The sequence below is a fragment of the Coregonus lavaretus genome, assembly GCF_964263955.1.
Source record: "Coregonus lavaretus genome assembly, chromosome: 1".
Lineage (NCBI taxonomy): Eukaryota > Metazoa > Chordata > Actinopteri > Salmoniformes > Salmonidae > Coregonus > Coregonus lavaretus.
In genome coordinates this window covers 49457830-49529918 of record NC_139988.1, presented here as the reverse complement: position 1 = coordinate 49529918, position 72089 = coordinate 49457830, and the positions used below count along the sequence as shown (strand labels likewise).

General features: G+C 43.5%; 1 pseudogene across 1 annotated transcript; it reads left to right on the top strand.

The window, feature by feature from the left end:
- Positions 1-19095: 19095 nt before the first annotated feature.
- LOC311133373 (solute carrier family 2, facilitated glucose transporter member 9-like) lies at positions 19096-53660 on the top strand (annotated as a pseudogene). Its single transcript has 11 exons — positions 19096-19140; positions 37884-37946; positions 38140-38238; positions 44609-44770; positions 47057-47181; positions 47421-47566; positions 48114-48215; positions 48346-48447; positions 48845-48920; positions 52768-52895; positions 53411-53660. The product of its transcript is annotated as a solute carrier family 2, facilitated glucose transporter member 9-like (transcript).
- Positions 53661-72089: the final 18429 nt, after the last annotated feature.

Genomic DNA, 72089 nt, shown 5'->3' with positions numbered 1-72089 from the left:
CTGTTTGCTATGTGAGCCACATGCATTTAAAGCCTAAAGACAAATGTCCATTCCACAATAATGGACAATAAGGTTTTGAACTGAATCTGAATTCACAAGGGGCCATCACCTCTGTTTACAATAAGCATTGTCACTGTCAACAGTCATATTTAATTTTGACATCCAATTCGTGACAGATTTTCATGGGAATGTTCTAAAATCCGCATAAAAACAAAATGCCCATTTTCCCACCAGAGGTTTTTATCAAATTTACTTGTTGCAGATAAAAGGCTGTGCGTGATGACGTAGTGCACATAAAAATACCTTTTGCCGTTAAATTCCCATGTACCGAATAAAAAATACAAGTTAAATGGGTTTCCATCGCATTTTCAACTCTACTGATAGTTTTCTCACAAAAATGTTGTGTTACATATAGTTTGTGCCCAATCTGGTATTGACACGTGCAATCTAGCCAGCAGTGCTATCTGCATGCTGTTGGCTAGGGCTCACATATAGCGTACATGATGAGATTATTATTATGGACAAAAGAACAAGATTATTTGTATTTGTCAAACGGCAGCCAAGCAGAAATGATCATATCACCAGAATAAGACCCTCAATATTTATTGGAAAGGAGCATCAAGCTCATCACCTTGTGCTTTCACCACCCTGTGAAGTTCATTGTGATTTGTTTCATCTGTAGCCTAATAAACTGCATGGTTTCCAGACAAGCTGTAGTGGGAGGACCACACAACATGTCATCGCGTGACTCCAAGTTTACTTAGAAATTATGGTTATTATATCACTATTTGCGCATAAAAGCGTTTCCACTGACATTTCTCACATACTTCATTTGACACAAAAAGATCCCACCTTGTCTAGCGTATTTTTTTTGTCAACATTTGGAAAGTTTCCATCAGGCCTGGCATGATATTTTTTTATCCAACATGTAGGACTACTTTCCTCACATAAAAAGGTTGGATGGAAATCTGGCATTGGCAATTTTAGCATGTAAATCTTGGTGGGGCAAACCCCACCCCCCCAAAAAAATTGGGATGCATGCCAGCAAAGCCACTAAACAACCCAACACTAAACAATACATGAATTGCACTATAACGGTGACAAACAGTGCCCACAAACTGTTAGGGCCTACATAAAGCTGGCCCAACAGCATAACTTTCTTTTCAGCACCATGGAGTGAATCCTTACTACTGCTACACCTGGATATCAGCGGACCCTTGTCTGGCAGCGAAACAGTTCATTCAGCCTATTTTAGGCTACTGCCTTTTAAAAAACATAGCTGATATGGCTGACTTGCTTAAACAAATGTGGTTTCTACTGACAATTGTGATGTACAAACTATGGCATAAGGGGACGACGAGCGGATAAGAGGCAATCCGTAATTTCAATTAACACATTAATGAGCGAGCTAGTTCGGACGTAGTGAATATAACTATTTGTTCAGCACTTTGAAATGTACAGCGACAGAATTCAGAACATGGGCCATTCTTACAGTATTCTCCCTGTACACCAAGTCAGAACTGTAGGATAAATAAAGGGGGCATGTAAGCAGACAATGAAAGCTCTTACAATATTCAATGATTACATTTCTCTAAAACAGGCTATAGGCTACATGTGCACCACCAAGTCAGAACAGTAGGATAAGTTATGAGGGGGAAAGGGACCAATTATTAGGGTGAGGCACATGGGCTACTAAAAGCTTACTACACAACATACACTTAGCATGACTTTCTTAGCTACAGTATACATACAGTACCAGTCAAAAGTTTGGACACACCAACTCATTCCAGGGTTTTTCTTTATTTTTACTATTTTCTACATTGTAGAATAATAGTGAAGATATCAAAACTATTAAATAACACATATGGAATCATGTAGTAACCAAAAAAGTGTTGAACAAATCAAAAAATATTTTATATTTGAGATTCTTCAAAGTAGCCACCCTTTGCTTTTATGACAGCTTTGCACACTCTTGGCATTCTCTCAACCAGCTTCATGAGGGAGTCACCTGGAATGCATTTCAATTAACAGGTGTGCCTTGTTAAAAGTTAATTTGTGGAATTTCTTTCCTTCTTAATGCGTTTGAGCCAATCAGTTGTGTTGTGACAAGGTAGGGGTGGTATACAGAAGATAGCCCTATTTGGTAAAAGACCAAGTCCAAATTATGGCAAGAACAGCGCAAATAAGCAAACAGAAACAACAGTCCATCATTACTTTAAGACATGAAGGTCAGTCAATCCGGAAAATTTCAAGAACTTTGAAAGTTTCTTCAAGTGCAGTCGCAAAAACCATCAAGCGCTATGATGAAACTGGCTCTCATGAGGACCGCCACAGGAAAGGAAGACCCAGAGTTACCTCTGCTGCAGAGGACAAGTTCATTAGAGTTAACTGCACCTCAGATTGCAGCCCAAGTAACAGACACATCTCAACATCAACAGTTCAGAGGACACTGCATGAATCAGGCCTTCATGGTCGAATTGCTGCAAAGAAACCACTACTAAAGGACACCAATAAGAAGAAGAGACTTGCTTGGGCCAAGAAACACGAGCAATGGACATTAGACCGGTGGAAATTTGTCCTTTGGTCTGTTGAGTCCAAATTTGAGACTTTTGGTTCCAACCACCGTGTCTTTGTGAGACGCAGAGTAGGTGAATGGCTTATCTCCGCATGTGTGGTTCCCACTGTGACGCATGGAGGAGGAGATGTGCTAGTGTGGGGGTGCTTTGCTGGTGACACTGTCTGTGATTTATTTAGAATTCAAAGCACACTTAACCAGCATGGCTACCACAGCATTCTGCAGCGATACGCCATCCCATCTGGTTTGCGCTTAGTGGGACTATCATTTGTTTTTCAACAGAACAATGACCCAACACACCTCCAGGCTGTGTAAGGGCTATTTGACCAAGAAGGAGAGTGATGGAGTGCTGCATCAGATGACCTGGCCTCCACAATCACCCAACCTCAACCCAATTGAGATGGTTTGGGATGAGTTGGACCGCAGAGCATGGGCGGTGTGTTCAATAGGGCGATATGGGCGACGCACTGCCAAACGGGAAAAGGAAGGGATTTTTTTTCTAATCAATTATATCACGGCAACAGTAGTTATCAGTGTTCACGTCTGATCTGCCAGCCACTAAATATCAAATCAGGCTAAAGTCGTGCTTCAAATGGCCCCGCCCGTTTTTGGGGCGATTTCAGTCAAGTTGAAAATCGCCCAGAAGTCTCTCATAGCCTGTCATGTAAAAACTATTTTTTTCAAATTTCAAAGCTTTCAATACATTCTCTATGGGTGTCTGTGGGCATGCACTTACGCGCTTTCGTCATACGTGACGTAACCATGAACGTAACTAAGACAATGGCGGCTAGCAGCGTCTCTGTTGTGACCTGCAGTGTGGCGTTATTTTATGTTTTTAATTTGTAGACTTAGTTTACAAACATTCTGCAAACATTCTGCTTTGAACTGATCTTTCGGTTTTGGACTGATCTTGTTGATCGTGTACATACCCGCTACGAACGGACTAAATAATGAAAACGCTGCAGGCAGCTGTAATCCCAATACAGCTGGGAGACTTGGCTGGATGACAGAGTCCCGGACAGAGAAGTGGAGCCGGCCACCTTCACCCTGGTCAGAGCGGACCGCGATCCTGGTAAGAGAGCGACTCTGTACCTCGACATTGAACTGCTTTCTGTGTCATTGCGACCTTACTATCAATTCAATTCAATTTAAGGGCTTTATTGGCATGGGAAACGTGTGTTAACATTGCCAAAGCAAGGGAAGTAGATAGTAAACAAAAGTGAAATAAACAATAAATATTAACAGTAAACATTACACTCAGAAGTTTCAAAAGAATAAAGACATTTCAAATGTCATATTATGTATATATACAGTGTTGTTACAATGTGCAAATAGTTAAAGTACAAATGGGAAAATAAATAAACATAAATATGGGTTGTATTTACAATGGTGTTTGTTCTTCACTGGTTGCCCTTTTCTTGTGGCAACAGGTCACAAATCTTGCAGCTGTGATGGCACACTGTGGTTTTTCACCCAGTAGATAAGGGAGTTTATCAAAATTGGGTTTGTTTTCGAATTCTTTGTGGATCGCTGTAATCTGAGGGAAATATGTGTCTCTAATATGGTCATACATTTGGCAGGAGGTTAGGAAGTGCAGCTCAGTTTCCACCTCATTTTGTGGGCAGTGTGCACATAGCCTGTCTTCTCTTGAGAGCCAGGTCTGCCTACGGCGGCCTTTCTCAATAGCAAGGCTATGGTCACTGAGTCTGTACATAGTCAAAGCTTTCCTTAAGTTTGGGTCAGTCACAGTGGTCAGGTATTCTGCCACTGTGTACTCTCTGTTTAGGGCCAAATAGCATTCTAGTTTGCTCTGTTTTTTTGTTTGTTCTTTCCAATGTGTCAAGTAATTCTCTTTTTGTTTTCTCATGATTTGGTTGGGTCTAATTGTGTTGTTGTTGTTGTTGTTGTTGTTGTTGTTGTCCTGGGGCTGTGTGGGGTCTGTTTGTGTTTGTGAACAGAGGCCCAGGACAAGCTTACTTAGGGGACTCTTCTCCAAGTTCATCTCTCTGTAGGTGATGGCTTTGTTATGGAAGGTTTGGGAATCACTTCCTTTTAAGTGGTTACTATCTGCCCCGTGAGTTCCCCCAATTGTTTGTTACCGTTGTGTACTGTTGATAATCACAAGTTTACTGGAGAACTGAGACCAAGTAGAGACTTTGGACAGGGTGGATATGGTATAATAAAGGCAGTTTATTCAGAGGTAAAGATATCTGGAATCGCGTGCACGGACTCGTTCGTGCACGCGAGTAAAGTAAAAGTGTCCTGTCTTAGGTCAGCTAGGATCACCACTCCTTGGCCACCTGCTGACAAGGCTGACAAGATAGGACTCTTTTGTCCATTGTTATAGGATAGGAACAGAAACAAACGCCCAACACAAAATGGGTCATGCACAAGATTTTAGTCAGACCAAGCTATAACATTATATATTTACTACGACAGTACATTCAACCAAAAGCTAATATAACAAAGGCATCAGAGATTATTTATAATCTGTCACAGAAACTGGAATCCATCTCCCCAGATCAGTCAATAAATGCTTCTGGTATTGACTTATATGCTGCCCCTGTCTTCATGTTGTTGCTGGACATATCTTTTTTAAAATGTGTGTAGGTCACCTAAATCATCAGAAAAATTGCCCCTCCTGAGAATTTTTTCAGGAGCCGCCACTGCCGCAGAGTGAAGGAAAAGCAGCCAACAAGTGCTCAGAATATGTGGGAACTCCTTCAAGACTGTTGGAAAATAATTCCAGGTGAAGCTGGTTGAGAGAATGCCAGGAGTTTGCAAAGCTGTCATGAAGGCAAAGGGTGGCTACTTTGAAGAATCCAAAATATATAATATATTTTGGTTTGTTTAACACTTTTTTGTTTATTATATGATTCCATATGAGTTATTTCATAGTTTTGATGTCTTCACTATTATTCTACAATGTAGAAAACAGTAAAAATAAAGAAAAACCTGGAATGAGTAGGTGTGTCCAAACTTTCGACTGGTGCTCTATCTCCCTGGCATATTACATAATTTATGCAGCAGCATACAATACATTTTTGGACTCACCTTGTTGTGCTGTGCTCACTTGAACAGGAAGGTGGTGCGGCGGTCATTCCTGGGAAAATTTTGTCATCAAACTTTGTCATCAAAGCCTTGCATTCTCTGGATTTATGGTGCTTTCACGACAACTGGGATCTCTGAAAAAAACAAGGTCGAATCATGATGTCAGTGATATTCAGTTCGGAGCTCTAGAAAGAGGCCCGAGTTCCCGACTTGGAATTCTGAGTTGGATGACCGCTCAAAACATATTTTCCCAGTCGGAGCTCGTTTTTCTTCAGAGTCTGATATTTCCCAGTTCCGAATTTCTAGTTGTTTTGAACGTGGCAGAAATCATGCTGGATTGACAGCATGGCCAATGTAGTCAACCTTTTCTGGCACATGGTGTTGAATGTTTATCCTTTTAAGCTTTGAAAAAATACCCTTAAACCCAGACTTGGACCACACACTCACTCCACTGAATAGCAGGCTAGTGATTGCTTTGCAATGCTTGCAGTTAGCCACTGATTCCTTCCAAACCACTCATTGTTGAGCACCGATACGTTTTATCTATAATTTATCTTCATATGACAAGGATTGAAAAGCATTTGCTAGTAAATTGTGACGTGATTCATGATGATGACACTTTTTGAAAGTATGATGTTGATCAGTCCAATCAAAGCTATGGTAGCTATAACGTGATTTGACATACTTTTATCTGTGGCCAATGACCTTAAGTCTTCTTGGATGGTGTAAAAACGGCCAGCTCATCTCCTTTCCAAGACTCCAACTTTCTTTTGGTTTTCCTATTGGAATAAGGTCAAGCCAATCATCATAATTTTATTAGCCAATCAGCAGCTTTTTTCCCGGGACTTAGCTTAATACCCGACCAGGAAGAGCCCCAGGCAGTCTGTAGTTTCCATTCTGATGACCAACTTGTTTTTCTCTCCGGCTTGTTCTACCTCCTTAGAAGAAATTGCTCTTCTTTCTGATGTTTATTGTGCGTGCAGCTAAATGTAAGTGCCAAAATCCTGATGTCTTGTTGTTTGGAGCTAAATAGTGTCTGTTGTAAATATGCACCATTGTGTTAAACTTGCTAGCTTGCTAGCTTGCGTACTCCCGCTAGCATTAGCATTAGCATTAACATTGTCATCCGGAATGCATTACTATTTAGCACTACTCACCTGACCGCTACGGTCAGCCTACGCCTGATTACCGTCGTAAATCAGCCCACGCCTGACGACGCAGCTGCGACTACTCACCTGACTATTGCCGCCGTGACTACTCACCTGACCGTTGTCGTTAGCCCTCACCTGACCATCGCCACTGCGACTACTCGCCTGACCATCGCCGCCGGGCCTAGTCACCTGAACGTCGTCGGCACTCACCTATCCGCTACCGCACACCTTCTCCACCCAGCCGGGAGCACACCTGCCGTTGACCAAAGACAAATGAGAGATGTTGGAAGTGTGGACACGAACACCAAGCAACTCAGTGTACTCTTAAGGCTAAGTGCAAGAAGTGTGAGAAGAACCATCTTGAGATTCTCCACGAGGTCAACACTAGCCCGACTGCTACAAAGAACGCTAACACGAATGCTATGAAGACCGCCAGCACACAGGTGCCAACAGAGAGCATTTGCCTGGTGAGCTCCACTCTCCGTTGATCGAACTTCCGGCAGCAGCAAGGTGTTGCTGGAGATGAGTCGAGTCATCTTGCAGAGTGGCAACAAGTCACCTGACACATACGCCCTGTTAGATAATGGGTCGGAGCGCGCTATACTTCTACACGAAGCAGCAGAGCAGCTAGGCCTCCAAGGCAATCCTGAGGACTTGGCACTTCGTACGCTGCATCAAGATATCCGAGCCATCCATGGAACTTCTGTGTCATTCTCTGTGGCCCCTGTTACTCAACCAAACAGGTCCTTTGACATCCACAGAGCCTTCACAGCTGTCGAAGTCCTTCAGAAAAGGTATCGGCACCTCAAAGGCCTTCCCCTTCAACTGCTGGATCAGGTGCGGCCGCTACTGCTTATCGGATCCCCATCTAATCACCCCGACAGAGCCAGTGCGTTTGGGTCCCCCTGGCGGATCTGCCACTATCAAGACTCAGCTCGTAAGGACCCTTCAAGGCCCTTCAAAGTTCCTGAAACAAGGTTTTGCTCCACAACAGTGCCTTCAAACATCCCTCATCTCTCCATCTGCAGAGCTCTTCATCCATGTAGAGAAGCTCTGGCAGTTGGATACGCTACCTTACAGGAGTGAAAAGCTTGTCACACAGTCCAGACAAGATGTAGAAGCCATGCATCTACTGGAGGTGAAGACAGTCAGAGTCGAAGTGGACGGGGTTCAAAGGTACGCCACTCCCCTTTTGTTGAAGAAGAACCTTCCTCCCTTGGAAGCTCCGAAGGAGGCAATGCTGGCTCATCTGTGAGGGACAGAAAAGCATCTGTCCAAGGATCCAGAGAAAGCAGCAGTGTACAACGCAGAGGTTCACAAGTTGGTGGAGTCCGGCCACGTTAAGAAGGTATCTCCCTCCAGTAGCAGTCGAAGAATACCAAGGTTGGTACATACCCCATCATATGGTCCATCACAATGGGAAAAACAGAGTCGTCTTCAACTGTTCCTTCAACTACAGGGGCAAGAGCTTGAACAAACAACTCTTTCCCAGACCTACCTTGGAAGCTACTCTGCTTGGAGTCCTTCTCCGTTTCCGGGAACACTCTGTGGCCATCAGCAGTGACATAAAGGGTATGTTCCATCAAGTTCGCCTGCTAAGTTCTCTGTGGTGAGACCTAAACCATGATGATTACCCTGATGTCTATGAGTGGCAGGTTCTTCCCTTTGGGACGACATGTAGTCCCTGATGCGCCACTTTTGCCCTTTAGAAGCATTTGTTCGACCACAGTGAGCCCGAAGAAGATGTGCGCTTCTCTGTAAAACGCTGTTTCTATGTAGACAACTGTCTACAAAGCCTCCCCTCTAAGGATGAAGCCAAGAAACTGGTGGACAAGCTGAAACACCTTCTTGCTGATGGAGGATTAAATCTACGCCAGTGGTCCAGCAACCTTCCAGCAGTCTTCGGACACCTACATCAAGAGTCCAGGTCATAGAGCAGTGAGCTGTGGTTTACCCAAGATGGCGTGGAACCCCAAGAGTGCACCTTTGGATTACGATGGCAATGTCTGTCTGACACTCTTGGCTAAAAGCACGGTCATATGGAGAAAGTTGAACCCACCATGCACAACATATATCGGATCCTTGCCAGCCAGTACGATCAACTCGGCTTCATCGTCCCATACACCACACGGGCCAAGGTTGTGGTCCAGAGGCTCTGGGATAAGAAAAGAGGGTGGGATGACCCAGATCTACCTGAAGATCTTCTCCAAGCGTGGCTTATTTGGGAGAACGAACTTCCACAGCTGTCTCAGGTCACACTGCCATGGTGTTACGTCAGCCCTGACAAGGTTCTCCCAACTAGCACAAGAAGTGTTCATGTCTTCAGTGATGCCTCAGAACGTGCGTACGGTGCCGTCGCGTACCGCCGTACTGAAGACACAAATGGACGGATCCAAGTGGTATTCCTTGCAGAAATATCAAGAGTGGCCCCGAAATGACAACAGTCGATGCCAAGACTCGAGCTCTGCGCTGCACTCACCGGTGCCCAGCTGGCCATGGTCATCAGAAAAGAGCTCACCCTGGAAATCCATGAGGTCACGTACTGGTCGGATTCTACAACAGTCTTAACCTGGCTCCAATCAGATTCCTGCAGGTACAAAGTATTTGCAGAAGCCTACCTTCTGTGAACTCCTGTCAGCGGACACCAAGTCGTCTCTCCCTGATGTTGCCCAGTTCAATACTTTCCAGGAGCTGGTGGAAGACACAGTACAGTTGCTACACGGGGCGGCTAGTAGTGCCGACAGCCCTTCAGCCAATGATTTCAAGCAAGCTGTCACACACACCCTGATCTGTTTCACCTGTCTTGTGCTTGTCTACACCCCTTACCAGGTGTCTCCTATTTTTCCCTATTATCCCCTGTGTATTTATACCTGCGTTTTCTGTTTGTCTGTTGCCAGTTCGTCTTGTTTTGTCAGGTCTTACCATCCGGACCCGTCCCGTCAGTTTGTGGTGGAGGTTGACGCCTCGGACATTGGATTGGGGGCCGTCCCAGCAATCTGTCTAGGACCAAAAGCTGCATCCCTGCGCTTTCCTCTCCCATCATCTCAATTCCGTGAGAGGAACTATAACGTGGGAAATCAGGAACTTCTGGCAGTCAAGATGGCGCTGGAGGAGTGGAGGCACTGGCTTGAATGGGCAGAACATCCATTCTTAGTGTGGACCGACCATAAGAATTTGGAATATCTCTGCCTGCCAAGCGCCTCAACCTCAAGGCAGGCTCATTGGGCTCTGTTATTCACTCGATTCAATTTGACCATCGCCTACCGCCCTGGGTCCAAGAATGTGAAGCCTGATGCCCTCTCCCGTCTGTATAGTTCCGCTGCTACACCATCTGACCCTGAGACCATCCTCCCTCCCTCCTGTCTAGCAGCTACACTAGTCTGGGGTATTGAGAGCCAGGTCCGCAATGCGCAGCGTTCCCAACCGGACCCCGGGGGGACCCGGCTAACCGGATGTTCATCCCAGATTCGGCCCGGTCCCCAGTCCTGGAATGGGCCCATTCCTCGAAACTCACCGGTCATCCCGGCTCCGGTCGGACCCTGGCTTTCATTTGCCAACGTTTTTGGTGGCCCACCATGGTTCTGGACGTCTCCGCATTCGTCGCTGCCTGCACTGTGTGCACATAGAACAAGACTCCGCGGTAAGCTCCAGCTGGCCTCCTTCAACCACTCGCTGTTCCTCATCGCCCCTGGTCCCTTATATCCCATGCCACTGGTCTCCCTCCATCAGATGGCAACACCACCATCCTTACTGTGGTGGATAGGTTTTCCAAAGCTGCACATTTCATTCCCCTTCCCAAGTTACCCTCAGCCGCTGTTGGCCTACCTGGAAGAGAGCCCGGTCCGCTCTTCTTAAGACCACCTCCAGGTATCGGCGACAGGCAGATCACCACCGGATCCCGGCCCCCGCTATCAGCCCGGGCAGAGAGTTATGGCTGTCCACCCGTTTTATTGGTCCATTCCCCATCTCTAAAGTCCTTAGCCCCTCTGCTGTTCGTCTTCTGTTGCCCCGTACCCTCCGTATACATCCCACTTTCCATGTGTCTAGGATTAAACCTTTGTCTCACAGCCCTTTGTCTCCTGTTAGCCGTGTGGTGCCAGGATAACAACCTATCCCTCAATGTGACAAAGACAAAGGAGATGATTGTGGACTACAGGGAAAAACAAGAGGACTGAGCACGCCCCCATTCTCATCGACGGGGCTGTAGTTGAACAGGTTGAGAGCTTCAAGTTCCTTGAACTATCATGGTCCAAGCACACCAAGACAGTCGTGAAGAGGGCACAACAAAGCCTATTCCCCCTCAGGAGACTGAAAAGATTTGGCATGGGTCCTCAGATCCTCAAAAAGTTATACAGCTGCACCATCGAGAGCATCCTGACTGGTTGCATCACCGCCTGGTATGGCAACTGCTCGGCCTCTGACCGCAATGCACTACAGAGGGTACTGCGTACGGCCCAGTACATCACTGGGGCCAAGCTTCCTGCCATCCAGGACCTCTATACCAGGCGGTGTCAGAGGAAGGCCCTCAAAATTGTCAAAGACTCCAGCCACCCTAGTCATAAACTGTTCTCTCTGCTACCGCACGGCAAGCGGTACCGGAGCGCCAAGTCTAGGTCCAAAAGGCTTCTCAACAGCTTCTACCCCCAAGCCATAAGACTCCTGAACAGCTAATCATGGCTACCCGGACTATTTGCACTGCCCCCCCCCACCCCCACCCCATACGCTGCTGCTACTCTGTTAATTATTTATGCATAGTCACTTTAACTCTACCCACATGTACATATTACCTCAACTACCTCAACTAGCCGGTGCCCCCGCACATTGACTCTGCACCGGTACCCCCTGTATATAGCCTCCCTACTGTTATTTTATTTTACTTCCGCTCTTTTTTTCTCAACACTTTTTTTTGTTGTTGTTTTATTTTACTTTTTTATTTAAAAATAAATGCATTGTTGGTTAAGGGCTGTAAGTAAGCATTTCACGGTAATGTCTACACCTGTTGTATTCGGCGCATGTGGCAAATAACATTTGATTTGATTTGTTTCCAGGATTCTGAGATGGAGGGCAGCTATTCGCCGTTTTCAGCTTGGGTGTGCCGAATGCAGGAAGTGGTGAGTCCAGCCAGATGTACCTAGAATGGCTGACCTGCCTCCAGCCCGACTGCGGCTCCACAAGCTCACATTTTATTCTTCAGGCGTGGACTGCTTTGGACCGTATATCATCAAGATTGGCCGAAGAAATTAAAAGAGATGGGGCACCATCTTTAAGTGCATGACCACCTGGGCTGTACACGTGGATCTACTGACAAACATGGATTCCGATTCGTTCCTAATGGCGTTGAGACGCTTCATCGCTAGAAGAGGAAAGCCCTTTGAGATCCTGTCCAATCAAGGAACAAATTTCAAGGGAGGGGAGCAAGAGCTACAGGAGGCCTTCATGACTCTCCACCCACAGCTCCAGTCAAAAGATTCGCTATGTATCGTCGGACATCGCGGATCCAGATCCAATCACTCCAAACTCTCTTCTCATGGGGCGGCCAGACTATTCACCACCACAGGTAGTCTACCCAGAGTCTGAACTGGTCAGTTGCAAAAGTTCACACGGAACTACTTACCTGCACTTCAAGGCCGCCATAAGTGGCACAAGGATAAGGAAGACCTGTAGTTGGGACTGTTGTGATGATCATGGATGATCAGTCTCCTAGGGCACTCTGGCAAGTTGGAACTGTCAAGTTAGTTATCCCTGGAGCAGACGGGAAAGTGAGGACAGCAGAGATCCAAGTCAAGGACAGAACCTACGTCAGGCCTGTTGCTCGACTCATCCAGCTGCCCGCCCTTCCTCAAGGAGCTACTGACCCTTAGCTGGCTTGTCAGTTGAAGCAAATATGTACAACATATTTGGGGCCGGCTGTAAAAATGGCCATCTCATCTCCTTTCCAAGACCCCAACTTTCTTTTGGTTTTCTTATTGGAATAAGGTCATGCCATTTACATTTACATTTTAGTCATTTAGCAGACGCTCTTATCCAGAGCGACTTACAGGAGCAATTAGGGTTAAGTGCCTTGCTCAAGGGCACATCGACAGATTTTTCACCTAGTCGGCTTGGGGATTAGAACCAGCGACCTTTCGGTTACTGGCACAACGCTCTTACCCACTAAGCCACCTGCCGCCCCATCATCATAATTGTATTAGCCAATCAACAGCCTTTTTACCTGAGACTTAGTGTAATACCCGACCAGGCAGGGCCTCAGGCAGTCTGTAGTTTCCATTCTGATGACTAACCTGTTTTCCCGCCTGCTTATTCTACCTCCTTAGAATAAATAGTTTTTCTTTCTGATGTTTATTGTGCGTGCAGCTATATGTAAGTGCCAAAATCCTGATGTCTTGTTGTTTGGAGCTAAATAGTGTCTGTTGTAAATATACAGTATTGTGTTAAACTTGCTAGCTAGCTAGCTCGCGTACTCCCGCTAGCGTTAGCATTAGCATTGTCGTCCGGAATGCATTACTATTTAGCATGCTTATTAGTGATTAGCATTTGTTAGCATTTGTCTGTTGTGCTAGGCTATTTTCGGTTGTAGATCGCTCATGCTTATTATGTTTTATAATGTGTAGATATTTCTACATTGCTCTATTGTTTCTTTGTGCATCTAGCATGTGTTTGGGTCTACATAGCCTGTTTAGTGTGTTGACATGCAAATAGCCTAAGTTCTCTTTTCTTTACTGAACCACAATTAGTATCAGAGAGAGTGGTGTTGTATGTGTGTGTGTGGATCTTCATTAAACCCTTGAACTGGAACTACTGCTTCCTCGTGTTCTGAACGGACATACTGTGGTGTTTGCTACCGGTCTAAAATCCAGCACCTAAGTTTCTTATCCCTTTTTATTGGTCCTTTTGAATTCATAAACAACCCATATTGTTCAGATGGGCACTTCTAATGTAAATCTATGGCAGCACCCAAGGGGCTTGAATTTTTGAGCTCTCCCTGTAGATTTTGCGGTGACGTAGTGTCCCCATGAGTGACAGAACACTGAGCCAATCACGGCGCAACTAGAGAACATTACCAACCTCTACTTCTCCGTATTTTCCGCTGGCTGCCCCACCACCACAGTAAGCACTGAGCTAGGCTGAAACACCTGCATTTTGGAGCTGTCTTACTCAAGAAAGCAAAAAAGAGACCATATTTGTATGCGGCTTTATTAACTCAATGATATAAATACAATTTTCCATAAAGTATTTAGCTGTAACTTAACATGTACCATTTTTCAAGTTTACTGCAAACCATTCTTTACATCATTTGTTTGTATCCATTGAAAAAAGAATAGATGGTAAATACAATTTTCCATAAAGTATTTAGCTATAACTTAACATGTAGCGTTTTTTAAGTTTACTGCAAATAATTTGTTTGTATCCATTGTAAGGTTTGGTTCATGTTGATTAAAATGTCAGTCTTACAGTTTCAGTGTCCTTATAAAGTGCATATGCAGAAGAAATCATCATTGTGGCATGTATTGTAAAGCAGTAGAGCAGAAGAGCATGTGTTTTAAAGCAGTAGACAACAGTAAAAAGGTATTTGTGAAGAACAGTGCAAGTAGGCCAATGCCATTTCTGCCCCATTCAACATTGTACATGATCACTTTTTCTATGTGACTTGTCACTTTAACTGCTACAGTATCACATATCTCTCTGGTTAACTAAATTAATCAGCTTACAGTGTATCAATGAAATTCAGATAGTGAGTGGAATATACAGTTACATACAATCCATGTATTTCAGCAGTGCATTACACCATCATTTCAAATGGTAGCACAGAGTCACTCTTTCCACCTTACCTACTGAAGCACAGTGGCTGATGGAGGATGACAATGTAGCATTTACAGCCACATCCATATGATTGATATCGTTTTTTTCTACCTCTCAAAGTAAATTGATGTCAATAGATATATATTTATGATAAAATAGAATTTTACAATTTCCAGCAGTTCTCAAACATATGTAAACTATTGGCAGTTGTTATCCATTTTAAGCAGTTTGATTCATTCAGTCATAGTTAAATGTCTTATAACAAATGACAACAAAATCATATCAAAAGTAATGAGTATTGCATTGTAAAAAGCAAATAATTTTGAACATGTATTTAAAGTAAAAGAGTGATTTGGTGCTGTGAAGAAGTGACTTTGTTTGTTGTACTCAGTCAATTAAACATTTGCTTACAGTTTTGAAACATGAGCCATTTGGATAATTACATTTGAGTCATTTAGCAGACGCTCTTATCCAGAGCGACTTACAGTTAGTAAGTGCATACATTTTTCATACTGGCCCCCCGTGGGAAACGAACCCACAACCCTGGCGTGGCAAGCGCCATGCTCTACCAACTGAGCTACAGGGGATAATCTGTTTAGATTTTTGTGTGAAGAGTACTTGTGAAAATTGCACCAAATTGATTAAAGAAAAAAAATATCCAAATTCATTTGACATATAAGGTGAATGCACCAATTTGTAAGTCGCTCTGGATGAGAGCGTCTGCTAAATGACGTAAATGTAAATGTAAGAAGTCGCATAAATGTCATTCTGTTCCATCTCTTAATTTCTATTGCTTTCTATTGCTGTTGCTAAAGGGATTTTTATATTATGAGAAATAGCTCAGTAAACACATAGTGATTCAAAATTAGACATTCCGTTTTTTCCCCCTGGAAATTAGATAAATATCTTATCGTGCAAGACATTTTTCCTATGGGATGTGAGTGTGACTGTTATTAGGCCTAGGCCTGCGTAGTAAAAGGCATGTGACTTTTATTATAACATAGGCCTAGACTAGTACAGGTGACAGGATTCATTATCAGTTTTGAATGCTGTGTCCTCATCATGTAGGCTACCCACATAAAAAGTACTTACTATAGAATTCTATAGTATCCTGTAGTAAACTGTATTATACTATACTACACACTGTAGTATTTCTCAATCGTGTAGTGCTTACTATAGAAGTTTGAAGTATACTGTAGAATACTATACTACACTGTAGTATCCCTCGATCGTGTAGTACTTACTAAGGCTGGGCGGTATAACGTATTGTAATGACCTCAATAAATCATAAATGAGCAAATGTCTACAACAGTTCTTGAGTTCTCGAATGAAAACGGTTTATTGAACCCGAACTCTCACAGGCTACTGTCTGGCCGTAGTCCACACCAAATAAAACCCTAAAGAAACAGCAACAAGTAACACATACTGTCGGGACAAGGAAAAGAGAGAAAACAAAGGAAAATGCTAATGCTAATTACTAGTTAACTGACTTGCGAGCTTGCTAAATGTACTAAGAGTCAGAGCAAATGTAGCTATCTAATACACCCTGGTACCAGTGCTGGTGTAAGCATGTTGTTTGTGCAATGTTATCTTTGCATGTTGTTTGTGCAATGCATATACCCCACCCATCCCCCTCCCCCATATACCAATATATGCCGCCCATGAGTGAGAAACCTACATGCCAAGTACATACAGTATCAATATTGTGTTCCCTGTAGATGATAGAGCAACAGTGCTGAACCTATCCCGACCGACCGACCGACCGACCGACGTCTTTTTGTATTTGTCCAGTAGGTTTCCTCAAGTAGAAAGCCCCCACTTAATGGCAAATATAATAAAACAAAAATACTATAGTAAATACTACAGTATACTAATGATCATCCCTACTGCCTCTGATCTGGTGGACTCACTAAACACAAACGCTTAGTTTGTCAAATATGTCTGAGTGCTGGAGTGTGCCACTGGCTATTGTTAATTTAAAAAACAAGAAAATCATGCAGTCTGGTTTGCTTAATATAAGGAATTTGAAATTATTAATACTTTTACTTTTCATACTTAAGTATATTTTAACAATTACATTTACTTTTGATACTTATGTATATTTAAAACCAAATACTTTTAGACTTTTACTCAAGTAGTATTTTACTGTGTGACTTTCACTTTTACTTGAGTCATTTTCTATTAAGGTATCTTTATTTCTACTCAAGTATGACAATTGGGTACTTTTTCCAGCACCGCTCTCTCCTCTCCCAGTCTGCTGTAGGACCAAAGATTGTCTATTATATTGGCAAGATAGTCAAGTGACAATGGAAATACATGTCCTCAAAGATGGAACGCAAGAGGGAGGAGGCGAGATCAGGTGGTACTATTCTAGCCAATGAGAGGGCAGATACGCATGTGAACAACAGGCCATAGAGATAGATAGACTCATCTTTGCATCTGTGCCATTCCAGCGTATGTGGCCGCATGGGCAGCGCCATTGAGGCTATCTCCATTTTAAAGTGGTCAATTTTTTTATTCTCCATTGGCTGATTGCTCCCAATTCATAGGAATCCCCACACAGTTGACTACTTTAAAATAGTGGAAGCCCTCAATGGCAATTGCCATGCTTAAATGTTGTGTCCTTGATGTTGTGTCCTCCTCCCAGAGTGCAAAGAGCCTTGGCGTGAACCTGGACAACACCATGTCTGTCAGTAGCTGAGTGTAGATGCGGTGAGGAATCAAGCGCAGGAAACACGGGCGTTCGTCAACAGACTTTAGTAACAAAAATAACAGCACCAAACAGGCGAACAGCCAACCCAACCGGGAGGCAAAATACAAAGTACGCACAACACACACAGTGCGTAAAAATGACGATAGCGCACACAGTGCGGACTCTCTGAAAAAACAACAATCCTGAGAGTAATACTAAAGAGCAACAGCTTGACAAATAAACAATACCACATAACACCTGCCCCCACACACGAAAACTAAATAGGCAACCAAATCAAACACTAACAAGGGACAGGTGTACAAACAGACAAAACCAAACAAACATGAAACATCGAACGGTGGCAGCTAGTACTCCAGGGACGACGACCGCCGAAGCCTGCCCGAACAAGGAGGAGGAGCAGCCTCGGCCGAAACCGTGACAATGTCGTTCTCCGCTAACATCAAGACGGTGACCCGATCCTGTAGGTTCATGCTCTACAACATTCGCAGAGTACGACCCTGCCTTACACAGGAAGCGGCACAGGTCCTAATCCAGGCACTTGTCATCTCCCGTCTGGATTACTGCAACTCGCTGTTGGCTGGGCTCCCTTCCTGTGCCATTAAACCCCTACAACTCATCCAGAACGCCGCAGCCCGTCTGGTGTTCAACCTTCCCAAGTTCTCTCACGTCATCCCGCTCCTCCGCACACTCCACTGGCTTCCAGTTGAAGCTCGCATCTGCTACAAGACCATGGTGCTTGCCTACGGAGCTGTGAGGGGAACGGCACCTCTGTACCTTCAGGCTCTGATCAGTCCCTACACCCAAACGAGGGCATTGCGTTCATCCACCTCTGGCCTGCTGGTCCCCCTAACTCTGCGGAAGCACAGTTCCCGCTCAGCCCAGTCAAAACTGTTCGCTGCTCTGGCACCCCAATGATGGAACAAGCTCCCTCACGATGCCAGGACAGCGGAGTCACTCACCTTGAAACCCCACCTCTTTAAGGAATACCTGGGATAGGATAAAGTAATCCTTCTACCCCCCCTTACCCCACACCAAAGAGAGAAAAAAAAAATATATATATATTGTAAAGTGGTTGTCCCACTGGCTATCATAAGGTGAATGCACCAATTTGTAAGTTGCTCTGGATAAGAGCGTCTGCTAAATGACGAAAATGTAAATGTAAAATGTAAATGGGTTATATCCATGGTGAGTCCTCTATCTCTATGACAACAGGCACAACTCCTATATAAAGTCGTTTTTTTCAGTTGCTGAAATCCCACGTGCGTCCACGTAAATCAGTGCATTCGTAACAACCTAACTATTAAGAAACTCTTGTTTGATCAAATAAGCCTCACGTTGTAAATTGGCAATTCGATTTTTTTTGTTGTTGTCCAAATTCGACGTTCTCATTAACCTCTATACAAAAATTCCTAACTTCGTGGACAGATTTTGTGCGGAGTAAAACCTCTCGCTTCTCCTCTTCCTTTCTGGTAGTGCTTGGACTTTGTAAATTCACTTAGCTAATTGATTTCAGCATGCATTCTTTAGGGATCACGTTGTTCGCTATCATGTGATGACACTGGTCTGTACGGAGCACGGGGCATCACTTCCCGAAGGAGTGAAGAGAGGGCCGACATGCTGTAGATTAGCGAAAAGGTGTCCCTCACTAACCTTCAACTGGGTTGTCCTTTGAGTCTCGACCATGCCTGCCTTCTCAAAATGAGTTTTGCTGTGATGCCGGTAGTTTCAAGAAAAAAGTAATTTGAGCATCTTTCGTTTCCCACACCCGATATTTGGAGAGGAACTATTGAATGAAAGATTCATAAATGACTGAATACGTTTTAATAACACCATCGGTGAAAATAACGTTGGTAAGCTGTTCATGCAATTTTTAGTTTTTGTGAGTTACATATGCTATTCTTTTTGTTGAAAAAAAAGTTCACATTCTTTAGGCTACTCTGTGGCCCATCTCCTTTTGTCATCTTGGGATACACTCTTTTATTTGTTAATGTTCCATATTTATATTGATTCCCATCCCACATATTACAGACAGCCATTGTTCTGTAAATTGACCATGATCTGTACTAGCCCAGATGTACTAAGGAGCCTAACATTACCGTTACTCCTTAAGGTCCAAGGACCTTATGTTATTTTCAGAGGTAGACTGGCTCTGGCAGCCAAAACAGCCAAATACTCCATCTACATTTTAATCGATTGTCAATTACAATATGGTTCTAGAAACATAAAACCCTTTACATATCACATCAACATAATTTCACAAATGCAAAATACAAATTTACTGTGTACACTGTTTTAATCTGCTTTCGCACAGTTGCAGCTGACAGTATTTTTCTCTGACAACACGTTTCTGGATGGCCTTCTTCTGTTACACACAGGTGTTCGGATGCATGCTAAATAGCACAGGTGGTCCCTCTGTCTTCCGTCTGTCTTCCATAAACATGCACTGTAACATGGTGATATGGCCTTGTGGGAACCCTAATCCTATAAAGGTGTGTATCAATTTAAAGGTGCAATATGTAGAATTCACTCTGCCATTTCCTGGTAGCTAAAATTCTAATAGTTTGCCTAATTTCAGTTTGTGACAAAACAAGCAATGGATAGTGTACAGAATCATTGTACCATGTAAACCGCTGTGAAATATATTTATATTAAACCCAAAATATAGTATTTTCAGCTGTTTGAAGCTGGTGCACAAAACCAAAAGTAAAAGATGCAAACATGAAACTTAAGAACGGAAGTATAGAAATACAATACATTGAACATATCTGCTGCTTTCAATGAGAATGACAGATCTATAACTCACATTTCTATGTGAATGTGGTCAGCGATGTATAAAATATTAACATGAATATTGAAAATATCACAATTTATATTTGGCAGATTTTTTATATACATTGTTTAACATAATATACTCTCAAATAAAAATTGAATCAAAGTTTATTGGTCACATGCAAAGTTGAGCAGATGTTATAGCTGGTGCAGAGAAATGCTTATGTTACTAGCTCCTAACAATGCAATCCTTGGACTATAAGGATTCAATTAAGTACACAATGTATTTCATTATTTTAGATTTTTTTTTTTTTATAACCAAAATGTATAAAAACAACCCAAATATACATATGTACACAGGATGAATTTACACAAGATATACTAAGAATGGTATGTACAGTCGTGGTCAAAAGTTTTGAGAATGACACAAGTATTGGTCTTCACAAAGTTTGAGTCTTTTAGATATTTTTGTCAGATGTTACTATGGTATACTGAAGTATAATTACAAGCATTATATAAGTGTCAAAGGCTTTTATTGACAAAAACATTAAGTTTATGCAAAGAGTCAATATTTGCAGTGTTGACCCTTCTTTTTCAAGACCTCTGCAATCCGCCCTGGCATGCTGTCAATTAACTTCTGGGCCACATCCTGACTGATGGCAGCCCATTCTTGCATAATCAATGCTTGGAGTTGTCAGAATTTGTGGGTTTTTGTTTGTCCACCCGCCTCTTGAGGATTGACCACAAGTTCTCAATGGGATTAAGGTCTGGGGAGTTTCCTGGCCATGGACCCAAAATGTCGATGTTTTGTTCCCAGAGCCACTTAGTTATCACTTTTGCCTTATGGCAAGGTGCTCCATCATGCTGGAAAAGGCATTGTTCGTCACCAAACTGTTCTTGAATGTTTGGGAGAAGTTGCTCTCGGAGGATGTGTTGGTACCATTCTTTATTCATGGCTGTGTTCTTAGGCAAAATTGTGGGTGAGCCCACTCCCTTGGCTGAGAAGCAACCCCACACATGAATGGTCTCAGGATGCTTTACTGTTGGCATGACACAGGACTGATGGTAGCGCTCACCTTGTCTTCTCCGGACAAGTTTTTTTCCGGATGCCCCAAACAATCGGAAAGGGGATTCATCAGAGAAAATGACTTTACCCCAGTCCTCAGCAGTCCAATCCCTGTACCTTTTGCAGAATATCAGTCTGTCCCTGATGTTTTTCCTGGAGAGAAGTGGCTTCCTCGCTGCCCTTCTTGACACCAGGCCATCCTCCAAAAGTCTTCGCCTCACTGTGTGTGCAGATGCACTCACACCTGCCTGCTGCCATTCCTGAGCAAGCTCTGCACTGGTGGTGCCCCGATCCCGCAGCTGAATCAACTTTAGGAGACGGTCCTGGCGTTTGCTGGACTTTCTTGGGTGCCCTGACGCCTTCTTCACAACAATTTAACCTCTCCTTGAAGTTCTTGATGATCCGATAAATGGTTGATTTAGGTGCAATCTTACTAGCAGCAATATCCTTGCCTGTGAAGCCCTTTTTGTGCAAAGCAATGATGACTGCATGTGTTTCCTTGCAGGTAACCATGGTTAACAGAGGAAGAACAATGATTTAAAGCACCACCCGCCTTTTAAAGCTTCCAGTCTGTTATTCTAACTCAATCAGCATGACAGAGTGATCTCCAGCCTTGTCCTCGTCAACACTCTCACCTGTGTTAACGAGAGAATCACTGACATGATGTCAACTGGCCCTTTTGTGGCAGGGCTGAAATGCAGTGGAAATGTTTTTTGGCGATTAAGTTCATTTTCATGGCAAAGAGGGGCGCCCCTGCCCAGTCATGTGAAATCTATAGGTTAGGGCCTAATTAATTTATTTCAATTGACTGATTTCCTTATATGAACTGTAACTCAGTAAAATCGTTGAAATTGTTGTATGTTGCATTTATATTTATGTTCAGTATAAAATGACTATGTATGCTGATTGCACACTCTACACATCAGCACCTACAGCCAGTGAGCTCACTGAGACTCTTAGCAAGGAGTTACAGTCAGTGTCAGAATGGGTAATTAACAATAAACTGGCCTTAAATACATCTAAAACCAAAAGCATTGTATTCGGTTCAAATCATTCTCTTTTGACATAACCTCAACTGGAGTTGTGCATAAAGGGTGTCACCATTGAACAAGTTGAAGAAGCTGAACTCCTAGGAGTAACATTGGATGGTCAGTTATCATGGTCAAGTCATATTGTCAAAGTTGTTGTGAAGATGGGGAGAGGTATGTCTATTATAAAAATATGTTCTGTGTTTTTGACACAAAGATCAACCTTACTAGTTTTTCAGGCTTTGATCTTGTCCCATCTTGATTACTGTCCAGTAACATGGTCAGGTGCAACAAAAATAGACCTAGCAAAGCTGCAGCTGGTTTAAAACAAAGCAGCACACCTTGTCCTTAACTGCACACACATAACTTACATCAACAAAATGCATGATAGTCTTTCATGGTTTAGGGTTGAGGAGAAATTGACTACTTCTCTTCTAGTCTTTTAAAGAAACATTTGTGAGTTGAAAATGCCTAACCACCTGCATAATCTCTTTGCATACACTTCAAACAGCCATACATTCCCCACCAGACACCCCACTATGAGTTTCTTCATAGTATCCAAATCAAAAAAAGATTTAATGCATCGCTCAGTTATGTATAATGCCATGTCATCGTGGAATGCTCTGCCACCAGAGTTTACTAAGGCAAAAAGCAAGTTTAACTTAAAAAAACGGATACAAAATGTCTTATCACAGCACCTCTCCTCTTTCTAAAGACCTAATTTAACTGTACTGTATATAAGAATATGAATATGTATATATGAATAGTGTGTTAATAGTATTTTTGTTGTCTCTACGTGTCTTTCCTATATTTAATGTAACTCTTTATTTTGTTATTTTGAATTTAATGTAATATCTTATGTTGTTCTTGTCTACTGTTCTGTACTTTGTCATGTATTCGTATGGTTTATGTGGATGCCAGGAAGAGTAGCTGCTGCATGTGAAATTAGCTAATGGAGATCCTTATGAACTAAACTAAAGCACGTAGGGTCAGCCCATCAGGAAATCTTGGATCCAGTTGCACAGGGAGGAATTTAGACCTAAGGCCTGAGCTTAATGAGGAACTTGGAGGGCACTATGATGTTGAGAGCTGAGCTGTAGTCGATGAACAGCATTCTAACATAAGTATTCCTCTTGTCCAGGTGGGATAGGGCGGTGTGCAGTGCAACGACGATTGCGTCGTCCGTGGATTCGTTGGGGCGGTATGCAAATTGTAGTGGGTAAGGGGTGTCTGGTATGGTGGAGATGATGTCGTCCTTGACTTTCAAAGCATTTCATGATAACAGAAGTGAGTGCTACGGGGCAATAGTCATTCAATTCAGTTACCTTACCTTGCTTGGTACAGGATATGGATGTGCATCTTCCCTTTGAAGACCATTCGAGACAGATCTAGATACAGTTGAAGTCGGAAGTTTACATACACCTTAGCCAAATACATTTCAACTCAGTTTTTCACAATTCCTGACATTTAATCCTAGTAAAAATTCCCTGTCTTAGGTCAGTTAGGATCACTCCTATATTTTAAGAATGTGAAATGTCAGAATAGTAGAGAGTGATTTATTTCAGCTTTTATTTCTTTCAACACATTCCCAGTGGGTCAGAAGTTTACATACACTCAATTAGTATTTGGTAGCATTGCCTTTAAATTGTTTAATTTAGGTCAAACGTTTCGGGTAGCCTTCCACAAGCTTCACACAATAAGTCGGTTGAATTTTGGCCCATTCCACCTGACAGAGCTGGTGTAACAGAGTCAGGTTGGTAGGCCTCCTTGCTCGCACACGCTTTTTCAGTTCTGCCCACAAATCTTCTATAGGACTGAGGTCAGGGCTTTGTGATGGCCACTCCAATACCTTGACTTTGTTGTCCTTAAGCCAATTTGCCACAACTTTGGAAGTATGCTTCGGGTCATTGTCCATTTGGAAGACCCATTTGCGATCAAGCTTTAACTTCCTGACTGATGTCTTGTGATGTTGCTTCAATATATCCACATAATTTTACTTCCTCATGATGCCATCTATTTTGTGAAGTGCACCAGTCCCTCCTACAGCAAATCACCCGATCAGACCAGAGGACAATTCTCCAAAAAGTACGATCTTTGTCCCCATGTGCAGTTGCAAACCGTAGTCTTGTTTTTTTTATAGCGGTTTTGGAGCAGTGGCTTCTTCTTGCTGATTATATTTCAGGTTATGTCGATATAGGACTCGTTTTACTGTGGTTATAGATACTTTTGTACCTGTTTCCTCCAGCGTCTTCACAAGGTCCTTTGCTGTTGTTCTGGGATTGATTTGCACTTTTCGCACCAAAGTACGTTCATCTCTAGGAGACAGAACGTGTCTCCTTCATGAGCGGTATGATAGCTGCATGGTCCCATGGTGTTTATACTTGCGTATTATTGTTTGTACAGATGAACATGGTACCTTCAGGCGTTTGGAAATTGCTCCCAAGGATGAACCAGACTTGTGGAGGTCTACAATATGTTTTCTGAGGTCTTGGCTGATTTCTTTTGATTTTCCCATGATGTCAAGCAAAGAGGCACTGAGTTTGAAGGTAGGCCTTGAAATACATCCACAGGTACACCTCCAATGATGACTCAAATGATGTCAATTAGCCTATCAGAAGCTTCTAAAGCCATGACATCATTTTCTGGACTTTTCCAAGCTGTTTAAAGGCACAGTCAACTTAGTGTATGTAAACTTCTGACCCACTGGAATTGTGATACAGTGAAATAATCTGTCTGTTAACAATTGTTGGAGAAATTACTTGTGTCATGCACAAAGTAGATGTCCTAACCGACTTGCCAAAACTATAGTTTGTTAACAAGAAATTTGTGGAGTGGTTGAAAAACAAGTTTTAATGACTCCAACCTAAGTGTATGTAAACTTCCGACTTCAACTGTACATGGGCTCCGATACGATCCATGAACGTTACGTTTTAGTTTGAAACGATTCGGTGCGACTCTGTTTGATTAGAGAATTAATCGATGTGATTCGGTTCGTTTTGATGCACTTAAATTTGTTGCATAAAAACACATTCAGTTTCCATTCTAAATTAAAATCTGCTGCTGATAGAGCTCATGAGCTGAGCCTCTCTGAGCTGGATCTGCCTGAGCTGACGTGTGTGTGTGTGTGTGTGTAAATGATGTATACAGGTTTTTAGAGTATCTCCCATTCTTCTCCGCAGATCCTCTCAAGCTCTGTCAGGTTGGATGGGGAGCGTCGCTGCACAGCTATTTTCAGGTCTCTCCAGAGATGTTAGTTCGGGTTCAAGTCCGGGCTCTGGCTGGGCCACTCAAGTACATTCTGAGACTTGTCCTGAATCCACTTCTGCGTTGTCCTGTTGGATGGTGAACCTTCGCCCCAGTCTGAGGTCCTGAGCGCTCTGGAGCCGGTTTTCATCAATGATCTCTCTGTACTTTGCTCCATTCATCTTTCCCTTGATGCTGACTAGTCTCCCAGTCCCTACTGCTGAAAAACATCCCTGCAGCATGATGCTGCCACCACCATGCTTCACTGTAGAGATGGTGCCAGGTTTCCTCCAGATGTGATGATTGGTATTCAGGCCAAAGAGTTCAATCTTGGTTTCATTAGACCAGAGAATCTTGTTTCTCATGGTCAGAGTCCTTTAGGTGACCTTTGGCAAACTCCAAGCGGGCTGTCATTTGCCTTCTTCTGAGGAGTGGATTCCGTCTGGCCACTCTACCATAAAGGCCTGATTGGTGGAGTGTTGCAGAGATGGTTGTCCTTCTGGAAGTTTCTCCCATCTCCATAAAGGAACTCTGGAGCTCTGTCAGACCATCGGGTTCTTGGTCTCCTCCCTTATCAAGACCCGTCGCCCCCGATTGCTCAGTTTGGCAGGGTGGCCAGCTCTAGGAAGAGTCTTGTTGGTTCCAAACTTCTTCAATGTAAGAATGATGGAGGCCACTGTGTTCTTGGGGACCTTCAATGCTGCAGAAATGTTTTGGTACCCTTCCCCTGATCTGTGCCTCGACACAATCCTGTCTCGGTGCTCTACGGACAATTATTTCGACCTCATGGCTTGGTTTTTGCTCTGACATGCACTAACTGTGGGACCTTATGTAGACAGGTGTGTGCCTTTCCAAATCATGACCAATCAATTGTATTTACCACAGGTGGGCTCCAATCAAGTTGTAGAAGCATCTCAAGGATTATAAATGGAAACAGGATGGACCGAGTCTCATATCAAAGGGTATGAATACTTGTTTTCAATTTGTCATTATGAGGTATTGTGTGTAGATTGATGAAGAAAAAAATGAATTTGATCAATTTTAGAATAAGGCTGTAACGTAATAAAATGTGGAAAAGGTCAAGGGGTCTGAATACTTTCCGAATGCACGATATCTATGGAGATGAGAGTTGTCTCCGGTAGCGTACTTTTATTCCAGTAAAAAAAGTATTATACAGCGCATTGAAAACAATAACCTAGCATATTAGCCATTTTAGCATTTTAACGCAGATGTGCAAGATCAGGAACAGGCCGCCTACCTCGCTTTTGTCAGCGTGTGAAGCTGGGCACAGTGTGCAGTTTGACTAGGCTACTGATAATCCCTAGGGTTGTTAGGCATGCAAAATGACTTGTAGATCAATGACTGTCAACACTGTTACATGCTTTTAGTTCGACACTGAAAGAAGGATGCATCAGTTGTCACAAAATATGAGTTATTTTCGGAAGGTAGAAAGAATGTGAGTGAATCGACGATTCAAAAGGTTTGAATTGATCTTCTGACCAATGCATATGCTACATTTGGATCGGATTGTGGTCCGCGGACCGATGCAGTCGTACACTATATATATACAAAAGTATGTGGACACCCCTTCAAATTAGTGGTTTGGCCTTTTCAGCCACACCCGTTGCTGACAGGTGTATAAAATCAAGCACACAGCCATGCAATCTCCATAGACAAACATTGGAAATAGAATGGCCTTACTAAAGAGCTCAGTGACTTTCAACGTGGCACCATCATAGGATGCCACCTTTCCAACAAGTCAGTTTGTCAAATTTCTGTCCAGCTGGAGCTGCCCCGGTCAACTGTAAGTGCTGTTATTGTGAAGTGGAAACGTCTAGGAGCAACAACAGTTCAGCTGCGAAGTGGTAGGCCACACAAGCTCACAGAACGGGACTGCCGAGTGCTGAAGTGCGTAGCGCGTAAAAAAATTGTCTGTCCTCAGTTGCAACCCTCACTACAGTTCCAAACTGCCATTGGAAGCAACATCAGCACAATAACTGTTCGTCGGGCGCTTCATGAAATGGGTTTTCATGGTCGAGATCACCATGCGCAATTCCAAGCGTCGGCTGGAGTGGTGTAAAGCTCGCCGCCATTGGACTCTGGAGCAGTGGAAAAGCGTTCTCTGGAGTGATGAATCACACTTCACCATTTGGCAGTCTGACAGACTAATCTGGGTTTGGCGGATGCCAGGAGAAGCTACCTGCCTGAATGCATAGTGCCAACTGTAAAGTTTGGTGGAGGAGGAATAATGGTCTGGGGCTGTTTTTCATGGTTCGGGCTAGGCCCCTTAGTTCCAGTGAATGGAAATCTTAATGCTACAGCATACAATGACATTCTAGACGATTCTGTGCTTCCAACTTTGTGGCAACAGTTTGGGGAAGGCCCTTTCCTGTTTCAGCATGACAATGCCCCCGTGCACAAAGCGAGGTCCATACAGAAATGGTTTGTCGAGATCGGCGTGGAAGAACTTGACTGGCCTGCACAGAGCCCTGACCCAGAACCCCATCGAACACCTTTGTGATTAATTGGAACGCCGACTGCGAGCCAGGCCTAATCACCCAACATCAGTGCCCGACCTCACTAATGCTCTTGTGGCTGAATGGAAGCAAGTCCTCGCAGCAATGTTCCAACATCTAGTGGAAAGCCTTCCTAGAAGAGTGGAGGCTGTTATAGAAGAAAAGGGGGGACCAACTCCATAGTAATGCACATGATTTTGGAATGAGATGTTGGACGAGCAGGTGTCAACATACTGTCGTATATGAAGATTATGACGTTGTTAATGTTTTTAAGTGGAATCGGAGAGAATGTTTATCTTAGTTCAAAAGTAGCCATCTGTAGGGTGACGCCCCAGGGGAGACAGGTGATTGGACAGCAGAGGGAGCAACCCATATTTTTGCATTGTTTATAAGTATATGCTGGACGAAGAAGAGGCCAGAGCGACCATTGCAATCTGGGGCGTCGCTCTCCGGGTGGGCATGACACCTGTAACTCATGCTGAAATCTTGTGATATGAATAAACTTATGATCAAAGGTTCAGTATGAGCAGACTCCTTTGTTTGACAGCAATGAGCACCAGCAGCGACGCGATAGACTACAAATGGAGGCTCCGCTGAGATCTGACTGCATCGTTCTTTGTCCCATTCCTGAGTCGCGAGGTGACTACCGCTCAAGATAAGGTGAGATTTCTCACAGAATGTTGGGCATTAGTTGTTCCGCTGGCTTCTGAGAGGGCATTGAAGGGTGTACCGTGTAAATTACTTTGGTTTGTGCTAATGTGATGTTATTGCTGTCGACTAAGGGTCTGTAATAATTATTCTAAAATTTGGTTGCATTGGTAAACGGCGCAAATAATAGGAAGTTTAGAGCAATCGATGGTAGTGAATAAAGGCAGATATACGTATACACAATTAGGGCATTGTGAATCTGATAAGACCTCGAAACGAGGCCATCATAGGATGGGCCATAAATCCTCATAACGCGTTAGGTGTTTTTAGGTCAGTCTAAAGACTGGGGTTGTGGAATTTATTTGATTGTGGTTACGGCTCATCTTTCATTCGACGGGATGTCTGCTTGGGGTAATCTCTCTGTAGATGTCCATTGAACTCACGGCAGCATAAAGTTAGTGGAAAAGGGAAAATAATTTAGGCACAATGCAGGTTATATTGCGTCATGCCACATTGTACATAAAGGCTAAGGCTAAATGCTAATGCTAAATGCTAATGCTAAATGCTAATGCTGAATGCTAATTGTGTTACATGCTACATACTAACGTGTGACCTTAGGGGGCCATTGCGATGGAATAAAGCCTCTTAAATTATGTTTGTGTGTGTAGAATTCAGAGTTCTATGCAATTGTGAGCTCTGTTAAGTGTTATTGTTTGACTATAAGGGGAAAAGAGAGGAGCTGGGGTAGAATGCTAGCGTTCTATTGTCTGGAAATCGTATCGTTAAATGTATTTGCGCATGCGTTTAATTTTACGACACTACACTACAAAACGGGGGAGTTTGCGGCACGAGATTATGAGACGTTTGTTTTACGGTACTAAACTACAACACGTTGTTTACTAAAACTACAACAAGGGGGATTGTGGGTAAATTGGTCATATTTCTGTTAGACTGGGCTGCAGGGGGAGACAGAGAAACAGACACAGAAAAAGGGGAGATTTGGACACGAATCTTCTAGTTGTTAAAGCGGCTGTTGTTTGAAAATGAAACTATTTGTTGAGATGTAGTGAATTTATAAATTAGATATATGTTGACGGATTATAATAAATTAAATTAAATGACGGATTAAAATAAATAAAAATGTTATTGAGCTATTTAGTCCTGAGTTAAGTCTTAGAGCGAATATGAGTGGGGGAATATTGAAGTGGATAACTCAGGGATTGCATAAACTGCTAAATTCTTTTTCTGTTTCTATGCTCTTTTGTCATATGAGAGGAACGAGAGGAGAGAGAGGGAGAAAGAAAGAGAGGTGCTGACGTGACATCACGTGACAAGGGGAGGATCGAGTCAAAAGGTTTTGAGGCTGGTTCTGTTTGCAAAATCTTCCCCTACAGGATATTTGATGTTATGACAATTTCACAGAGGCTTGGCAACAGACTGATCATTTGAATAAAATTTGCATTTTGGAGTCTCTGTGCATCACTTGGCTTGATTAGCAGTTGTGTTGGAAATCGAGTACTGACATTATTCTGTAAAATTAAGATAATTAGGTGCTTATAGAGCAAGGGGGTTTATGGGTATTGTAGTGATTGTAGGGGTAGAGGGCTTTGTTTTTAGGATTGGTAAGATAGCCACTAATTGATAAATTGGTAAGATAGGATATAGAAATAAAAAAAATGGTTTTAATTATTCATAATTTTTAATTGATTTTTTAATTGATTTTTGTATTTTAATTTTTTAAAAAATTTGAAGAAAATTTTTAATTGAATTTTTTAATATTCATATTTTTGTTGATTGATTTAAAAATAAAAAATAAAAACCTTTTTTTTTTTTTTTTTTTTTTTGGTTGTTTGGTTTATATTAATAATTAAAGGGGGGAAGCCATAGGCTATATAGTCTAAAATAAAATAATTCACAATAAAGGAATATAAAAGGGTTGTTACAATGGGGAGAAAGGACAGCAAGGCTATGAAGGTAATTACACCGGTTGATATAGTTGAAAATAGTAATCCTTTAGTTAAGGGTATTGCGAGGTTATCCGGCAAATGAAACAAAAGTTGCCCTTCATTCTCAAACAAAAACTGATAAAAGAAACAAAGGTATAGAGAAAAGGCTATAGGAAGAGAAGGCGACAGAAAAACTAATGGCAGAAGTTAGTTCACCTTTCTCACATACGGATTCAGCAAAAAGACACCCACCTTATGAGAAGGAAGTAGAGCTTAGGGATGTTTATCCTCAGCTTCCAGTGATCATCCAGGAGGGTGATTATTGCATCAGAGATGAAGATGAACGAATAATAGATAGAGGACAAGCAGAAACGACCAGAAAGATGAATCCAAAACTCCAGAAGTAAGAAAAAACCGAGATGTCTGGAAACTAAGAGAAGAATGAGGTTCGGAAAGATGAGGATGAAGATACAGAAGAGAAGAAAAACTGCTGAGAAAAGAATCCCAAGAATTGGAGGAGAAGAATACATTGAGGTCAAGGAAAGGCCAATAGTAAGAAGATGATGGAAGATGATATTTCGAGGACAGAACTTAGAATATAAGCTTTTGAAGAATACTGATATGTCAACAACAAGAAGGAACAGGACCAAGAAACTCTCAGAAAAACTCAATCATACAACTGGTGGAGAAGAGAAGCTTTGGTTATGAAGAATCAGAGTGAACCAAATCAACAATCACTGCTACAGCTTCAACTGAACAAGGTCAAATGCAATTGTACCAGCCACCAAGGGGGGTACCAGTTATCCATATCCACAGCCAGTTTCTGGACAGACACAGAATTGGAGAGGAAGAGGACGAGAAGGCTTAGAAGGAGGAGGAAGATTTCAGCCACACTTCCAGCAACTTTCAGAAGAGTGTTATAATTATGGACAGGTTGGTCACTTTACCTGTTAATGCAATGCGCCAGGAGGAAACAACAGAGGAAATTTCTGAGGAAGATAAAGGAGCAAGTGAAGATCATCTGTTCTCTAGGTGAACCCTTAAAGGATTCTAGAGTGCCTAGAAGATACGAAGGGGGGTGTCAGCTGATAGCATCGATTAGAGAAGAAGAGAAAATATCCAACAATTGAAGTAAAAACAGAGGACTATGAGAAGTGATGGTGAATAGTGGAAAAACTTTTATCTGTGTTGAGCCTAAATAGGTTAAACATCTCACTATGTAAAATTAACTAATTAGGATAGGGATTTGAGGTAGTAAAACAGTTAATTACTCTTAAGGAACCAATTGAGCTCTGCTATAAAAATCAAAGAGAAATTAAAATAGACATACTAATATTAGAACATATACCTATTGCATTGTTGGAAAGAGATGCATTGTGTAAATTGAACTGTACAATAAGGCGTACACTAGACGGCTGTCTGGTAGAAGATTTTAAAAAGAATAGGGTTTTTGGGAATCATATTTGCTTAAAAAGATAATATCATAGGAAGGATGATAATCTATTAGACTGCCTATTGGACAATCTGTCTGGAAAATAAAGTTAAAAGGGTTGACTGTTATTCTGGGTTACATTCCTACACCAAGAGATTTCAGGCTAGGCTAAAAGATGTTTAGTCATTTGCCAAGTCTGTGTGTAAAGGAGTCAGAAGCAGGTGGGGACTTCCCAATCACATATTCTAAAAATTAGTGGTAAAGGATTTTGTGAATAAATCAGTGGAAAAGGTTTTTAAAGGTTAGGAGAAAAGATTAGATAAAAAAAAGTTAGGAGAACTAGGGTTGAAGGAGCTCTATGGTAGTAAGCTAAGTTTCAAAGTTAGTAGTAAAAGAGAGAACAGTGGTGAAGGACATTTTAGAGTTTAGTGGGAAGATAGATATGGTAGGAGTTTAGATCTGTTAGGAACAGATGCATTGAGAAAGTATGCGTTGCTGAATGATAAGAGAAGATTGAGGGTGATTGAGTATCTATATTTACAGTTCCCAGCAGGGAGATCAAGGTAATTGTGGGTGTATTTTTTATAATCAAAAGTTTGAAAGTCAGGGATTAGAGGTAGGACTGAGAGTTAAGAAAAAGTGACACTAGTGGTGATAGAGGGAAATACAAGTAAGGAGTTAAAAGTCTTAGGGAAAATAGATAAAGTAACAATAATAACATTAACACTTCAGTATATTAAAACAACAGTGAGAAGCAATTTAACTCTGTCAACATTGATAGTTATTAAAGCCATAAATATATCGCATTTGATTATAAGGGAACCAATAGCTCCAGCACCAATTTTAGGGGGGAAAAGACTGGTATTAGGGTTAGGATGGGGACGTTCCTCCCACATGGAGAGATAATTAGGGAGAAGAAGTATTGTTATCAGGACCAGATGTAGAAGCTGTTGCACCTAGTCAAATGAGGTATAGTTTGTACAACGATATGAAGTGGAAGAGGGTTATGAGTGATTGTTCATTTATTTTGCGTAATGTTACAGAGAAAGATCAGGGAGAATGTATGTGTACTTATCTAGTGCAAGCATTAAAAATTTGTTCCGGTTAAGAATTATTGGTTAAAAGGCTATGTAATTCGTAAAGTGACGCTTATAATGGAAGATTTGAAATCTGTTGAAGCTTCCACAGTCACCGAAGGAGTTCAGGAGAAGTAGATTACAGTAGTCACTCCAACAGTAAATAATACACAGAGGATATCGGTAGCTTTCCCACTAGAAGTAGTTAAAGGTGTTAATACATCAACTAAATCAACTACTTTAATGGTAACTTTGAAAGGGATTAATGGTACGACGGCAATAGCAAATGTAGGAAGTATGACACAGACACAAACAACGACTTTTCTGAAATGATACGGATGGAGAGTGCTGTCAATGGTAGTAAGGATAGGGTTAAAATAGGAGAGCAGATAGTAGTTGAGGACAATATAGATTCATCTGAAATAGTGAAGGATACTATCATGGAGGTACAGGATGAGGTCTTTGATTTTAATGACAGACAAGGAGAGGTATCTGATCAGTACCGCTCGTTAGGGAAGAGAGAAACTAAATGGAAGGCATGTGGTTTGATTCTTCTGTTGTGAAAATTAAAAATGGATGGGCAGGTAGGAATCTTTGGTTCCAGCAGCTAGCTCATTCTGTAAGATCAGTGAGGAATCTTGAGGGTCCATGTCTGTTGAGAATTCCAGCACCAAACATTTTAGACGGTCGCTCGACCTCTATCAAGTATGTGTCAATCTTATGCTTTGTCATGGCTGTTGTATCAGCAACAACAATCAGTAACAGATAAAATAATGTCGTTGTCAAAACATTTGTTTAAGCCTAGGTTTAAGTGTTCTTGGTTAAATGAATTACCCTATGGGAATTTGTTAGATGGGAAGGAAAATCAGGTAACAGCGAACCCTGAAGCATTGGAGGTGAAACCAGTGAGGGCTAAAAGTTGTTTTTGTTCTAATAAAACATATGATGTAAGGGGTATGTTTATGGGAATATCAGATTGTGATGAATATATATCATATATGATAACTTTGGGTATGCATGACCTTAAGGGTAGTAATGAGAAATATAATGTTACTTTTTATGTTCCAGGTAGTAAGAACAGCAAGACTTTGATGGTGAAAGATTAGCTTTTGCCTGACAATGTGACTATTGGGAATTTGAGAGATATTTGGAGGGTTTGTGGTGATGAAGCATATATATTCTTACCCTATGGATGGACAGGATGTTGTTACATGTCAACGTTGAAGCTTCCATATGAGGTTTCTACCATTAAAAGAGGGGTAGCACCGGACACAGATAAATCTGAATCTAGGTTTGGAAGTAGGGTGGAAAGGGACATGGCGACATTTCATAGTCTGGGAAGCCTATCATTGGAGGATAAGGCTAAGAGAGAAGGGGGGACTTTTTCCATGGTATGGTGTAACATTTTTGGCAGATCATATTGATAATATTAGCTATAATTTGATTCCAGATAGTTCAGATAGTATCACTATGCGTTGAAGAATATAAGGGATGCGTTTGGTAGATCTGAAGGAGCTGGATGGTCAGCAAAGTCTTGGTTGCAAGATCAGTTAGGCCCAGTAGGAGCAGTGATGGATTAGATTTTAATGGCAGCTTTGATAGCACTGTGTGTGATGTTTGTAATTTGTTACTGACCTTTGAGAAAGCTATGATATTGAGATAGGTTGGAGTTGTGATGCCTGGAGACAACGCTCAGATGCCGTTGTTGACTGTTCCTGATCTGGATGAAGAGGGACAAGTGGGACTGGATGGAGTATTGATGATAAATATCCTTTTTGATTTTTTGATCATAAAAAAAAAAAAAATCAATATTAGTGTGATTTTAGTATGATGTTATGAATCAAAGGGGGGAAGTGTATGAATGAATCACATTATCCTAGTTCATTATTCTATCATTTATATTGATTCATACATCATTTATATATAATTTTTATATTCTTCGTTGATATTGATGTTTAATTTGAAAGTATTGTTTTGCAAAAGATACTGTTTGGTCTTTTCTTTTCTTCCAGAAGCATTTGGGGGAATATGTGGAGATTGAAATACTCAAACAAGGACAATATGAAGGGACAATATGAAAGGACAATGACTGGAGGAGATGGAACAAGGAAGGTGTGGAAAGATTCCGATTCCATCATCAACAATGCATTGGAAGAGGAGACTACAGAGGAGATGAAGTGTAGTGGACTACATTCCAGTGTCTGCAATGAAATATAAACATATTTGCATGTGTAATACATAATTTGTGTCATATTCTTAGGTATGAATTTTTGTAGAATGATATTTGATGTTATTGGATACATGTGGGGATCTTAGATGTTTTTGTTTATTTCGTGAATGCTTAGGGACAGGGAGTCTAGGCAGGGATAGAAGTCCACTGTAGGGTCCGATGGGTTGACCAGCCTTAGAGTGGACATTTTTATTTTGGATAGTATTTTGTTTGCTGGGGCTTTCATGTGTATTTAATTGCATCATAGTTTCAAATGCATTGATAAGGATTTATGAATTCATCGGGAGTACCTAGGTGGTTGCCTGGGGCAGAGGGACCGTGAAAGAATTTTACTGTCTTGATTGATGGATGGATATCTGGAAATATGGCTGCCAGACAGTTTTTCGCTCTCACACTCCATAAAGATTTGTTCATATTTCATAGTAATGTATTCACACTTCATAAACATTTATTCATATTTCATAGAAAGGTATTTACACTCTAGAGGAAAATGTTTTTGGTTTAATGTTAAAGATAAGATGAATTGTTACTTGTCATAATCCTATTCTGTTTGTTTTCGAGACTGTTTAGTCTCGAAGGGGGGAATGTCGTATATGAAGATTATGACGTTGTTAATGTTTTTAAGTGGAATCGGAGAGAATGTTTATCTTAGTTCAAAAGTAGCCATCTGTAGGGTGACGCCCCAGGGGAGACAGGTGATTGGACAGCAGAGGGAGCAACCCATATTTTTGCATTGTTTATAAGTATATGCTGGACGAAGAAGAGGCCAGAGCGACCATTGCAATCTGGGGCGTCGCTCTCCGGGTGGGCATGACACCTGTAACTCATGCTGAAATCTTGTGATATGAATAAACTTATGATCAAAGGTTCAGTATGAGCAGACTCCTTTGTTTGACAGCAATGAGCACCAGCAGCGACGCGATAGACTACAATACTTTTGGTCATGTATTGCATCTCAAACGTTTGAATCGGGGACAATGCATATCGGTGAATCGCTAAATCCCTAGTACAGGAACAATGTTGGTCATCTTGAAGCAAGTGTGGACAACAGGCTGGGATAGGGAGAGGTTGAGAATGTATTTAAACTCTCCAGCCAGCTGGTCTGCGCATGCTCTGAGAACGTGGCTTGGGATGTTGTTTGGGCCCACAGCCTTGCAAGGGTTAACTGTAAGTCGCTCTGGATAAGAGCGTCTGCTAAATGACGTAAATGTAAATGTAAATGTTAAAATTCTTGAAGGTCCTACTCACGTCAGCTACAGAGATCGGTAGCCCGCAGTTCTCATGAGCAGTGGGGGCAAACATCGGCGGCTCTGTGTTTTCCTTGAAGCGGTCGAAAAAGGTGTTTAGCTTGTCTGGGAGTGAGGCATCTGTATTCGCGACGTGGCTGGTTTTCCTTTCATAATCTCTGATTGTCTGAAGTACAAACGCATACTAGTAGTAGAGATCGCTCCTGCTCGAGAGTTTACACATTCTGAGTGATGCGACACAACGTCATCATCTTTGTCTTCTTCTCTGGTGAGCGCTCATTGGGTATTGCTGATCAACATTCTCAAAACTTGTCGTTGCACATCTCACACTACAAAAGCATAGCAGATTTTGTGCCGATAATATCAAACATGTTTGAAAATGTCGGGACGTCTGAGACGGCTCAAAGACGGGATCGGTAGCCCTTAGATTGCGTCTCTGACCTGCTCACATTAAATGAGCGTTGGTGATGGCCACGCACCCCGAGTAGGCAACGACATGGGGATTTTGTCTCCGATCTCAAAAACGTGTCTGGGACAGCTAAATCTTGGCCAAAATCTTATAAAATGGGCCATAACTTTAAAACTAGCAGATATCCCACTCTGGAACGTTGATATGCCGTAGAGCATATTATGTTCAACAATATATTGAACAATTTGCCAAATCAAAAATTGTTTATTTTCAATATTCATGTTGATATTTTTCAATATTTATACATAAAAATAATAATAATTTGAAATCAAAGTACTGCTCATATTACAGAACAAACAGTAAAGCTTTAAGGCCTCCAGATTGGCGCAGCGGTCTAAGGCACTGCATCGCAGTCACTACAGACCCGGGAGACCCATGACTGGGAGAACCATGCACAATTGGCCCAGCGTCATCCGGGTTAGGGGAGGGTTTGGCCGGCCGGGGTGTCCTTGTCCTATCTCACTCTAGCGACTCCTTGTGGCGGGCCGGGTGCCTGCAAGCTGACTCCGGTCGGCAGTTGTACGGTGTTTCCTCCGACACATTTTTGCGGCTGACTTCTGGATTAAGCGAGCAGTGTGTGTCAAGAAGCAGTGCGGCTTGGCAGGGTCGTGTTTCGGAGGACGCATAGCTCTCGACCTTCACCTCTCCCGAGTCCGTACAGGAGCTGCAGCGATAGGACAAGACTGTAACTACCAACTGGATATCATGAAATTGGGGAGAAAAAGGGGTAAAAGTAAAAAATAAATAAAATAATTCATAGCTTTGTAGCACCTATAGATGAAACATTATGGAGTCTTAAAGGAGGCCTGGGTAATGTCAAAATGTCATAAATATGCCAACTTTGATCAATTATTTCTCAATTATGCTTTTAGATACAGTCACATAATAAACATGTTAAGGGTTAACGTGGCTTATACCAACAGTTCCTCAGACCCATGGATTCGTCCAAACTGAAGGCCATGGAAGAGATGAATGAGAGCCCAACAGTAAAGAACACTTTTACTGCCATTCATATTCACACATACTGTATCTTAAACCTTTGACTCTTAACAGCACAAATTAACTCATCAAGAGCCAAGGTTGGAGTAAAAAACGAAGAATAAAACATTAGCTGTGTGTACCGCACATATGCTCTCGGAGATAATCTCTCTTTATCCCTTTCTCTCTCTTTCTCAGCAGCACCTGATTTCATCTCTGTTGGCAGTAGCGTTCCTCACTTCCTTCGGGAGCTCCATGCGCTATGGCTATAACCTGGCAGTGGTCAACTCCCCCGCAGTGGTAAGACCATTGCACTACACTCAACTGATATTCTCTAGATTGTACATTCCATACTTGCTTGCATTGAATACTCTGCTGTGGACAAATCCTAATGTGTGGAACCCAGAATCTCAGCCAAATCATGTATTGATGTCAATGGGAGATGTGCGTGATCATTGAAGTTACATGCACACAATTTAGGATTCAGCCTACTTTCACCAGTCTACACTATTGACTATGGGCTGAATCCCATAGAGATCCTATTAAATTATTAATTCCTAATTCTATGCTGAATGTCACACCCTGGCTCTGGGACTCTATATGTTGAGCCAGGGTGTGTTCATTCTATGTGTTCTGTTTCTATGTTGGGAGTTCTAGTTTGTTTATTTCTATGTTGGCCTGAGTGACTCCCAATCAGAGGCAACGAGTGTCAGCTGTGGCTGGTTGTCTCTGATTGGGAGCCATATTTAACTGTCTGTTTTCCTTTTGTGTTTGTGGGATATTGTTCCAGTTGGTTGTGTTTAGACTTAGGACGTCACGGTATCGTTTGTTGTTTTGTTATTCGTGTGTGCACTTTAATTAAATAAAGTATGTTCGCTCAACACGCTGCGCCTTGGTCTACTCGATACGACGATCGTGACAGAAGATCCCACCATACCAGGACCAAGCAGCGTGTCCAGGAGCAGGCAGCCTGGACGTGGGAGCAGATTTTGGACGGGCAGGGGTCCTGGACCTGGGAGGAAATCCTGGCCGGGATGGATCGCCGGCCATGGAGTGAGACGGTAGAGAGGCGACGGAGAGAGGAGCAACGGCGTAATCAGTATCGTCGTCGGACGGACGAGAGGCAACCCAAAAACATTTTTAGGGGGGGGGGGCACACGGCATGGACGACGGGGCTGACGGAGGCAGAAAAGGGGCGTATTCAGAAGGCCACCAGGTTACGGGGGCCACTGGCCAAAGTAGGGAGGGAAGGTGTAGAGGCACGGCGAGAGGTACTGGGGTGTGTTACCAGTCCGGTCCGGCCCGTTCCAGATCCCGGTGTAGAGCCAGTGGTGTGTGTCCCCAGTACGGTCCGGCCTGTTCAGGCCCCTCGCACCAAGTGTACGGTGCGCGTCGCCAGCCCGGTCCGGCCTGTTCCGGCCCCTCGCACCAAGTGTACGGTGCGCGTCGCCAGCCCGGCCCGGCCTGTTCCTGCCCCTCGCACCAAGCCTAAGGTGTGCGTCGCCAGTCCGGCCCAGCCTGTTCCTGCCACTCGCACCAAGCCTACGGTGTGCGTCGCCAGCCCGGCCCGGCCTGTTCCTGCCACTCGCACCAAGCCTACGGTGCGCGTCGCCAGCCCGGCCCGGCCTGTTCCTGCCACTCGCACCAAGCCTACGGTGCGCGTCGCCAGCCCGGCCCGGCCTGTTCCTGCCACTCGCACCAAGCCTACGGTGCGCGTCGTCAGCCTGGTCCAGCCCGTTCCTGCTACTCGCACCAAGCCAGGGGTGCGAGTCGTCAGCCTGGTCCAGCCCGTTCCTGCTACTCGCACCAAGCCAGGGGTGCGAGTCGTCAGCCTGGTAAAGCCCGTTGCTGCTCCACGCACCAAGCCAGGGGTGCGAGTCGTCAGCCCGGTAAGGCCCGTTCCGGCTCCATGCACCAAGCCAGGGGTGCGCATCGTCAGCCCGGTCCGGCCCGTTGCTACTCCACGTACCAAGCCAGGGGTGCGAGTCGTCAGTCCGGTGAGGCCCGTTCCGGCTCCACGCACCAAGCCAGGGGTGCGCATCGTCAGCCCGGTCCGGCCCGTTGCTGCTCCACGCACCAAGCCAGGGGTGCGTATCGTCAGCCCGGTCCGGCCCGTTGCTGCTCCACGCACCAAGCCAGGGGTGCGCATCGTCAGTCCGGCACAACCCGTGCCTGGGTCACCGGTGCCTAATCAGGTACCGGTCAACTGCTCCACAACGGAGCTGAAGCTAACCGCTCCTGCTACGTCCAGTTCAGCTCCAGCCAGCGGGGCCAGACCGGACCAGGGGCGTTATGGGGGGATTATTGGAGGGTGGTGGGCAAGCCCGGAGCCAGAACCGCCGCCGAGGAGGAATGCCCACCCAGCCCTCCCCTGTTTTGCTCTGGTTGAGGCGCGGTCGCAGTCCGCGCCTTTAGGTGGGGGGGGTACTGTCACACCCTGGCTCTGGGACTCTATATGTTGAGCCAGGGTGTGTTCATTCTATGTGTTCTGTTTCTATGTTGGGAGTTCTAGTTTGTTTATTTCTATGTTGGCCTGAGTGACTCCCAATCAGAGGCAACGAGTGTCAGCTGTGGCTGGTTGTCTCTGATTGGGAGCCATATTTAAACTGTCGGTTTTCCCTTAGTGTTTGTGGGATCTTGTTCCAGTTGGTTGTGTTTAGACTTAGGACGTCACGGTATCGTTTGTTGTTTTGTTATTCGTGTGTGCACTTTAATTAAATAAAGTATGTTCGCTCAACACGCTGCGCCTTGGTCTACTCGATACGACGATCGTGACACTGAATCCAATGTGCATGTCATTTTTTAATCAATGCTAATTTAGCTATTCAAAACTCAAATTAAATAAAAAGATGCAAACAAAAAACTATTAAATAAGATTCAATATTTACAAAATGTACAGAAGCTCTCTGCCTAGGCGACCTCACGGCGCCATGGCAAAATAGAAACGTGTAGAATAGCAGGACATTTGCTGTAAAACAGCAATATTTTCTCTCAGCAAAAGGTGTAAAATAGCATGAGATTAGCTATAAAACTGCTAACTCTTCTCTCTGCCCGATGGCAATTTTTTAAATATATGTATTTTTTGGGGGGTTGCTTGAACCTGGGGGGGTGGGGGGGGTTCAAGTCTCTAAATCTACAATTAGACGCCACCTCCATGCCAATAGGCTATTTAGAAGGGTTGCCATGAAAAATACTTTCTTGAGAGCAACCAACAAATGTAAATGCCAAACGGCATTGGCACTTGGATTGGAACCAGGTGCTATAGTCAGATGAGAAGAAAATAGAGCTCTTTAGCCATGCACACCAGTGGTGGGTTTGGCCTCCAAAGAAGGATGCATAAGCAGAAAATAACCTCATACCTACTGTAAAATATGGTGGTGGATCTTTGATGTTATGGGGCTGTTTTTCTTCCAATGGTCCGGAGACCCTTGTTAAGATCTCTACTAAGTACCAAGACATTTTAGCCAAAAACCTGGTTGCTTCTGTCAGGAGAGGCTAAAACTTGGCTGCAAGTGGATCTTCCAGCAAGACAATGACCCCAAGCAAGGGGAGGGTGAACAAAGTATTGAAAACAGGGGTGCCAATAATTTTGACACCTATCTTTAGATCCAGCCACTCCAAAGCTAATGCTAAGTGTATCCTGCATCCCAAAGCTAATGCTAAGTGTATCCTGCATCCCAATGCTAATGCTAACTGTATCCTACAGCCCAATGCTAATGCTAACTGTATCCTACAGCCCAAAGCTAATGCTTAACTGTATCGTACAGTCCAATGCTAATACTAACTGTATCCTGCAGCCCAGGGGTGCCACTTTGGTTTTAGAAGTGGGGGGGACATAACCTGGCAGGGGTATGGGGGTCCTCCCCCAGAATATGTTGGGCATCTAAAGCTCATTTCCTGCATTTTTACACAATCCAATATGCTGTCTCTATTTAGAACAAAAAGTAAGCACAATTGCCCACAGTCATCAAGCTAGGTAAAATATCATTATTAAATATGTTTAAGTTATAAATACGACTGAACTAGATCAAAGGTAATTCAATAATACATATTGTGATGCACCTTTAACCAATAGCCTAACAAAGGAACAACTCTTGAAAAAATACAGACTTTTGATTTTTATTAAGACATCCTCTATATCAAATTTCAGCTAGACCGACCAGCCAGCGCGAGCCGCCTGTACGCCCGACCCCCACCAGTCTAGTCAATAACTCAACTCTCTCCCAACACAAGTTCCTTCGCAGTTCCCACCTTTAATTTTTTTTGTTCCCAATGGAAAGATTTGGAAACAACAACAAAAAACCCACAAGAAAACCCACATACACCGCAAATATACATGAACACACAGAAACAGCAAATCCTACATATAATTAATCTTATAGGCCTAATAGTACTTTAGAGCTCTTTTTACTTGCACACAATATAGCTGGGTAGCACCGTCCTGTCCTTAGGGGTCCACCACCCTGCAGCTCCCCAACTCAACACACCCCACTCAGCCTTAGGTAGTAAGTTAGGTCTGTTGATATCCCTTTAGTGGTGTGGGGGCTGTGCTTTGGCAAAGTGGGTGAGGTTATATTCTGCCTGGTTGGATATGGGTGGGGGTATCATCGGATGGGTCCACAGTGCTGTCTTATCTGGTGTCGTGTGAACTTAAGTATGCGCCCTCTAAGTCTCCCATCTCGCTCTCTCTCCCCTCCCAGAGGACCTTAGCCCTAGGACCATGCCTCAGAACTACCTGGCCTGATGACTCCTGGCTGTCCCCGTCCCCAGTCCACCTGGTCGTGCTGCTGATCCAGTTTCTGCTGTTTTTCCTGTGGCTATGGAACCCTGACCTGTTCACCAGACATGCTACCTTGTCATGCTGCTGCTCCAGTTTCAACTGTTCTGCCTGCAGCTATGGAACCCTGACCTGTTCACTGGACGTGCTACCTTGTCCGGGACCTGCTTTTTCGACCCTCTCTCTCTCTCTACCGCACCTGCTGTCTCGACCTCTGAATGCTCGGCTATGAAAAGCCAACTGACATTTACTCCTGAGGTGCTGACCTGTTGCACCCTCTACAACCACTGTGATTATTATTTGACCCTGATGGTCATCTATGAACGTTTGAACATCTTGAAGAATGATGGCCTGATTCACGCAGTCTCCTCTGAACAGTTGATGTTGAGATGTGTCTGTTACTTGAACTCTGTGAAGCATTTATTTGGGCTGTAATTTCTGAGGCTGGTAACTCTAATGAACTTATCCTCTGCAGCAGAGGTAACTCTGGGTCTTCCTTTCCTGTGGCGGTCCTCATGAGAGCCAGTTTCATCATTGCGCTTGATGGTTTTTGCGACTGCACTTGAAGAAACTTTCAAAGTTCTTGACATTTTCAGTATTGACTGACCTTCATGTCTTAAATTAATGATGGACTGTTGTTTCTCTTTGCTTATTTGAGCTGTTCTTGCCATAATATGGACTTGGTCTTTTACCAAATAGGGCTATCTTCTGTATACCACCCCTACCTTGTCACAACACAACTGATTGGCTCAGATGCATTAAGAAGGAAAGAAATTCCACAAATTAACTTTTAACAAGGCACACCTGTTAATTGAAATGCATTCCAGGTGACTACCTCATGAATCTCAAATATAAAATATATTTTGATTTGTTTAACACTTTTTTGGTTACTACATGATTCCGTATGTGTTATTTAATAGTGTTGATATCTTCACTATTATTCTACAATGCAGAAAATAGTAAAAGTAAAGAAAAACCCATTTGACTGGTTCTGTATATTTTTAGAGCATGACCAAACATTTTTCTGTTTTTATGGTTGAAACACACTAAGGCCAAATTACTGTCATCAGAACAAACATCACACACACAATGGAGCTAGCTGACAGTGCGCATGAACAATGCAAGGTCTGTCTCTTCCTGTCTCACCGTTCCTCCACTGAGTATGTGAGTGGTTGAATTGATCCTGAATTGGCCAAACTGTATGGACTGATGGTAAATTGATTAAGAGGTTGAGGTAAAAGAGGACAGGGCAGTGGAATTGAATTAGTCCTGGTCTGTGACCCGACAATGCCAGGGAGAGAGGAGCAGCACGGGCCACATGACAAGGACTCCCAGCTTGGCTGTGATTCTGCATTCCCCTCTATAGGTTCTGATTGGCCAGATAGAGATGGATTGAATGTGAGTGTGGCTTTCTCATTGTCACTGGCATTTTGGCTGTCATTTTGGGAAAGTAAGAATGACAATTAGGGAGTGTGTTGTATGTTTTGATGCTGGTGACAAATTTAAGTCGTAGTGACATTATCTAACCCATTGTACACATGGTATGTTATACAGTAATTTGAATGGTGTCAAATGATGGTTATGTGATAACATCTCTTTGCCCCTCTCAATTTAATTCTACTCAATGACCTCAATCGGCATGAAAGGTATCTTACTTACACTGCCAAATCAAGAGCACAAGAACAAATTAACATTTACATTTACATTTTAGTCATTTAGCAGACGCTCTTATCCAGAGCGACTTACAGTTAGTGAGTGCATACATTTTTCATACATAATTAAATCAATGAAAAGTCATCATAGTGATTAACAGTAGTAATACTGTTATAGTAATACTATTTCAATCCCCCCTCTTTCTTTATATCTTTCTCCCTGTTTCTCTCTATCCCTCAGTACATTAAAGACTTCTACAATAGAACATCAGTGAGTCGTCATGGCACATGGCTGGGTGGGGAGGCTCTGACCCTCATGTACTCTCTCACCGTGTCAATCTTTGCCATTGGGGGTCTACCGGGGATCCCTCATGGTGGGCATGCTCGTCACCAGGTTCGCCAGGTGAGATCCTCACACACTCCCCATACACACACTCCCAGTGACACACACTCCTATACAGGGTTTACACTGGATGATTCCACCATAATATATTGGGTTTTAGAAGTTAAATATTCTCTGCTCCCCATTCGAGACAGTGTTCATCTTTATTTACACCTTTGTATGTGTAATACATGTTAGAATGGACCTAATGAAAGGGAAGGCATGACTGGATTTGGAAAGTCCTGTCCTTTGAAGACCTTTGATTTGGTTTTGGTCAATGGCTGAGCCCTCCAGACTCTGCGGCTGCAGGGTGGCTGTTGGCCAGTTGACATGAACAGCCTCAGAGACACACTGCAGCATCTGGAGCTCTGGGCACTGCCATCCTGCCTGGCACTCTGAGCTAGTCACATACACACACCACTGAGGGCATTAGAGTTGTGCCTCCATCTATCACCCCTGAGTGACCTTCTGCCCTCTGACCCCAGGGATGACCCTGCCCTGGCTCCCTTGGTCTCCTCTGCCCTTCAGAGCACACAATGTCCGTCCTGTCTGCCTTTCAGAGTGCATAGTGTTTACTTACCCTGTGCCCTTTAGAGTTCTAACTCTTTTCCCTCAAAATAATGTAGGCCCTGAGCGAATTTCAAGTCTGCTGAGCACAAACTTGAACTTTGTGAAAATTCTGTGCAACTTCCAGCGCGCGTTTACTGTGAACACAGCCTGTACCCGTTTTAAGTTAGAGTTTTAAGTGACCAAGTAGGCTACTGTGGCTGTTTGATCATCATGTAGGCCTACCAGAGTGGCCTACCATCAAAAACAATGGAGAAAATGCATCTCATAACATTTTAACATGGAAATAGCTGTTCTATCATTCAGCCTACAGTAGCAGCAAATGTGTGGTGTTCAATGTAGACCTATATTCCATGAAAAAAACAAAAACATGCAGGGCTTGACATTAACCTGTTTATCCACTTGTCCTTCAGACAAGGAGGTGACTTAAAATGTTGTTGTGTTGTTTGATGCAAGAAACGACTTTACAAAATAAAATTTATTATTATTCCCATACCATTATTACAGAGAATCAGACAAATTATGTTACCCCCTCCCTATTGGCTACTTAGCTTATTCAAGCCTGTCTCAAAATAAAACACTTCCCCTTTAAGACAAAAAAAAAAAGCTCTTTACCTGAATGGCTTTTCAAAGATGTCTAGAAATGTACACGTTTTGTGCTTTTGTAGGAAGCAATCACTCCCCCATTGTGGACTACAAATGAGCTATAACTGGGCTAATAACTCACTAACTAGCAAAGAATATGAGCAAATGTGCACACGCGGCTAGCTCTCGCTTTGATCTCAAAACAAGTGCATCTACATACGACCGCTCGTGCTGTAAACAGTCCAGTTCAAAGTGAATGGCACAGATCCATATATGGCAATGGTCTATTTGTGTATAGACCTACTGCAGCTCTGATTGGTTATGGCGCACCTGTCTGTGTAGAGTACGGGCTGAGTAGTGCCTGTCAATCCAATAGAATCCTACTTCGATCCGCTCTGCCTACAACAAAATCTCTTGCGTAGTTAGTTTTGCATACTACGTTTGCGTAGTTCGTTTTGTTTTGGTATGTTGCATTGAAAGTGGCAAATATTGCGTTGATTCGATCACAATTCCAACAGTAAAGGGAAACATTGATAGTGTTAACTAACGGGGGAAACTCTAGAAAGTTGAGTGAACTTCGCGGGGCTGATATATCTTCTGCTCGGTGGAGCTGCGCGCCCACGCATGTGCGCGGCTTAGAGGGAACATTGCAAACTACCCTATGGTGTACACTCTCTCTGTCCCCTCTACACTGCACACTACCTGTCCCCTATACCCTTTGGAGTGCAGTCAGTGCACTCTCTGTCCCCTCTGCCCAGCTCTTTAAATAGTTTTTTTGTATTCAGTGCAGGCTTAGATCTAATTTATCTAAAGCATTCATACGATCTGACTGGACATTTATATGCTAATGAAAGAGAACAATTTACGAGCACAGGTATGATCTGATCAATTTCATCACCCAGCAGTGTTTTATGGGTGATCAGAACTCTCAACGCCCTCCCTGACTGTATATTTGGGGGAGACTTTACTACTCTATGTCATAAAATAAATATATGTACTCCTGCTATTGCCTCTGGTCCATGTGCTTTTATGCACCGCTTGTGCAAATACATAAATAAAACAGTTTGGGGTTTGGTACATTAATTAGCTGGCTCTGATAATCTAAGCGTTTTAATGGTGGACGGCCAACCATAACTTTTGCGTGTGTGTGTATAGGAAAGGCACGGTGATGAACTCGACGGTGTTGGTGTTCAGCGCTGGATCACTCATGGGCTTCAGCAGGATCTGTGGCTCTCCAGAGATGGTCATCTTTGGTCGCTTCGTCACGGGGATCCACTCCGGTACAAACATATCAGTGTGTCCACTCAGTGAGAGGGGTAGTGTTCAGGGGTGAGAGTTAGAGTTAAGATAAGGGTCAAGGTTCAGGAGTGGTCAAGGTTCAATCAGTCAGAGTTCTATACATATATATGTGGCACAATAGCTGGATAAAGTTACGAATGTTGCAATGAAAAGAAGGTGAATGTTTGCTCACTGTTTAATGTTTCCATCCACGTTGTCATTGTTGTGTTGTATTGTGAAGGTATCTCTCTGAGTGTGGTGCCCATGTATCTGGGAGAGATAGCTCCTAAGAACCTGCATGCTTTCCTGGGGCTCGTGCCCAGCATCTTCATCTGTGCTGTGGTCTTCTCGGCCCAGATCCTGGGTCTACACGAACTTCTGGGAAAGGTACGCCAAAGACCAGGAAAAGCTTTAAACGTGGCATTCATATGCTTAGAGAACTATATCTTTATTAATGTATACCAGAGGTGAGCTGTAGGTTAAGTGGAGGTGACAAGTGGCAAGCCTTGTGGTCCTCTGTAGCTCAATTGGTAGAGCATGGCGCTTGTAACGCCAGGGTAGTGGGTTCGATCCCTGGGACCACCCAGACCTAAAAATTTATGCACACATGACTGTAAGTCGCTTTGGATAAAAGCGTCTGCTAAATGGCATATTATATCATATTATTGTCACGGTTCCGTGATCGCAGCAGGATAGAGGAGTGTATTTGTGTGTTTAATGGGAGTGTGTACCTGTGTGTGTTGGTTTCTCACTACCTCCGTCTGCTCCTCCTGCTGATTACCCCCGTGTCTAGAGTGAACCTCCCCCACAGCCCCAAATTGAATTTAAATTGAATGTTAGTGGTTGTCCACTGTTACTCTGTGCCCATGCTGTGCCAGGCTGTGCCACCTGTGCCCATGCCCCACAAGCCCAAATATGTCTGTCTCTCTTGCAGCTCTGGTTCTATACCAATGACATCTTTGAGACCGCGGGCATCCTAGCTCCAGAGATCCAGTACAGTACAGGAGCCATCGAGATCATTGCTGGCCTCATTAGGGTGAGTCTATGGGATTTGGGTTAAGTTTGCGCTGTCATAGTTTTCTCTTTTAATGGTTCTCTTATTAATGTTTTGTTGCTTTCCGTCTCTTTGTACAGTATCTCGTGTTTCTCTCTCCCTCTCTCTCTAGTGTTTTACCATAGAGAAGCTGTGCAGAAGGCCTCTCATCATCGGGGGGTTTCTAGTCATGGGATTCTGCTGTGCTGGGATCACCCTCTCCCTCATTTTACAGGTGTGTATTTGTGTGTGTGTGGGTGTGTTTTTACTATATTAATTTACTCCTTGTGATACGACAGAGTACTTTATTCAATTTGATTAATCAATCCCATTTATTTTATAAAGCCATTTTTACATCAGCAGTTTTAACAAAGTGCTTTACAGATACCCAGCCTAATACCCCAAAGAGCAAGCAATGCAGAGGCAGAAGCACAGTGGCTAGGAGAAACTCCCTAGAAGGCTGGAACCTAGGAAGAAACCTAGAGAGGAACCAGGCTCAGAGGGGTGGTCAGTCCTTTTCTGGCTGTACCGGGTAGAGATTTAGGAGTGGCCAACTATGACAGTCAGTATATTCCTTAAGGAGATTTCTAAGTGAGGTCATGGCAACTTATATCTTCTACTTCTGCTTACAGGTTCACTTACCATTCATGTGTTATGTCAGTGTTGGATGTGTTATCAGTATCATTGCTGGTTTCTGCATTGGGCCAGGTGAGCTGCGTTCTTCTACAAACTTGATCTTCAAATCAAATCAAATCACATTTTATTTGCCACATGCGCCGAATACAACAGGTGTAGACATTACCGTGAAATGCTTACAGCCCTTAACCAACAATGCATTTATTTTTTTATAGAAAAGTAAAATAAAACAACAACAACAACAAAAAGTGTTGAGAAAAAAAAGAGCAGAAGTAAAATAAAATAACAGTAGGGACGCTATATACAGGGGGGTACCGGTGCAGAGTCAATGTGCGGGGGCACCGGCTAGTTGAGGTAGTTGAGGTAATATGTACATGTGGGTAGAGTTAAAGTGACTATGCATAAATAATTAACAGAGTAGCAGCAGCGTAAAAAGATGGGGTGGGGGTGGGGGTGGGGGGGGGGGGGGGGGCAGTGCAAATAGTCCGGGTAGCCATGATTAGCTGTTCAGGAGTCTTATGGCTTGGGGGTAGAAGCTGTTGAGAAGCCTTTTGGACCTAGACTTGGCGCTCCGGTACCGCTTGCCGTGCGGTAGCAGAGAGAACAGTCTATGACTAGGGTGGCTGGAGTCTTTGACAATATTGAGTGTTTTCCTCTGACACCGCCTGGTATAGAGGTCCTGGATGGCAGGAAGCTTGGCCCCAGTGATGTACTGGGCCGTACGCACTACCCTCTGTAGTGCCTTGCGGTCGGAGGCCGAGCAGTTGCCATACCAGGCGGTGATGCAACCAGTCAGGATGCTGTCGATGGTGCAGCTGTATAACTTTTTGAGGATCTGAGGACCCATGCCAAATCTTTTCAGTGTCCTGAGGGGGAATAGGCTTTGTCGTGCCCTCTTCACGACTGTCTTGGTGTGTTTGGACCATGATAGTTCGTTGGTGATGTGGACACCAAGGAACTTGAAGCTCTCAACCTGTTCCTCTACAGCCCCGTTGATGAGAATGGGGGCGTGCTCAGTCCTCTTTTTTTCCCTGTAGTCCACAATCATCTCCTTTGCCTTTGTCACATTGAGGGTGAGGTTGTTATCCTGGCACCACACGGCCAGGTCTCTGACCTCCTACCTATAGGCTGTCTCATCATTGACGGTGATCAGGCCTACCACTGTTGTTTCGTCGGCAAACTTAATGATGGTGTTGGAGTCGTGCCAGGCCTTGCAGTCATGGGTGAACAGGGAGTACAGGAGGGGACTGAGCACGCACCCCTGAGGGGCCCCCGTGTTGAGGATCAGCGTGGCAGATGTGTTGTTACCTACCCTTACCACCTGGGGGCGGCCCGTCAGGAAGTCCAGGATCCAGTTGCAGAGGGAGGTGTTTAGTTCCAGGATCCTTAGCTTAGTGATGAGCTTTGAGGGCACTATGGTGTTGAACGCTGAGCTGTAGTCAATTAATAGCATTCTCACGTAGGTGTTCCTCTTGTCCCGGTGGGAAAGGGCAGTGTGGAGTGCAATAGAGATTGCATCATCTGTGGATCTGTTGGGGCGGTATGCAAATTGGAGTGGGTCTAGGGTTTCTGGGATAATGGTGTTGATGTGAGCCATGACCAGCCTTTCAAAGCACTTCATGGCTACAGATGTCAGTGCTACGGGTCGGTAGTCATTTAGGCAGGTTATCTTAGTGTCCTTGGGCACGGGGACTATGGTGGTCTGCTTGAAACATGTTGGTATTACAGACTCAGTCAGGGACATGTTGAAAATGTCGGTGAAGACACTTGCCAGTTGGTCAGCACATGCTCGGAGTACACGTCCTGCTAATCCGTCTGGCCCTGCGGCCTTGTGAATGTTGACCTGCTTAAAAGTCTTACTCACATCGGCTACGGAGAGCGTGATCACATAGTTATCAGGAACAGCTGGTGCTCTTACTCTTTTCCTTTCTCCTTATGAATTTACTTTCCATTCATTTTTGAGCCGAGAACACACACACACATCCAGGCTTCATACAAGGAGACATTGGGGTTGGGTCGCTTACCTGATTTGCTTGTGTCCGACCTCTGATGCACTTCGGTGCTGTGTAGGGAAATGGCGCCCTCTGGAGGTCGAAGTTGAGAGGTTGTAAATGCAGCCAATGGCCTTGCTCTAATCTCCCAATTATCTGCCTGTGTGTGATGATGATGTTTACATCCCATGTAAGAGAGACAAATGACAGTGTGCTCTGTAGAGATGTATGCAGCCTATGATGTATGTATGTACAGTCCCTCCTACATCCCCCTTTGGTCCTTAGTGGATTGGCTCATTCTGTTTGGGATCCTGTCTTTAATTAGGCCTCCTCGCGCCTCATTGGTCAGAAACATGATGTATGCTGCCACTCAAGAGCAAATAAAGATGAATAATGAATCGGGGGCCTAACTCCTCATCAGTCTAAAAGTGTTATTCTTCCGGTACCCACAATAATCAGTCACAAATAATTATGCACAAATAATGCTGCCTTGACTCATGTTCATTCATAGGGTCATTAGCGGTGTAGTGACACAAGGCATTGCATATTCATCACCTGTGACCAAACGTTATTAGACACTCCACTTCCGGTAACACTTTATATGAAGGGGGTATACATAAAGCATTCTTAACACCTTTATGAAACCAGTCATTACACCTTCATGAATGTTGCAGTATCATTCATACAACATTCATAACACATGTATTCAACATAATTCATAAAGGGTCTTTCTAAACAAAAGTCCCTTTACATTATAGTACAAAACGTTTTTTTTTTTTATCAAGATTGTGTTAGCCTGCTGAGATAAAGGCAAGGCATTAGTTTGTGGAGCTAATACAAGTCTTCAGGTCTCAGCTAAGGTTGCTTATTACCTCCATTACAATGTCAAACAATTGCTGAGGTGCCATCCAGACCTGGGTTTAAATAGTTTGCTTGAGCCTGAGCGTTTGCTTGAGCCTGCCTGGAATCCCAGATGGGCAGGTAGGGTTTGCACTTTTGGGACTATGCCATTAATTCCATTGCACCAGGAAAGCTCAATCAAGCACAGCTAGTTTATCTATTTGAAAGATGCCTACACCCAGGGCTGGTGCCATTTCCTACTGCCATTGTGACCTTGAGCAAAACATTTAACCCCTAAACTGCTACAAGGGTAATGCTTTAAGGCTGACCCTGTACTGCTCCCAGCCTGTTGCGTGAATATCGTGTCAGGGTGTCACGGATTCAGCCGAGGCTGCTCCTCCTCCTTGCTCGGGCAGGCTTCGGCGTTCGTCGTCGCCAGAGTACTAGCTGCTACCGATCTATGTTTCTGTGTTCTACTTGTTTTGTCTTTATTGTTCACACCTGGTTTCCGTTATGTATTGATTTCTTCCCTATTTAACCCTCTGGCTCCCACTGTATGTTGTGCGTGTTTGTTCATGTTTGGTTGTCGTCTGGTGAGCGGGTTTGTTTCCTCCCTGCGTGGAGGTTATGTTATTTACGTTACCTACGAGTAAAGTACGTTTTCGATTAGCTCTGTGTCCTGCGCCTGACTTCGTCCTACCGCATCACACTGACCTCCTAACACAGGGGTTTGGGTACTGTGACAGTAAATACATTTTTATTCAATGGGACTTTTATTTTGAAAACTCCTTATGAATGATGTTGAATAAATGTGTTTTGAAGGTTGTTATGAATGATACTGCATCACTCATAAAGGTGTTATGACTGGTGTTATGTATACCCCCTACATATAACGTGTTACCCCACTTCCGTACTTCCTGTATAGGTACAGTAGATAAAGAGCTCTTCTTAAAGCCACTTTACCCTGGCACTCTCCAGAGGGAATCACCTGACAGTTTGTTTACATAATGTGTGTTTGTATGTAGACTGTAATTATAGGTTGAATGTGTGTGTGTGCAGTGTACTAACGGCCAGTGTATGTATTGTAGCGGGCATTCCTTTCCTGATAACGGCAGAGCTGTTTAAACAGTCTCACCGGCCAGTAGCCTACACTGTGGGAGGATCCCTCAACTGGATTTTCAACTTCACAGTGGGCTTCGTCGTCCCCTTCCTACAGGTAACCAACAGCCTCTGCCCTCACTTCATATGGCCTCTGTCCTCACTTAACTTGACCTGGCTGTGCTCGTACTTAACATGGCATAAAAAATTCAGGTGCCACCTACTGCCGTTGTGCCCTTGAGCATGGCACCTAACACCTAACCTGCTCCAGTGGCTCTGCAGTGCAGCTGACACTGTGTTGCTCCAGCCTCTAGTGGGTGTATGTGTGGTGTCCGGGGGTGGTATTCTACTTTGCATGGCCTCAGCATGGCACTGCTTCTCCCTTACATGGCTTTACTTGACATGGCTTTGGCCCCCCACCCAGCATGACCTCGGTCCAGACTCAACATGGAGTCTTATCTAACATGGTGTCCACCCTCATCCAGCATGGCCAATGCCTTTGCTCATTAGGACAATATGTGAATTTTGGTTGTCCTAAATTGCTTACTCTCAAAAAACACAAATCAAGGCGAAGCACTATGAACGTTCTAATCTAAACCGTCTCTCTGACTGTCCGTCCCTCCCTGGTGTCAGATGTCCGCTGGGTCCTACTGCTACCTATGTTCTACTGCTTGTGTCTGCGACCAACAGTACGTGTTCTTCGTCATCCCCGAAACCAAGAACAAGACGTTTGTGGAGATCAGCCAGATGTTTGTTTCCAAGGAGGCGGTGCCAGAGACCCAGGGCCTGGGCCATCCCGACCAGCTCACTGAAGAAGATGAACGGATACGGAACCCTGGAGAACGGATCGCTGGTGTTTGACAGCTCCTCCTCCGTCCCCTGAGAGTGGCTCTGAGAGAGAGGTTGGCTGCGTCCCAATTCTCTGAAATGTCTTTCTTTCCTTCAGTATGACCATTGATAGGTTGAAGAGCAAATCATGCTCTTGCCGATCAGTGGCCACAAACTCAAGGAGATGAAGCAGATGTTTAAGACTATAGGGACATGGCCAGAAAGAGAGGAAGAGAGAGGCAGAAAACAAGGAATGACAGAAAAGGGGATTGAGTGAGTGAGAGAGAGAAGGTAAATGTCACAAATGTATTAATCTGTTTTGTACTGTAAAAAAACGAACTATTTTTCATCATGAGAAGAATAGGCTACTATATCATGTCGTACTGACTGAGATGCCCAATATGCCCCCAAAAGCATCGGGATAACAATGCAGACTTCGTACTTCAAACTATATAATGCCATTTTTTAAATCTGTAATCTTAGCCATCTTGGAGGTGTCATTTGTACATATTTCATTGTTCTGTAAATTAAAGGAGCATTATGTAATATTTTTGCAATATAATTTCAGAAAATGTCCTAAATATATCTGCAGAAATAGTGGAATGATAGTTTCACACAATCAAATTTGCATTCTGATGCAAAATTGCATTCTAACGGTGCAGCCTTCCTATTTGTCAACCAAAGATCATCTCTTATTGTCAAATTGGAAGGATGCACCCTCCCTCTCTTCGATCAGCATCACTCAGAGGCGTGGTCATCTCCTCACCAGTCAACCAACAATGGCAGACTGGGGGCCAAGCATTCAACATGTGAATATAGCTCTGCCATTTCCTGGTTGCTAAAATTTGACATTGTTCACCTAATTTCAGTTTATGTGACAAAACAAGCAATGTAGAAAATCAGTGTACCATCTAAATCACTGCTAAATCTATTTTTAATAATGAAAAATATTGTATTTTCAGTTGTTTAAGCTGGTGGACCAAACCAAAAGTAAAAGACAACCAACATTGCAGGGGAAGGGATGCGGAGGAGGGAGGAGAGTTGTTTGAATTCAGTGTTGTTGCAATTCGCCTAGTTTCCATTAGGCGGCCTCAGTTTACAAAATGCCCCTTTAATTATTTCATAAAGATACTGTATGTCAAATCTTTCAAAAGAGTTTGTGCTGATCTTGCGCAACAACATACTTTATGTGCTAACTAAAAGTCTTACAGATTAAATTGTGACTGCGATTATTCAGCATCACATGCATGCATTACCCACACATACAGTAAGCACACACACTACACACATGCTTTATTTTTGTATTTGACCTTACTATTCCAAACCAGTGCCTATCATTTTGCAGTCATTTCGAGGGCTGCAGCAGTAAGTGGGTAGTGGATATCTGGACTGCCAGATCTGTATCTAAACAGGGTGTAGCTCGATATGTTTTATACACACAGTATGGTTTTTGTCGAAAGACAGCATTATTTTCTAATATATTACTGTATTTGAATCAAATATTCTATATAAGTAATTTACGTCATAAATTTACGTCATGCTTTATGACGTAAATCAGGGATGGGCAACTTTTGTAGGCCAGCGGGTGAATTTCCAAAATGTTTTTATTTTTTTACGGAAGTCAGTCAGGGTCTCAACTTACTATCGAGAGTTAGAATAGTAGAATACACAAGGTGCAAGTTCAAAATTTGGTTATGCATCAGTACTTTTTCTATTGTAATGTCAGTCATTGACAGTCACTCAATTAGCCCATGTAAGCTAAAATAAATTTGATTGGTAAGTTAGTCTAGCCAGCTATCTAAACTTGTAGTGATCATGGTCGAATTACAGACCGGGCCCCCATTGATTTTGTAAATCACTCTCACTCAGATATATGAACATGGCATAAGTCATGGCAAAATGTGTACAAGTACAGGAAATTAGCTGTAAAACTGCTCATTTTTCTCTTCACCCCATGGCAAAATGAGTAGAATTGCATGAAATAAGTTATACAATTGCTAAATTTTCTCTCCACCCAATGGCAAAAGGTGTAGAATGGCATCAAAAAAATTGCCCCCAACAACATGTTGCTTACAGCCCCCAAAAGGCTAGGGCTGGCTCTGAATACATGTGTGGGTATGCAGACCCCCGCGCCACTGCGGCCCCTCATGATGAGTTCAGATTTTTTTTGTGGCCCCCACCTCCATCAAAGTTGCCCATCCCTGATGTAAATGATCAATAAAATAATTTGGTCAATGCAATCCTTTTTATTGTATAAGAAAACTCAGGAGAGACATTAACATTTGTTTTAGTCATTGGAATCGAACACAGAACATGATGTATGGGTTTTGGAAATTGACTTTTGGGGTTTGGGGTTGTTTGGGATGTTTTACCACAAGTATTGTTTCTAGTGCTCTTGTGCAGCATACTAATGCTTCCCTGGCAAGCTCTGCAGATGTACTGCACATGTCTCTGCCTGCCAGGCAGCTCCCTAGCATGGCAAAAAGAGACAGAGGTTAGCCCCCACTGACTGACTCATGCTTGGCTCTGTAACATGTGGACTTGTGCCTTTTCATTTACAAAGTGAATCCCCCAGACAGGGGGAGATATTTCACTGTGACATGACACATGATGGAGTTCCTGTCTCCCCACAGGATGTTCAGAGGCAACAACCTCTGTCTAATTAGCGGTAGAGGAATCTACTGTCTCTCAGCTGACAGGGCAGACTCAACTCTGACACCCAGTGGCCAGAAAGAGAAGAACCATTATAGTTCTGTAGGGCTGTGGTCTACAGTACGCTGTAGTAGGGCTGTAGTCTACCTTAAAACTAATACACAACAGTACTATATTCTTACAGATATCACTAAATGTTCACATGTACTTTCTCACTTCCAATGCAAAAGCTCACTCAAACACAAGCAGGTATCTTGCATACACTACATTACATACACAGCTCTCTCTCTCTCTGCAGCATTGTAATTAATGGCAGCAGCCCTGTCATCACAAGCTCTGTGGTAAGCCTTATTGCAGTGTGTCCCTGTGGCCATGGAAGCCTGCCGCTGACGGATGTGTGTGTCGCCATGATTCCCTTGACGCGGTGCTATCACGGCCGCTGATGGCATTAACATGCAGGCAACACGGTGACAAATGCCCGTTATCAGTGAACGAGGCCGGTGACAAATGGAAGGGGCGCTCCATGGCCAGCCCTGTCATGGCGTAATAAAAAAAGATTGATGAGTCCCCCACACACCTCTGTTAATGGAATTTAGGCCGCTCTCGCTGGCTCCAATTAAAAGAGGAAGGAGGAGAGGTAGCTAGGTGGAGGTAAAGGAGGAGAGGTAACTACATTACATTTTAGTCATTTAGCAGACGCTCTTATCCAGAGCGACTTACAGTTAGTGAATACATCTTTATTTTATTTTTATTTTTTTTATACTGGCCCCCCGTGGGAAACGAACCCACAACCCTGGCGTTGCAAACGCCATGCTCTATCAACTGAGCTACATCCCTGCCGGCCATTCCCTCCCCTACCCTGGACAACGCTGGGCCAATTGTGCACCACCCATGAGTCTCCCGGTCACAGCCGACTGCAACAGAGCCTGGATTCGAACCAGGATCTCTAATGGCACAGTTAGCACTGCGATGCAGTGCCGTAGACCACTGCGCCACTCAGGAGCATGCCGAGCATACATGGAGAGAGAGAGAGGGGTTAAAGGAGGAGAGGTGGAAATGGAGCAAGGACCTAAGCATAGCTGCGGGAAGTACGGGTGCTGAGGGTGCTGTGATGAATAATCATAGTAAAAATAAAAATAAAATTACAAACGCTGGGCCTTTACTAGTATTAGCGGACCGATATACAGTTGAAGTCAGAAGTTTACATACACCTTAGCCAAATACATTTAAAATCAGTTTTTCACAATTCCTGACATTTAATCCTAGTAAAAATTCCCTGTCTTAGGTCAGTTAGGATCACCACTTTATTTTAAAAATGTGAAATGTCAGAATAATAGTAGAGAGAATTATTTATTTTAGCTTTTATTTCTTTCATCACATTCCCAGTGGGTCAGAAGTTTACATGCACTCAATTAGTATTCGGTAGCATTGCCTTTAAATTGTTTAACTTGGGTCAAATGTTTCGGGTAGCCTTCCACAAGCTTCCCACAATAAGTTGGGTGAATGTTGTCCCATTCCTCCTGACAGAGCTGGTGTAACTGAGTCAGGTTTGTAGGCCTCCTTGCTCGCACACGCTTTTTCAGTTCTGCCCACACATTTTCTATAGGATTGAGGTCAGGGCTTTGTGATGGCCACTCCAACACTTCGACTTTGTTGTCCTTAAGCCATTTTGCCACAACTTTGGAGGTATGCTTGGGGTCATTGTCTATTTGTGAAGTGCACCAGTCCCTCCTGCAGCAAAGCACCCCCACAGCATGATGCTGCCACCCCCGTGCTTCACGGTTGGGATGGTGTTCTTCGGCTTGCAAGCACCCCCTTTTTCCTCCAAACATAACGATGGTCATTATGGCCAAACAGTTCTATTTTTGTTTCATCAGATCAGAGGATATTTCTCCAAAAAGTACGATCTTTGTCCCCATGTGCAGTTGCAAACCGTAGTCTGGCTTTTTTATGGCGGTTTTGGAGCAGTGGCTTCTTCCTTGCTGAGCGGCCTTTCAGGTTATGTTGATATAGGACTTGTTTTACTGTGGATATAGATACTTTTGTACCTGTTTCCTCCAGCATCTTCACAAGGTCCTTTGCTGTTGTTCTGGGATTGATTTGCATTTTTCGCACCAAAGTACGTTCATCTCTAGGAGACAGAACGCGTCTCCTTCCTGTGCGGTATGACGGCTGCGTGGTCCCATGGTGTTTATACTTGCGTACTATTGTTTGTACAGATGAACATAGTACCTTCAGTCATTTGGAAATTGCTCCCAAGGATGAACCAGACTTGTGGAGGTCTACCATTTTTTTCTGAGGTCTTGGCTGATTTCTTTGGATTTTCCCATGATGTCAAGCAAAGAGGCACTGAGTTTGAAGGTAGGCCTTGAAATACATCCACAGGTACACCTCCAATTGACTCAAATGATGTAAATTAGCCTGTCAGAAGCTTCTAAAGCCATGACATCATTTTCTGGAATTTCCCAAGCTGTTGAAAGGCACAGTCAACTTAGTGTATGTAAACTTCTGACCCACTGGAATTGTGATACAGTGAATTATAAGTGAAATAATCTGTCTGTAAACAATTGTTGGAAAGATTACTAGATGTCCTAACCGACTTGCCAAAACTATAGTTTGTTAACAAGAAATTTGTGGAGTGGTTGAAAAACAAGTTTTAATGACTACAACGTAAGTGTATGTAAACTTCCCACTTCAACCATAGACGTCTGTAGTGCGGGCAAACACTTTTTTTGCAGCATTTGCTTTGGCAAAAAAGGTAACTGTATAATTAAGAACAGTATATTGCAGGATTCAATAGTTGGAATTGTAAGAATTGTTGTCCTTTTCTCTGCAATTCTAATGGAATCCAGAAAGAACAAAACCATGTCCTCAAACATTTACATCAAAAGGTGCAATGTTATGGGCAAAGACACAAAACATCCATTTCAAATTACAGTGCATTCGGAAAGTATTCAGACCCCTTCCTTTTTTCCACATTTTGTTACGTTACAGCCTTATTCTAAAACAGATTAAATTAATGTTTTTCCTCATCAATCTACAAACAATACCCCATAATTACAAAGCCAAAACAGGTTTTTAGATTTTTTTGCAAATGTATAAAACATAAAAAACCGAAATACCTTATTTACATAAGTATTCAGACCCTTTGCTATAAGACTCGAAATTGAGTTCAGATGCATCCTGTTTCTATTGATCATCCTTGATATGTTTCTACAACTTGAATGGAGTCCACCTGTGGTAAATTCAATTGATTGGACATTATTTGGAAAGGCACACACCTGTCTACGGTTGACAGTTCATGTCAGAGCAAAAACCAAGCCATGAGGTCGAAGGAATTGTCCATAGAGCTCCGAGACAGGATTGTGTCGAGGCACAGATCTGGGGAAAGGTACCAAAACATTTCTGTCCCCAAGAACACAGTGGCCTCCATCATCCCTAAATGGAAGAAGTTTGGAACCAGCAGCACACTTCCTAGAGCTGGCCACACTGCCAAACTGAGCAATCGGGGGAGAAGGGCCTTTGTCAAGGAGGTGACCAAGAATCCAATTGTCACTCTGACAGAGCTCCAGAGTTCCTCTGTGGAGATGGGAGAACCTTCCAGAAGGACAACCATCTCTGCAGCACTCCACCAATCAGGCCTTTATGGTAGAATCAAAAATCTAATCAAATCAAATTGTATTTGTCACATGCGCCGAATACAACAGGTGTAGACCTTACAGTGAAATGCTTACTTAAAAGCCCTTAACCAACAATGCAGTTTTAAGAAAGAATGGCCAGACAGAAGTCACTCCTTAGTAAAAGGCACATGACAGCCCGCTTGGAGTTTGCCAAAAGGCACCTAAAGGACTCTCAGAACATGAGAAACAATATTTTCTGGTCTGATGAAACCAAGATTGAACTCTTTGGCCTGAATGCCAAGCGTCACATTTGGAGGAAACCTGGCACCATCCCTATGGTGAAGCATGGTGGTGGCAGCATCATGCTGTGGGGATGTTTTTCAGCGGCTGGGACTGGGAGACTAGTCAGGATCGAGGGAAAGATGAACAGAGCAAAGTACAGAGAGATCCTTGATGAAAATCTGCTCCAGAGTGCTCAGGACCTAAGTCTGGGGTGAAGGTTCACCTTCCAACAAGACAATAACCCTAAGCACACAGCCAAGACAACGCAGGAGTGGCTTCGGGACATGTCTCTGAATGTCCTTGAGTGGCCCAGCCAGAGCCCGGACTTGAACCCGATCTAACATCTCTGGAGAGACCTGAAAATAGCTGTGCAGCGACGCTCCCCATCCAACCTGACAGAGCTTGAGAGGATCTGCAGAGAAGAATGGGAGAAACTCCCCAAATACAGGTGTGCCAAGCCTGTAGCGTCATACCCAAGAAGACTCAAGGCTGTAATCGCTGCCAAAGGTCTGAATACTTACAGTACCAGTCAAAAGTTTGGACACACCTACTCATTCAAGGGTTGTTCTTTTATTTGTACTATTTTCTACATTGTAGAATAATAGTGAAAACATCAAAACTATGAAATAACACAAATATATTTAGAATTGATTAACACTTTTTTGGTTACTATATGATTCCATATGTTTTTTTTAAATAGTTTTGATGTTTTCACTGTTAATGTACAATGTATAAAATAGTAAAAATAAAGAAAAACCCTTGAATGAGTATGTGTGTCCAGACTTTTGACTGGTAGTGTATGTAAATGTGATATTTCCGTTTTTTTTTAAATTATCAAACATTTCTAAAAACCTGTTTTTGCTTTGTCATTATGGGGTATTGTGTGTAGATTGATGGGGGGGGGGGGGGGGGGGGGGAGACAATTAAATCCATTTTTGATTAAGGCTGTAATGTAACAAAATGTGGAAAAAGTCAAGGGGTCTGAATACTTTCTGAATGCACTGTATATATTTTTCATGATCAAGTAACATGGAAAACAACCACTTTTTGTGCAGTATTAATTTAACATCCTTACAAACCACTTAATGTAAATGTACATTACTGTATTGTACATAGGCTGGTCATCTAGGTTTGTACCTGTAGACTTTCCATCACCATTAACAGAAGCAATGCACAATACAGTAATTGAGTACATTGAGACACCAAGTGGTTTGTGATGATGTGGCTCAGTTGATAGAGCATGGTGCTTGCAATGCTTGTTGTGGGTTCGATTGCCACGGGGACCAGTAGGAAAAAGTATGAAAATGTATGCACTCACTACTGTAAATTGCTCTGGATAAGAGCGTCTACTAAAATGGAAAAGGAATGAATAGACCATTTCAGTTTTCACATAGAAATAAGTTGCATTTGCAAAGTATTTCAAGAAACTGGAAAACATTTTTCAAGCAAGTATTTTTATATTCCACAAGTATTATCAGATTAACTGTTTTGTACAGATAATTATCAGACTTAAGTTACAAATGCTGGTAAACACTCAAATACATTTATGTTTACATTTTGTTTCACAAAAGTAGTGCACTGGGCCTTTACTAGTCTTGTATTAGCAGACCGATATAGACGTCTTCAGCGCGGTCTGCATCCCCCCTTTGGCAAATAAATCGCAGCACCCCCACCTCCAAACTACATCCCGCAGGTGTGGACGTAAGGCCCTTCTAATGACAATTTTACAGTCTAAGATCATTTTGGACACATTTTTGTTTGCTAAACAAGCTCCATGCTGTACCAGTCGTCATAGCTTCCAAGATAATTATAAGTAATACTATTCACTTCTCACTCTCTCATTATTTCTCATCACCATCTATCTAGCCCATTTACACTCCATCCACAATGTAACAGTCTGACCCATTAACTCCAACACCTTACCCCAAATGTTATCTGTCCTGTATCCAATCAGTCCCCCATTAGCTCTGTCCACAACACCCACTTTGGACAGCCTCACTCTGTAGGAAAGGCATAGGAGCCATAAAACGTATACATTACATCTCTCTGTTTCTCTCTGTCTGCTGCTCTCACTTTCTCTCGCTCTCTCTTTCTATCTCTCCCCTTTTTCTCTCTCCATCTCTCCCTCTTTCTCTCTTCTCATTGTGTCAGAGCTGTTACTGTTCCATTTGTAAACATGGTAGCGGATAGCTGCTGAATGTAGCACTTATTTGCTACTTAGTCTGTGTTACAGCCTGGGTCTCCCGTTTACCACAGCCTTGTGACACATGCGTGCATACACTCTCTCATACATCCCACTCACACAGACATGCACAGACACACACACTAGGGCGGGGGCCAGTGTCAGAGTTGTGTTCTCTGGGGTCACAGTGAGATTGTTTTACTTGCTAATCATCCAGCCCTGCCCAAGGGCCACAGACAGCACTGCCGATGCTAATGTTGGCCCCAATAAGCATCCAGGGCTGGTTTCAGGCTTTTAGGGAGCAGAGCGGGTTTCTCTGGTGTTCTGGCATTCTGACATGTTTATTCCAAGAGATCATTAAAGCCCTAAGATGTTGATTGGCTCCTTTATTTTTCTGATGTGTATTAGTCAGGGTGTTTCCACCTGTTGGCTTTGATGTCGGTGAGCTGTGTTAAGTTTCTGTTGTGTCTGCCCCATCTCTATCAAATGACTTCTGGTTGTAAAGTGAGTCTGTGGTGTAGGTTAGAGGTCCTACATTATGTCAGTTGCTACAGCCTGAAATAATGCTATTATATGGGTTATTGTAGAGAATGAAATGAATGGTACTTATTAGTAAATATTGCTTATGCTATGAGCTTGGACTTCACATAACTTCACATATCAATTGAGTTTATTTTCCTGGAGTTATGCTGTAGCTATCACGTCCGCACAAGATTAGTGGTTGGGTAAATGTAGCAATCTCAGTCCCTGCTTTCTTTTCTTAAATGTTGGTTAATCTACCGATGCTTTTGTGGGTTTATTTGATGGTTTATTGACCTCACTATTCAAATCCAGTGCTGTCCGCTATCTTTACTGTAGCCCAAGTGCTCCTGTAGTTAGTCAGTCTGCCTCCCTGCCACAGAGGCACCAGGCACAGCTGGGCACTAGAGGGCACCACAGACACACTCATGTATGCATACCAGTCTAGTGGAGGACCCTTGGAGTGACGAGGCCAAAGGTAAAATATGACAGCTTCTGGACCTTTTACAAAGAAACAACCAAGATCAAATGTGATACTTTGGTCAGCCCACACTCCCTATCAATCTGCCTCTTTGAATAAACCAATGACTACAGTTTCTTGTCATTGAGAGAATTCCCTTGATGTATAAGACAAAGGTTTTCAGCATACATATCATGTATCATTACCCCAGCCTGCTTTCCTGCTTCATGTCATGTGATCACAACATTATTACTCTGTGGGGTCATGACAAAACCAGCCCAGCGCTCTGTCATTCACTCACAAATGCAGGGGGACATCTTTCTTTGTTCATTTATGAGGGCAAAAAACAATGTGCCAATACACAGCCGGCCGCAATACGCAAGGTGCCCATGTCTGTGACTTGTCTTGCCTTTTCTTCCACTCTAAAGGGAGTTAACCTTGAAACCTATTTGAAGTCATTGTGACTCCATTTCTCTTTGTGTACTGGGCCTAATCTCAACGAGTGGTGACAGTTCACAACTACCTGTAATGGCGGAGTCCCCCAGTCAAAGGGACTTGAGTGTCTGTTCTTACGAATAACAATACACACCGTTTCCCAGTTTGCATTGTGACTGTGTGATCCCGCAGTGGGAGCTGGCCTCTGGAAGGCTCTTTACGGCTCTAAAGAAAGAGACACAAAAGAGGCTGCAGTCGAGCTGGGTTAACCTGTGACTGGAGTGGGGCGTAAACCGTGGACAGGGGTTTGACCATCTAGCGTTAACCGTGTAGTATGAACCTAGAACCTATCAGGATCAAGTGTGGTCAGATGTTTGATTGTGCAGGGTTAACCATGTACTGTAGGGTTTTACCTATCATGATAAAACATGGTCAGAGTTTTGACTGCGCAGAGTTTACATTTACATTTTAGTCATTTAGCAGATGCTCTTATCCAGAGCGACTTACAGTTAGTGAGTGCATACATTTTCATACTGGCCCCCCGTGAGAATCAAACCCACAACCCTGGCGTTGCAAGCGCCATGCTCTACCAACTGAGCTACACAGGGCCAGTTTACTGTCGGGCGGTGAGCGTTAAGTGTGGTCAGGGGGTTGATCAAGTATGTTTAACTGGGTTAACCTATGAGAGTATCATGTGTTATTAGGGTTTACACAGTCATGGGTTGAGCTGTGGGTGTATGGTGTGGTGGTCAGAGTTTAGACCATGCAGGATTAACCTGTGGTTGATGAGGTGTGTTCAACACTTTTGCTTGTATGGGCAGCATGCACTTGTAAGTCTATCTGGTATTCTCGGTTCCTGTTGCTGATAGGCCCGAATAAATCACCTTTCTTTCCCCATCATGGAATACAACACAGCAGACACTGAATGCAGACACTGAATGCAGACACTGAATGCAGACACTGAATGCAGCAGGTGCAAACTTCACACTAGTGCAAATGGTTACTACAGCCTTGTTTTGAAATGTTTTCAAACTTGTTTTTCTTCTTTTAATGTCTGTCTGTAACTTTCAGAAGAAGAGGTTATTTTCAGTCTTTCAATCAACAAACTTCTGTTATCAAACTATGTTAGATATTCATCCATTGCTCACCACTTCTAGTTTCTTTAATTGTGTGAAAGAAACTCTATGAGATAGAAGAGAAGAAAGACATACTATAGAGGAGATCGCTTTGAGTTTCTCTTCCCTCCACCTTGAGTAGTTTTGTCGTTCAACTCTCTGTGTCCTAACCAATGTTTTTCACTCGCGGAGAGGCGAAGACATCCCATTACAATTTGTCCAAATCACCCTGTAGGACAACCTGTTGTTTTCTGTCGCTGAAAAACAACCCAAACTATGATGATTACAGGAGTGACAGTGACTATCACATAACCATAATGGTTACTGAGCCTTGGCAGGAGGGATGGAGGGATGGAGGGACGGAAGAAGAGAGACCTCAGAGCTAACCCCAGAATAAAGACACCCACAGGGGCTGGCTTTGATCCTCAACCCTGAGACAAACAGAGCTTTACCTCAACACACGCACATACGCACACGCAAGCAACACATGCAACACACGCAAACATCACAATCATTCTTCTACACACACATATGTAATACCTGACCCCTGATGACCATATGCCCACCAATAGGCCTACCACCAGCCCTAAGGACCCTACCACCAAAAGAGCTCAATCACTCAGTTATGTTAGGGAAATCATGACACTCTCAAACTGTGCTGTGTTTCTTTCAAACGATTTCCCTTAGGGCCCCTCAATCTCTCCCTGATTGAGTGATGCTTGTGTGTGTGGACAGTGACAGAGTCGCAGGCTGTCTTTGTGTGTGTGGACAGGACAGTGTGTGAGTGTGGTCCCTGCCGTGGCCTGGTTAGATGCAGCCTCAGAGCAGGGCTTTGCTCCCGACAGGGGGGCTTTTCAGCCCTCTATTCATGAGCTCTGCTTTACATATTCATTCTGCTACTGTTAAATAAAGGCCACAGGTCGCCTTCTCCCTCTGAAGCACTCAGAAAGCCACAGAGTGTGTACTGGGGAGCATGTGGATGTGTATGTCCTTAACTCATGCCCTAACCAAGTAGCTCATCTATTCTCCCCATAACTCCGCTCCGACCATATCTTGTCCCTTCTAAAATGGCTGTCTAGGGCAAACCATTATGGTTGTGGCTCTATGGCTCGTTCCCTCCTAACAAGCCCATCTCAGGCTGGGAGAGAGAGGGAGAGACAGCTGGGCAGATAGCAGGGCCGTGGTTATCACGGTGAAGCTGTTTGATTGGCAGATGGGGGGGTTGATTGATAAGGAGCCCCCTGCTATTCTAGCGACAGCTCCTGTCAGAGAGCCAGCACATCCCACATCAAATGTATCAACTGGTCCCGTCAACATCCCCCACCCTACTCCCAGACCACCACCCCTACTCCATCACAGAGACTCCTAGAGTCACAACTCACAGACATGTTTCTGATGACTTAGAGAGGGATACAAAAATATTTATTTTCCTGATACATTTACTGTTTTTGAGTAGACATTCAAGTAATTTTGTGTAAAATTATACTATAACGGATTTACATTGAAAGTAAGTCATTGTACTGCATGGATTCATAGGAACATTTCTAGCCCCTGGCGAGAGAAAACTAAGTGACAGTACACAAAATGTCCCAAAAATACAGCAGTGTAACAGTTTAGAATATGTTTGATTGTCCATTATGACCTTATTGACATTAAGTGCTGGATTTAATGTGAGGTTGCAGCAGGGCAAGTGTCAGACAAAGCTTCTCATTGACCCTGGTGGCTATTTCAGTTCTCTGATAACAGGAAGGACATACAGGTTTTTTTTAGGAATGAGGTCGGGGGAAGAGGGAGGGGAACTGGTGGCAGAGTAAGTAGGGTGGGCCATTGGTTCCCAAACCTTTTTGCTTTGACCCACCGAAAGCCTGTTTTACTCCATGGGGAACTAACCATTCAGGAAACAATGACAGATACTGTATTGGGTTACTATAGGTTTTTTGGGGTTGGAGTTTGTGGCTGAATTAAGACAGTGTGTGTGTGGACTTAGTCCGAGGCTGTATTGGAGGTTGGGGGGGGGGGGGGGGGGGGTTGTATGGACAGGGGCCTGATTGCTTGTGTGTTGGGGGAGATGAGGAGAAATCTGTCGGTGTGTCTCGCTGGACAGTGAGGGTCTTGCTCTGTGGGTCCGGGGGTTATCAGGGCCCCAGATATGAGGGTCCCTCTGTCAGCGCAGAGGAGTGACGGCCACACCGACAGGCCCCGCAGGGAGCACAGAAATAACACACCTGATTGATGCCTGAGGGAGAAAACGGAGAACGCTGCTGGCGGAATGTGCACTCTGTCGTCTCTCTTTCACCCTCCATCCCCACCGCAGCCGTAGAACATTCCTCAAGGTTCCACCACAGCTCTAAATACAGACTGTTTTACCTAATTAGGTATACACAACAGAGATGGGAGGAAATTCAATACAAATCATTCACAATATCTCTTTAGATCATGAATATCTCAAATATCATGTACTATAAAGGGTGATCAGAATAGGTGTCTGCTAAAAATGGCAGTATCATTTGAAAGGTCAAAAGAGCGTGGTTAAGGATGACACTGATGACATGACAGCTAGCCCGTAGTAAATGATCTAGTAAGCGTTCCATAGCTTTGTGTGTTTGTAACACCAAGGGTGTTAGTAGGGTTGGGCTCAGTTCTGGATTTCAAATTACCTGAAATTCTATTCATGATATACAGTACCTTCAGAAGGTATTCATACCCCTTGACTTATTCCACATTTTGTTGTGTTACAGCCTCAATTCAAAATAGATTATTTATTTTTTATCTCACCCATCTACACACAATACCCCATAACGACAACGTGAAAACATGTTTTTAGAAATGTTAGCAAATGTATTGAAAATGAAATACAGAAATCTAATATCCATAACTATTCACACCCTTTGCTATGACACTACAAATTGAGCTCCGATTTATCCAATTTCCTGTGATCATCCTTGAGATGTCACTACAACTTGATTGATTTAGAAAAAAACACAGCAGTCTATATAAGGTCCCACAGTTTCCACAACTTGATTGGAGTCCACCTGTGGTAAATTCAATTGATTTGACATGATTTGGAAAGGCACACACCTGTCTATATAAGGTCTCACAGTTGACAGTGCATGTCAGAGCAGAAACTATACCATGAAGTCCAAGGAACTGTCCGTAGATCTCCGAGATTATGATGAGGCATATACAGTGCATTCGGAAAGTATTCAGACCCCTTGACTTTTTCCACATTTTGTTACGTTACAGCCTTAAATGGATGAAATTAGTTGTTGTTTTTCTCATCAATCTACACACATTACCCCATAGTGACAAAGCAAAAACAGGTTTTTAGAACATTTTGCTTATTTATCTAAAATAAAAAATGGAAATATTACATTTACATAAGTATTCAGACCCTTTACTCAGTACTTTGTTGAAGAACCTTTGGCAGCGATTACAGCCTCGAGTCTTCTTGGGTATGACGCTACAAGCTAGGCACACTGTATTTGGGGAGTTTCTCCCATTCTTCTCTGCAGATCCTCTCAAGCTCTGTCAGCTTGTATGGGGAGCGACGCTGCACAGCTATTTTCAGGTCTCTCCAGAGATGTTAGATCAGGTTCAAGTCCGGGCTCTGGCTGGGCCGCTCAAGGACATTCAGAGACTTGTCCCGAAGCCACTCCTGCGTTGTCTTGGCTGTGTGCTTAGGGTCGTTGTCCTGGTGGAAGGTGAATCTTCGCCCCAGTCTGAGGTCCTGAGCGCTCTGGAGCAGGTTTCATCAAGGATCTCTCTATACTTTGCTCCGTTCATCTTTCCCTCGATACTAACTAGTCTCCCAGTCCCTGCCGCTGAAAAACATCCCCACAGCATGATCCTGCCACCACCATGCTTCACCGTAGGGATGGTGCCAGGTTTCCTCTAGATGTGGCATTCAGGCCAAAGAGTTCAATCTTGGTTTCATCAGACCAGAGAATCTTGTTTCTCATGGTCTGAGAGTCTTTAGGTGCCTTTTGGCAAACTCCAAGTGGGCTGTCATGTGCCTTTTACTGAGGAGTGGCTTCTGTCTGGCCACTCTACCATAAAGGCCTGATTGGTGGAGTGCTGAAGAGATGGTTGTCCTTCTGGACGGTTCTCCCATCTCCACAGAGGAATTCTAGAGCTCTGTCAGAGTGACCATCGGGTTCTTGGTCACCTCCCTGACAAAGGCCCTTCAACCCCCGATTGCTCAGTTTAGCCTGGTGGCCAGTTCTAGGAAGAGTCTTGGTGGTTCCAAACTTCTTCCATTTAAGAATGATGGAGGCCACTGTGTTATTGGGGACCTTCAATGCTGCAGAAATGTTTTGGTACCCTTCCCCAGATCTGTGCCTCGACACAATCCTACGGACAATTCCTTCGACCTCATGGCTTGGTTTTTGCTCTGACATGCACTGTCAACTGTGGGACCTTATATAGACAGGTGTGTGCCTTTCCAAATCATGTCCAATCCATTGATTTTACCACAGGTGGACTCTAATCAAGTTGTAAAAACATCTCAAGGATGATCAATGGAAACAGGATGCACCTGAGCTCAATTTCGAGTCTCATAGCAAAGGGTCTGACTTCTTATGTAAATAAGGTATTTATGTTTTTATTTTCAATAAATTTGCAAAAATGTCTAAAAACCTATTTTTGCTTTGTCATTATGGGGTATTGTGTATATTGAGTGAGTTAAAACATTTATTTAATCCATTTTAGAATAAGGCTGTAACGTAACAAAATGTGGAAAAGGGGAAGGGGTCTGAATACTTTCCAAATGCACTGTATGTGCAAGAGACTAAACAAACGTTAATTATTTCAAAACACAATGCACTGTATCTGGGGAAGGGTATAAAACAATTTATAGAGATTGTTGAAAGTTTCAAAGAGCACAGTGGTCTCCATCATTGGGAAATGGAACAAATATGGAACTACCCAGACTGCCTAGAGCAGGCCTTCCGACCAAACTGAGCAATCTGGCAAGAAGGACCTTGGTCAGGGAGGTGACCAAGAACCCAATGACCACTCTGACAGAACTACAGAGATTGGAGAACCTGCCAGAAGGACAACAGTCTCTGCAGCACTTCACCATTCTGGGCTTTATGGGAGATTGGCCAGACAGAAGCCACTCCTGAGAAAAAGGCACATGACATCACGTCTAGAGTTTGCAGAAAGACTCTGAGGTCATAAGGCAAAATGTTCTGTGGTCTGTTGTGACAAAAATGTAACTTTTTGGCCTGAATGCAAAGTGCTATGTCTGGAGAAAACCAGGCACAGCTCATCACCCGTCTAACACCAGCTCTACCATGAAGCATGTTGGTGGCAGCATCATGCTATGGGGATGTTTTTCAGCGGCAGGGAGACTGGTAAGGATAGAGGGAACAATGAATGGAGGCAAATACAGGCAAATCCTTGATGAGAAACAACTTCAGAGTGAAAACAACCTTAGAATGGGGTGAAGATTTACATTCCAACAGGACAATGACCCCAAACATACAGCCAGAGCAACACTGGAATGGCTTCAGAACAGGAATGTGAAAGTCCCTGAGTGGCCCAGCCAAAGCCCAGACTTGAATCCCATTGAAAATCAGTGGAAAGACTTAAAGATTGCTGTTGACCGCCGCTCCCCATCTAACTTAACAGAGCTTGAGAAAATCTGCAAGGAAGAATGGGAGAAAATCCCCAAATCCAGATGTGCAAAGCTGATACAGACATAACCAAGACGATTCAAAGCTATAATTGCCGCCAAAGATGCTTTTACAAAGTATTGACTCAGGTGTGTGAATACTTATGTAATTGCAATATTTCTGTATTTCATTTTGAATACATTTGCTAAAAATTCTAAAAACATGTTTTCACTTTATCATTATGGAATATTGTGTGTAGATGGGTGAGAAACGTAATCCATTCAGGCTGTAACGCAACAAAATGTGGAATAAGTCAAAGGGTATGAATACTTTCTGAAGGCGTTGTACAAATCAGAAATTACATTTACAATTTAACCCCAGATCCAATAGAATATCAGTGACGTGTGCAGTGTGCATATCTGTTATTTCTCTAGTAGCCTACTGGGTAAATAAAGTCTGATCTAATGCAGTGGTTACATGTGTATACCCGACCCACAACCCAACCACTTCTGGGACCTTGAACCCTCCGCCCCTTTGGCCCCCTGCCCACAGGGTCACTACAGCCCTTGTAAGTCATAGGTCAGCCCCTGGGACGTACAGGCGTGCAGCCTGCCGGGTGGCATCCGTGATTAATTCCCCAGCTTGTCTGTGGAGGTAACATTACATTGCCATGACGACACACTATACAACTGGGTTTTACAGGAAGGGGGTGGAGAAGGGCCTGATAGTAGACCTCCAAGGGACAGTAGTTTGTGGGTGTGTGTCCGAGTGTGCATGCATGCGTGTATGTGTTTGTGAGAGTGCGTGCATGCATGCATGTCCCCCATGCAGACCTCCCTAAGGTCTAGACTAGCGCAGCTCAGTTCAGCATAGCACCGCAGCAATCTCCACAAAAATGATTTCATCCTTATTGAGCCCCAATGCATACCTTACGCCTGCTCTGTGCAGGTTCATGTAGAGTGTGACTGTGTAGGCTGCAGGCTGTGTGGGGTTTCAGACTGCCTAAGCCCCAGCCCCACTGGCCCTAACCTGCAGTCCTGCAGCGCATGGTAAAGACATCAGGCCTTTCCCTTTGAAGGGGACCACTGAAACACAACAGCACTCAACACGCTGTCTCTCTTTTCAACTAACCCTCTCCATCCAAATTCCTGCAAGACCCTGCTCCCCTCTGCTTTTTCCATTTATTCCCTCACTCGCAGTTCCCTCGCTCGCAGATCCCTCTTTCCCTCCCTTTCTCTTTCCTTCCCTGCTCTGTCACTCACTCACTCTACTTAACCCCCCTCCCTTCCTCACTTTACTTATTGCTCTCCCTCCCTCACACTCTTTCTTTCACTCCTACTCTGGTTGTTTCCGTGAGTGCACAGACAGGTCATAAGGTACAGTATTCTCTGAGTGCTCCTAGAAAATGTAGTGATAGGTGTCATGGGGTAGTCTGGAGATAGTGATACTGTTAAGCATAGGGATAGAATATTGGTAAAGCAGAGGAAGCATTGGTCGTTGACCAATTAGAGCTGCCCATATTAACTTTTGCGTATGACATTGCGTGCTGTCCCGGGCTGATATGAATTGCGGTCTCTCTGTAGCAGAGAGAGTGAAAATGACAA